The 72,089-nt window shown below is 43.4% G+C and overlaps 2 protein-coding genes across 3 annotated transcripts; both read right to left on the bottom strand.

The window, feature by feature from the left end:
- Positions 1 to 27,966: 27,966 nt before the first annotated feature.
- On the bottom strand, positions 27,967 to 33,743 carry LOC125539558. Its single transcript, XM_048703043.1, has 9 exons — positions 33,528 to 33,743; positions 32,549 to 32,711; positions 31,349 to 32,386; positions 31,161 to 31,249; positions 30,059 to 30,232; positions 29,866 to 29,982; positions 29,560 to 29,739; positions 29,414 to 29,460; positions 27,967 to 28,575 (listed from the first exon to the last, which is right to left on the bottom strand). Exons 1-9 carry the CDS (start codon positions 33,573 to 33,575, stop codon positions 28,338 to 28,340), a joined length of 2,094 nt encoding a protein of 697 aa, XP_048559000.1. The 5' UTR covers positions 33,576 to 33,743; the 3' UTR covers positions 27,967 to 28,337.
- A 638-nt stretch (positions 33,744 to 34,381) lies between these two features.
- Positions 34,382 to 43,529, bottom strand: LOC125539555 (putative DNA ligase 4). 2 transcript variants are annotated; one of them, XM_048703041.1, is made up of 27 exons: positions 43,084 to 43,529; positions 42,504 to 42,595; positions 42,339 to 42,424; positions 42,102 to 42,238; positions 41,815 to 41,889; positions 41,590 to 41,681; positions 41,412 to 41,483; positions 40,961 to 41,040; positions 40,839 to 40,876; positions 40,738 to 40,744; positions 40,195 to 40,350; positions 39,877 to 39,952; positions 39,650 to 39,774; positions 39,516 to 39,550; positions 39,227 to 39,285; positions 38,845 to 38,928; positions 38,637 to 38,729; positions 38,497 to 38,545; positions 38,264 to 38,351; positions 37,912 to 38,115; positions 37,663 to 37,788; positions 37,477 to 37,576; positions 37,297 to 37,402; positions 36,058 to 36,188; positions 35,815 to 35,973; positions 35,580 to 35,735; positions 34,382 to 35,479 (listed from the first exon to the last, which is right to left on the bottom strand). In XM_048703041.1, exons 1-27 carry the CDS (start codon positions 43,417 to 43,419, stop codon positions 34,531 to 34,533), a joined length of 3,711 nt encoding a protein of 1,236 aa, XP_048558998.1. In that variant the 5' UTR covers positions 43,420 to 43,529; the 3' UTR covers positions 34,382 to 34,530. The 2 variants fall into 2 exon arrangements, with proteins under 2 accessions (XP_048558998.1, XP_048558999.1); XM_048703042.1 differs by having other exon boundaries at positions 38,637 to 38,723; positions 43,084 to 43,528.
- Between the last annotated feature and the right edge of the window lie 28,560 nt (positions 43,530 to 72,089).

The following is a 72,089-nucleotide window of genomic DNA, read 5'->3' as shown; positions in this document are numbered from 1 at the left end:
TTATGTGCAGTTCTATCTCCAGCGTGGTGTCCTCCATAAGCCTTGGAGTGACACTTGAATAGGATCTGTTCTTGTTCATGCTCAGGTACACAACGTCTAATAACACCATCTACTCCTTCTTTATAAAGGTGTGGGTCATCCCAGAAGTAATGTCTTAAATCATAGAAAAACTTTTTCTTTTGCTAGTATGTGAAACTAGGTGGTATAAATTTAGCAACAATGTAATTAGCATAATCAGCATACCATGGAGCAGTACGAGAAGCATTTATGACAGCTAATTGTTCATCGGGAAAGCTATCATCAATAGGTGGGTCATCAAGAACATTCTCTAACCTAGACAAATTGTCTGCAACGGGGTTCTCAGCTCCCTTTCTATCGATAATATGCAAATCAAATTCTTGTAGCAAGAGAACCCATCTAATAAGTCTAGGTTTAGCATCTTTCTTTTCCATAAGATATTTAATAGTAGCATGATCAGTGTGAATAGTTACTTTAGAATCAACAATATAAGGTCTGAACTTATCACAAGCAAATACAACTGCTAAAATTCTTTTTCAGTAGTAGCATATTTCTTTGGGCACTGTCTAGAGTTTTACTAGCATATTGGATAACATTTAATTTTTTATCAACTCTTTGTCCTAGAATAGCACCTACAGCATAATCACTAGCATCACACATAATTCAAATGGTAAATTCCAATCAGGAGGCTGAACAATGGGTGCAGAAATCAAGGCTTTCTTAACTATTTCAAATGCTTCTACACAATCATCATCAAAGACAAAAGGAACATCTTTTTGTAAGAGATTAGTCAAAGGCCTGGAAATTTTTGAGAAGTCTTTAATGTACCTCCTATAGAAACTGGCATGACCAAGGAAACTTCTTATACCTTTAATGTCCTTAGGACACGCCATCTTTTCAATAGAATCAACATTAGCTTTATCAACTTCAATACCTCTTTTAGAAATTTTATGCCCTAAGACAATACCTTCATTAACCATAAAGTGGCACTTCTCCCAATTCAAGACAAGATTAGTTTCTTCACATCTCTGCAAAACTCGATCAAGGTTGCTTAAGCAATCATCAAAAGAAGTTCCATATACGGAGAAATCACCCATGAAAACCTCAACAATCTTTTCACAAAAGTTAGAGAATATAGCAGTCATACATCTATGAAAAGTAGCAGGTGCATTACATAAACCAAAAGGCATACGTCTATAAGCAAAAGTACCAAAAGGGCATGTAAAAGTAGTCTTTGATTGATCTTTAGCCGACATAGGTATTTGAGAGAAACCAGAATAACCATCTAGAAAGCAGTAATGTGTATGTTTGGATAATCTTTCTAGCATTTGATCAATAAAAGGTAAAGGGTAATGATCTTTCTTAGCAGCCTTATTTAATTTGTGGAAATCAGTTACCATTCTATAACCTGTAACAATTCTTTGTGGGATCAATTCATCTTTATCATTAGGAACAACAGTAATACCTCCCTTCTTAGGGACACAATGGACATGACTTACCCACTGACTATCAGCTATGGGATAAATTATACCTCCCTCCAGAAGCTTTAGTATTTCTTTTCTTACCACTTCTTTCATCTTAGGAACCGTCGTTGGTGATCAACAACCAGTTTCGTGTCTTTCTCCAATTTTATTTTGTGCTGGCATAGAGTGGGACTAATGCCCTTAAGATCATCAATAGTATATCCAATAGCAGCATGGTGCTTCTTTAGAGTTTTCAATAGTTTCTTTTCTTCATGCTCTGAAAGGTTAGCACTTATAATAACAGGATATATCTTCTTTTCATCAAGATAAGCATATTTAAGAGTATTAGGTAATGGTTTAAGCTCAAACACGGGATCACCCTTGGGTGGAGGAGGATCCCCTAGAATTTCAACAGGCAAGTTGTGTTTCAAAATAGGTCCCTGTTTAAAGAATACTTCATCTATTTCCCTTCTTTCATTCATAAACATATCATTTTCATGGTCGAGCAAATATTGTTCTAAAGGATCATTAGGAGGCATGACAATAGAAGCAAGACTAATAATTTCATCTTTACTATGCAATTCTTTATCATGGGGTTGTCTACGAAATTTAGCAAAATTAAACTCATGAGACATATCCCCCAAACCAATAGTAACAACATCCTTTTTGCAGTCTATCTTAGCATTAACAGTATTCAAGAAGGGTCTACCAAATATAATAGGACAAAAGTCATCTTGTGGGGAACCATGAACAATAAAATCAGCAGGATATTTAACTTTCCCACACAAGACTTCAACATCTCTAACAATCCCAATCGGTGAAATAGTATCTCTATTGGCAAGATTAATTGTAACATCTATCTCTTCAATCTCATCAGGTGCAATATCATGCATAATTTCTTTGTATAAGGAATGAGGTATTGCACTTGCACTAGCACCCATATCACATAAGCCATGATAGCAATGATCTCCTATTTTAACGGAAATAACAGGCATGCCTACAACAGGTCTATGTTTATTTTTATTGTCAGGTGTAGCAATTCTAGCAGCTTCATCACAGAAGTAAATAACATACCCATCGATATTATCGGCCAAGAGATCTTTAACCATAGCAATACTAGGTTCAACTTTAATTTGCTCAGGTGGTGCAGGTGTTCTAGTGTTACTCTTACGAACCACAGTTGAAGCTTTAGCATGATCCTTTATTCTAACCGGGAAAGGTGGTTTCTCAATATATGAACAACAGGATCAACATTATAAGTGATAGTCTTTTCTTCAACTTTAATAGGTGCAACTACTTTTACTTCAATGCGAGGATTATATTTAAACCACTTCTCCTTAGGGAGATCAACATGGGTAGCAAAGGATTCACAGAAAGAAGCTACTATCTCAGAGTCAAGTCCATATTTAGTGCTAAATTCATGGAAAACATCGGTGTCCATAAAAGATTTAACACAATCAAACTTAGGTGTTATACCTGACTCCTTACCTTTGTCGAGATCCCAATCTTCAGAGTTGCATTTAATTCTTTCCAATAAATCCCATTTGAATTCAATAGTATTCGTCATAAAAGAGCCAGTACAAGAAGTATCGAGCATGGAGCGATTATTGAGAGAAAGCCGAGCATAAATTTTTTTAATAATAATTTCTCCTGAGAGCTCATGATTGGGGCATGAATATAACATTGACTTAAGCCTCCCCCAATCTTGAGCATGCTTTCTCCTTCGCGAGGCCAAAAATTATATATATAATTACGATCACGATGAACCAGATGCATAGGATAAAACTTCTGATGAAATTCCAATTTCAATCGGTTGTAGTTCCATGATCCCATATCATTACATAGCCTAAACCATGTCAATGCCTTTACCTTCAAAGATAAAGGGAAGACCCTCTTCTTGATAACATCCTCGGGCATACCTGCAAGCTTAAATAATCCACAAACTTCATCCACATAGATTAGGTGCAAATCGGGATGTAATGTTCCATCACCTGTGAAAGGATTAGCTAGCAGTTTCTCTATCATACCCGAAGGAATTTCAAAGTAAACATTTTTAGTAGGTTCAGTAGGTTGAGGATCAACTCTTTGCTCTACTGGTCGGGGTGAAGATACCCCGAACAAGCCCCTCAAAGGATTATGTTCCATAGTAACAAGTGACAGTAAATTTCAGCACACTATATAAATTTTTCCTTACCAAATTCCACCTACCAAAGGCACTTCACTCCCCTGCAACGGTGCCAAAAAAGAGTCTTGATGACCCACAAGTATAGGGGATCTATGTAGTCCTTTCAATAAGTAAGAGTATCGAACCCAATGAGGAGTAGAAGGAAATGATAAGCAGTTTTCAGTAAGGTATTCTCTGCAAGCACTGAAATTATCGGTAACAGGTAGTTTTGTGATAAGGTAATCTATAACGGGTAACAAGTAATAAAAGTAAATAAGGCGCAGCAAGATGGCCCAATCCTTTTTGTAGCAAAGGACAAGCCTGGACAAACTCTTATATAAAGGAAAGCGCTCCCGAGGACACATGGGAATTATCGTCAAGCTAGTTTTCATCATGTTCATATGATTTGTGTTAGGTACTTTGATAATTTGATATGTGGGTGGACCGGTGCTTGGGTACTGCCCTTCCTTGGACAAGCATACCATTTATGATTAACCCCTCTTGCAAGCATCCACAACTACAAAAGAAGTATTAAGGTAAACTTAACCATAGCATGAAGCATATGGATCCAAATTAGCCCCTTACGAAGCAACTCATAAACTAGGGTTTAAGCTTCTCTCACTCTAGCAACCCATCATCTACTTATTACTTCCCAATGCCTTCACCTAGGCCCAAACAATGGTGAAGTGTCATGTAGTCGACGTTCACATGACACCACTAGAGGAGAGACAACATACATCTCATCAAAATATCGAACGAATACCAAATTGTCAGGACCCCGATTCCAAGTCACATCGATCTAGCCGGTAACACCTCATATCACTTTGTGGCCTCACGCACAGTATTCCCACGGGTGTCGCCTTACCATGGCCCGGGACCGTTTGCGCCTTTTGGCTCACGTATATGATAGTGTCGCTAGCATCCATATGACAGAGAACCCGGGCCGACATGACTAGTCGTGAACCCAAAGTGGCACTAACTTACGGGGACATGCATACATGAATCAACATCGAGCATGTCGGTCAGCAGCGTGCGAATCCGGGCTGTAGCACTGGGCTAACAGGACTTCGGTGAACCGAGCTGTAGCAGGCTAGGCAGGACTCCGGATGTCACCGCGTGACATTTCCCGAAAGGACAGACATAGGAACGAAGTGAATCACATGCCGGCCAGTCAAGTGTCTTGAGCAGTAGTGCTGGGCTAGCAGGACTCCGGTGAACCGGGCTGTAGCGGACTACTATGGCTCATGGAAGCACTAGACTACATTTCCGCATAAGAGAGGCTGCCAAGGATAAACAACTAGATTGTCGGATCCCACACATACCAAGCATTTCAATCATACACACAATATGCTCAATATGTGTAAATACAACATGGCATCACAACATAACTCTACGACTCAAGTATTTATTCATTAGGCTCCGAGGAGCGAGATATTAAAAACATGGGTCTCATGACCCAACATACAGAGCATACAAGCAACAAGCACATGCAGAAGCTTAACTTTTCTGAGTACAGACAACTACAAATGAAAAAGGTTGAGAAGCCTGACTATCTACAAGACCCTCCCAAGGGTACAAGATCGTAGCTGAGGTAACAAGCTAAACGTCGAAGTCCACGTGGAACTACTAGCAAGACTGAAATCTCTCTGCAAAAACATAAATTAAGCAAACGTGAGTACAAATGTACCCAGCAAGACTTACATCAGAACTAACTACATATGCATCAGTATCAATAAAGGGGTGGTGGAGTTTAACTGCAGCAAGCCAGCTTTGACTCGGTGGCTATCTTGAACTACGACTTCAAGTAACTCTTTTGAGGTGGCGCACACAAGTCCACATATTCACCATATCAATACTCCACTATGTATCCGCTCCCGTCTCCCTATGAGAAGGCCATCCATAGCACTCACGCTTATCTTGCGCATTTTAGAGTATCCACTTTCACTTGTCTATGAACTATGCAAGGGGTCCAAGTTTCCATATCCGAGGAATCCGGCTATTCGAATAGATAATGATAACCCTGCAGGGGTGTACTTCTTCACACATGCTCTCGCCACTTATCGCCATGTACACGTCATGTACCTCGGCAACCTTCAAGCGGAAGCCGGGCGAGGGAGTCGGCCACGACCTGACTAACCAACAAGTCTCTAGTCCAGGTTTATCGCCTATTTGGGTTCCATCCGCAAGGAGATCCGGCCGGGGTGTCGCTCACGGCCCCAAATGATGTGAGCGGGGTTCCCAAGCCCACCATCCGGGTGCCACTTGGTACACCGTGCCACTGTGCCTAGTCTGTCCCAAGCCCACCTGTACCGGGTGCCACTTGGTAGACTACTAACACTACCTACAAACACCAGAAACTAGTTGCAACTCCTGGACAGAGATCAGGTTGATTAATAAGTCGAGAGGGGCACTTAAGCATTCCAATGTGTGGTAGTAGCTGTTCATGGATCACAAACACAGAACTCAGTTCCTAAGGACGGCTGCAATGAGACAACCCACCATGTACTCCTACATGGCCTCTCACCGCTACCTTTACCAAATTGTGTTCACACACTTAGCTCTCAACAGTAGGACATGTTCACCACATTCCAATTCATCCCCGCTGAATCAGACCTGACTCAACCCTAAGTAGTAGCAGGCATGATAAACAAACATGAATGAGTAGGCACATAAGGGCTCAAACAACTCCTACTCATGCTAGTGGGTTTCATCTATTTACTGTGGCAATGACAGGTCATGCAGAGGAAAGGGGTTCAGCTACCGCAGCATGTAACAGTTGAAACGTTGTTGTCCTAATGCAGTAAAAGAGAGCAGGAGCGAAAGAGTGGGATTGTATCAGAATGAACAAGGGGGTTTTGCTTGCCTGGCACTTCTGAAGATAACATTGAGTCTTCATCAGTGTCAACGGTCACAGCGTCGGAGCAGCGTCTACCGAGAGGGGACAATTACCGGCAAACAAGGAAGAGCACAATCAATGCAATGCACAATATGATGCATGATCATGACATGGCAATAAGATGTGGTTTGAGCTAATGCAACTAGCAACAGGTTAAATGAAGTTGGTTTGAACCTAGGTTCAAATTCAAACTCCATATGTGAAGGTTTAAATGCCATTATAAGATTTGGCCTAAACAGCAGCCATAAGTTGTTCTATCATGCATGAAAATGGTACAGATGGATAGATTGGATTTTTCTGATCATTTTTCATATATAAATTATTTCATTCTGAGTTATGGATGAATTTATATGAATTTTTGAAGTTTATACTATTTTCTGGAATTTCCTGAGTATGAATAAATCTAGAAAAACCTATTACTGCGTCAGCATTGCATCATGCTGACCTCAGCAGGTCAACAGGCGCCGTCCAGGTCAAACCTGACCAGTGGGGACCACTGGTCAGTGACACATCTAACTAACAGCGTTAGTTAGTGTTAGATCAAGCACTAATCTAGGTTAATTAGCTCTAAGTAAACCTAACTAAGAATTAACAGGGGCGGGCCCATGCATCAGTGACCCTGGGGGGTCAAACAAGGGTCAAACCCGGGTCAACTCGCTGGAGTTGACCCGTGGCTCGTCACCGGCGGAGCCAGAGACGCCGGAGGGCGCCGGGTTTCGCCCTCCGGCGACCAAAAGAGCGGCGGAGGGGCTCAACGAGACGCCCAGGCTCGCGCGCATCCACTGTGGCCAGCGGCGGCAGCTGGGGTGCACTACAACGACAGCGGCGATGGCAACTGCGGTGGCCGGAGCTACGGGTTCAAGCAGGGCGAGGCCACAGAGGACGGGAGGGCTGGCTAAGGGGCTCACTGAGCTCCTGAAGATGCTAGGAGCACGGTGCCGTGCTCGGTTTCGAGCCTCAGTGGCTGCAGTGACGGCGGCGGCATCGCCGGTGGCGTGGAATTCTCGGCCAAGACGGGGCTATGGCCTAGAGGTCGAAAGCGACCAGGGGAGAAGGGGGAGACGACTCAGGGGCTCATCGTGAGTCCGTTTGGAGGGTCAGTGGGCTCGAGGGCTGCCGGAGTGCAGCGACAGCGAGGGGCTCGGGTGCCCGAGGTTGAAGATGACCACGATGACGATGAAGCAGGGCCTCCTGGCGTCTAGTAGCACGATTGGGAGGACTAGGAGGTTCTGGCGGTTCTTCTGGACTCGGCGGAAGGGTGAGGGGTGCCTGGTGGCCGCGGTGGTGCCCGTCGGCGGCGGCGGGTGTGTTCGGTGGTGCTGCGCGGAGAAAGCAGAGGAGGGGAAGAGGTCCAGGGGGAGAGGGAAGAAGTGTAGGGGGGTGCCAGGCGTCTCCAGGCGAGCAGCTGGACTTGCAGGGACGCTGTCAGCGCAAAGCAGGAGGTGGAGGCCTCCCAGCACGCGCGTGCGTCTTCGCCTCTACCTACTGGCAGAGGAAGACGACGAGCGAGGAGGTAAGTGGGCTGGGCCTAGCTGGGCCGGTCCTGTTGGGCCACCAGGTCAGTGGACCAGGTGAGTTCTGTTCTTTTTAATTTTCTGTTATGTTTCCCTTTTCATTTTATTTTTCCACTGTTTTCAAATTCAAAATAATTTCAAACAGTGTCAAAACATTCTGAGATATTTTATGTTACCTCTCTGGACTATTCCAAAAGTACATAAAACATTTCAAAGCATTTGAAAATATATTCATTATATATTATGAATATATCCCCAAATTCAAATAGATTATTGATTTAAATTCAGAGACCAAATAATTCCTTAAAAATGTTCCAGAATTTTGGTTTGATATATAACTCTTGCCAAAATTCACAAAACTATTTTTAGGGCATTTTGGATTCACAGAATGCAATTTAAAGGGTGCTTGCCCTTCTTTTAATCAGATTTCTGAGGTTTCAACAATCCTCAATTCAAGTTTCAGAAATTTAGACATGATGCAGGATGCTTATGAAACTAATTGCAATCAAATTCTAGGGCTGTGACACAAATTCACATGACTACTTATAGCAAGACTTCTCCCATGTCCTCAGGAACAAACGTAACTACACACAAATCATATTCATGTTCATAATCAGAGGGGTATTAATATGCATAAAGGATCTGAACATATGATCTTCCACCAAATAAACCAACTAGCATCAACTACAAGGAGTAATCAACACTACTAGTAAACCACAGGTATCAATCTGAGGTTTTGAGACAAAGATTGGATACAAGAGATGAACTAGGGTTTGAGATGAGATGGTGTTGGTGAAGATGTTGATGTAGATTGACCCCCTCCTGATGAGAGGATCGATGGTGATGACGATGGTGATGATTTCCCCCTCCCGGAGAGATGTTTCCCCGGCAGAACAGCTCCGCCGGAGCCCTAGATTGGTTCCGCCAAGGTTCCACCTTGTGGCGGCGGAGTTTTGTCCCGTAAGCTTGCTTACGATTTTTTCTCAGACGAAAGACTTCATATAGCAGAAGATGGGCATCGGAGGCCTGCCAGGGGACCCACAAGACAGGGGGCATGCCCCCCACCCTCGTGGCCAGGGTGTGGGCCCCCTCTGGTTAATTCTTTTGGCAGTATTTTTTATATATAACAAAACATGCTCCCCTGAAGTTTCAGGACTTTTGGAGTTGTGCAGAATAGGTCTCTAATATTTGCTCCTTTTCTAGCCCAAAATTCCAGTTGCCGGCATTCTCCGTCCTCATGTAAAGCTTATAAAATAAGAGAGAATAGGCATAAGTATTGTGACATTACGTGTAATAACAACCCATAATGCAATAAATATTGATATAAAAGCATGATGCAAAATGGACGTATCAACCTGTAGTGCACCTTTATAGCCACCCAGTTACGTTGTGACGTTTGGTACACCCAAAGCATTCCTACGGTATCCGGGAGTTGCACAATCTCATGGTCTAAGGAAATGATACTTGACATTAGAAAAGCTTTAGCAAACGAACTACACGATCTTGTGCTACGCTTAGGATTGGGTCTTGTCCATCACATCATTCTCCTAATGATGTGATCTCATTATCAATGACATCCAATGTCCATGGTCAGGAAACCATGACCATCTATTGATCAATGAGCTAGTCAACTAGAGGCTTACTAGGGACATATTACGATATATGTATTCACACATGTATTATGGTTTCTAGTTAATACAATTATAGCATGAACAATATACAATTATCATGAACACGGAAATATAATAATAACCACTTTATTATTGCCTCTAGGGCATATTTCCAACAGTCTCCCACTTGCACTAGAGTCAATAATCTAGTTACATTGTGATGAATCGAACACCCATAGAGTTTTGGTGTTGATCATGTTTTGCTCGCGGAAGAGGTTTAGTCAATGGATCTACGACATTCAGATCCGTATGCACTTTACAAATATCTATGTCTCCATCCTGAATATATTAACGAATGGAGTTGAAGCGACGCTTGATATGCCTGGTCTTCTTGTGAAACCTGGGCTCCTTGGCAAGGGCAATAGCTCCAGTGTTGTCACAGAAGAGAGTCATCGGGCCCGACGCATTGGGAATAACTCCTATGTCGGTGATGAACTCCTTCATCCAGACTGCTTCCTGTGCTGCCTCCGAGGCTGCTATGTACTCCGCTTCACATGTAGATCCCGCCGCGACGCTTTGCTTGCAACTGCACCAGCTGACTGCCCCACCATTCAAAATGTACACATATCCGGTTTGTGACTTGGAGTCATCCAGATCTGTGTCGAAGCTAGCATCGACGTAACCCTTTACGACGAGCTCTTCGTCACCTCCATAAACGAGAAACATATCCTTAGTACTTTTCAGGTACTTTAGGATATTCTTGACCACTGTCTAGTGTTCCATACTAGGATTACTTTGGTACCTCCCTACCAAACTCACGGCAAGGTTCACATCAGGTCTGGTACACAGCATGGCATACATAATAGACCCTATGGCTGAGGCATAGGGGATGAAACTCATCTTTTCTCTATCTTCTGCCGAGGTTAGGCATTGAGCCGTGCTCAATTTCACACGTTGCAATACAGGCAAGAACCCCTTCTTGGACTGATCCATATTGAACTTCTTCAATATCTTGTCAATGTATGTGCTTTGTGAAAGACCAATGAGGCGTCTCGATCTATCTCTATAGATCTTGATGCCTAATATGTAAGCAGCTTCTCCAAGGTCCATCATTGAAAAACACTTATTCAAGTAGGCCTTTATGCTTTCCAAAAGTTTCTCTATAGATCTTGATGCCTGATATCTAAGAAGCTTCCCCAAGGTCCTTCATTGAAAAACACTTATTCAAGTAGGCCTTTATGCTTTCCAAAAGTTCTATATCATTTCCCATCAATAGTATGTCATCCACATATAATATGAGAAATGCTACAGAGCTCCCACTCACTTCCTCATAAACACAGGCTTCTCCATAAGTCTGCGTAAACCCAAACGCTTTGATCATCTCATCAAAGCGAATGTTCCAACTCTGAGATGCTTGCACCAGCCCATAGATTGAGCGCTGGAGCTTGCATACCTTGTCAGCATTCTTAGGATCAACAAAACCTTCCGGATGCATCATATACAATTCTTCCTTAAGGAAACCATTAAGGAATACCGTTTTGACGTCCATTTGCCATATCTCATAATCATAGAATGCGGCAATTGCTAACATGATTCGAACGGACTTCAGCTTCGCTATGGGTGAGAAGGTCTCATCGTAGTCAACCCCTTGAACTTGTCGATAACCCTTAGCGACAAGCCGAGCCTTATAGATGGTCACATTACCATCCGCGCCAGTCTTCTTCTTAAAGATTCATTTATTCTCTATGGCTTGCCGATCATCGGGCAAGTCTGTCAAAGTCCATACTTCGTTTTCATACATGGATCCTATCTCGGATTTCATGGCTTCAAGCCATTTGTTGGAGTCCGGGCCCGCCATCGCTTCTTCATAGTTCGAAGGTTCACCGTTGTCTAACAACATGATTTCCAGGACAAGGTTGTTGTACCACTCTGGTGCAGAACGTGTCCTCGTGGACCTACGAAGTTCAGTAGCTTGATCCAAAGACTCATGATCAGCATCATTATCTTCCTCTCTAGTTGGTGTAGGCACCATAGAAACATCTTCCTGAGTTGCGCTACTCTCTGGTTCAAGAGGTAGTACATCATCAAGTTCTACTTTCCTCCCACTTACTTCTTTCGAGAGAAACTCTTTCTCTAGAAAGGATCCATTCTTCGCAACAACGATCTTGCCTTCGGATCTGAGGTAGAAGGTATACCCGATAGTTTCCTTAGGATATCCTATGAAGACGCATTTTTCTGACTTGGGTTCGAGCTTTTCAGGTTGAAGTTTCTTGACATAAGCATTGCATCCCCAAACTTTCAAAAATGATAGCTTAGGTTTCTTTCCAAACCATAATTCATACGGTGTCGTCTCAACGGATTTCGATGGAGCCCTATTTAAAGTGAATGTGACAGTCTCTAAAGCATAACACCAAAATGATAGTGGTAGATCGATAAGAGACATCATAGATCACACCATATCCAACAAAGTGCGATTACAATGTTCGGACACACCATTTCGCTGAGGTGTTCCAGGCGGCGTGAGTTGTGAAACAATTCCACATTTTCTTAAGTGTGTGCCAAACTCGTGACTCAAATATTCCCCTTCACGATCTGAATGTAAGAACTTTATTTTTCTGTCACGTTGATTCTCTACCTCACTCTAAAATTCCTTGAACTTTTCAAAGGTCTTGGACTTGTGTTTCATTAAGTAGACATACCCATATCTACTTAAGTCATCAGTGAGGGTGAAAACATAACGATAGCCACCGCGAGCTTCAATGCTCATTGGACCGCACACATCAGTATGTATGATTTCCAATAAGTTGGTTGCTCGCTCCATTGTTCCGGAGAACGGAGTCTTGGTCATCTTGCCCATGACGCATGGTTCGCACGTGTCAAATGATTCATAATCAAGAGACTCCAAAAGTCCATCTGCATGGAGTTTCCTCATGCGTTTGACACCAATGTGACCAAGGCAGCAGTGCCACAAGTATGTGGGACTATCATTATCAACCTTACATCTTTTGGCATTCACACTATGAATATGTGTAACATCACGTTCGAGATTAAACAAAAATAAACCATTGACCAGCGGGGCATGACCATAAAACATATCTCTCATATAAATGGAACAACCATTATTCTCGGATTTAAATGAGTAGCCATCTCGCATTAAATGAGATCCAGATACAATGTTCATGCTCAAAGCTGGTACTAAATAACAATTATTGAGGTTTAAAACTAATCCCGTAGGTAGATGTAGAGGGAGCGTGCCGATGGCGATCACATCGACCTTGGAACCATTCTCGACGCGCATCGTCACCTCGTCCTTCGCCAGTCTCCGCTTATTCCACAGCTCCTGTTTTGAGTTACAAATATGAGCAACCGCACCGGTATCAAATACCCAGGAGCTACTACAAGTGCTGGTAAGGTACACATCAATAACATGTATATCACATATACCTTTGGCGTTGCCGGCCTTCTTATCCGCTAAGTACTTGGGGCAGTTCCGCTTCCAGTGACCATTTCCCTTATAATGAAAGCACCGAGTCTCGGGCTTGGTTCCATTCTTTGGCTTCTTCCCAACAACTGTTTTACCGGGCACGGCAACTCCCTTGTCGTCCTTCTTGAAGTTCTTCTTACCCTTGCCTTTCTTGAAACTAGTGGTTTTATTCACCATCAACACTTGATGTTCCTTTTTGATTTCCACCTCCGCTGATTTCAGCATTGAATATAACTCAGGAATGGACTTCTCCATCCCTTGCATATTGTAGTTCATCACAAAGCTCTTGTAGCTAGGTGGAAGCAACAGGAGGATCCTGTCAATGACCAAGTCATCTGGAAGATTAACTCCCAGCTGAGACAAGCGGTTGTGCAACCCAGACATTTTGAGTATATGCTTGCTGACAGAACTGTTTTCCTCCATCTTACAACTGTAGAACTTGTCGGAGACTTCATATCTGTTGACCCGGGCATGAGCTTGGAAAACCATTTTCAGCTCTTGGAACATGTCATATGCTCCGTGCTGCTCAAAATGCTTTTGGAGCCCCGGTTCTAAGCTGTAAAGCATGCCGCACTGAACCAGGGAGTAATCATCACTACGCGACTGTCGGGCGTTCATAACGTCTTGAGTTGCTGGGAAAATGGGTGCGTCACCTAGTGGTGCTTCAAGGACATATGCTTTCTTGGCAGCTATGAGGATGATCCTCAAGTTATGGACCCAATCCGTATAGTTTCTACCATCGTCTTTCGGCTTGGTTTTCTCTAGGAACGCGTTGAAGATGAGGGCAACATTAGTGTGGGCCATTTGATCTACAAGACATATTGTAAAGACATTTTAGACTAAGTTCATGATAATTAAGTTCATCTAATTAAATTATTTAATGAACTCCCACTCAGATAGACATCCTTCTAGTCATCTAAGTGATACATGATCCGAATCAACTAGGCCGTGTCCGATCATCATGTGAGACAGACTAGTCATCAACGGTGAACATCTCCATGTTGATCGTATCTACTATATGATTCATGTTCGACCTTTCGGTCTCTCGTGTTCCGAGGCCATGTCTGTACATGCTAGGCTCGTCAAGTCAACCTAAGTGTTTTGCATGTGTAAATCTGGCTTACACCCGTTGTATGCGAACGTTAGAATCTATCACACCCGATCATAACGTGGTGCTTCGAGACAACGAACCTTCGCAACGGTGCACAGTTAGGGGGAACACTTTTCTTGAAATTTTAGTGAGGGATCATCTTATTTATGCTACCGTCGTTCTAAGCAAATAAGATGTAAACATGACAAACATCACATGCAAATCATAAAGTGACATGATATGGCCAATGTCATCTTGCGCCTTTGATCTCCATCTTCGAGGCACGACATGATCACCATCGTCACCGGCATGACACCATGATCTCCATCATCATGTCTTCATGAAGTTGTCTCGCCAACTATTACTTCTACTACTATGGCTAACGATTAGCAATAAAGTAAAGTAATTACATGGCGTTTTCATTGACACGCATGTCATACAATAAATTAAGACAACTCCTATGGCTCTTGTCGGTTGTCATACTCATCGACATGCAAGTCGTGATTCCTATTACAAGAACATGATCAATCTCATACATCACATATATCATTCATCACATCCTTTTGGTCATATCACATCACATCGCATACCCTGCAAAAACAAGTTAGACGTCCTCTAATTGTTGTTGCATGTTTTACGTGGCTGCTATGGGTTTCTAGCAAGAACGTTTCTTACCTATGCAAAAACCACAACGGTGATATGCCAATTGCTATTTACCCTTCATAAGGACCCTTTTCATCGAATATGATCCGACTAAAGTGGGAGAGATAGACACCCGCTAGCCACCTTATGCATCAAGTGCACGTCAGTCGATGGAACCAGTCTTACGTATGCGTACGTGTAAGGTCGGTCCTGGCTGCTTCATCCCACAATGCCGCCGAATCAAGATAAGACTAGTAACGGTAAGAAAATTGAACAAATCATCGCCCACAACTACTTTGTGTTCTACTCGTGCATAGAATCTACGCATAGACCTAGCTCATGATGCCACTGTTGGGGAACGTAGTAATAATTCAAAATTTTCCTACGTGTCACCAAGATCAATCTAGGATATGCTAGCAACGAGAGATAGAGAAAGAGAGAGTACATCTTCATACCCTTGAATATCGCTAAGCGGAAGCGTTACAAGGAACGCGGATGATGGAGTCGTACTCACGGCGATTCAAATCACGGAAGATCCGATCCAGCGCCGAACGGACGGCGCCTCCGCGTTCAACACACATACAGCCCGGGGACGTCTCCTCCTTCTTGATCCAGCAAGGGGAGAGGAGAAGTTGAGGGAGAGCTCCGGCAGCACGACGACGTGGTGGTGGAGCTTGCAGTTCTCCGGCAGGGCTTCGCCAAGCACTACGGAGGAGGAGGAGGAAGTGTTGGAGAGGGAGAGGGGCTGCGCCAGGGGAAGGGTGTGGCAGCCCTCCCACCCCCACTATTTATAGGGGAAGGGGAGAGCCCCCCCCCCCAGATCCCATCTACAAGGGGGGCGGCGACCAAGGGGTGAACTTGCCCCCCAAGTCAGGTGGGAGGCGCCCCCACCCCTAGGGTTTCTAACCCTAGGCGCCTAGGGCCCCTTGGGGGGCACACCAGCCCACCAGGGGCTGGTTCCCTCCCTTGTTCAGCCCACTTGGCCCACTGGGGCAGGTGGCCCCACCCAGTGGACCCCCGGACACCTTCCGGTGGTCCCGCTACAATACAGATAACCCCCGAAACCATTTCGGCGACTGAAACTGGACTTCCCATATATAAATCTTCACCTTCAGACCATTCAGGCACTCCTCGTGACATCCGGGATCTCATCTGGGACTCCGAACAACCTTTGGTAACCACATACTATTTCCCATAACAACTCTAGCGTCACCGAACCTAAAGTGTGTAGACCCAACGGGTTCGGGAACCATGCAGACATGACCGAGATATCTCTCCGGCCAATAACCAACAGTGGGATCTGGATACCCATGTTGGCTCCCACATGTTCCACAATGATATCATCGGATGAACCATGATGTTGAGGATTCAATCAATCCCGTATACAATTCCCTTTGTCTATCGGCATGTTACTTGCCCGAGATTCGATCGTCGGTATCTCTATACCTCGTTCAATCTCGTTACCGGCAAGTCTCTTTACTCGTTCCGTAACACATGATTCCGTGGCTAACTCCTTAGTCACATTGAGCTCATTATGATGATGCATTATCGAGTGGGCCCAGAGATACCTCTCTGTCATACGGAGTGACAAATCCCAGTCTCGATTTGTGCCAACCCAACAGATACTTTCGAAGATACCTGTAGTGCACCTTTATAGCTACCCGGTTATGTGACGTTTGTGAAGGAAATATGCCCTAGAGGCAATAATAAAGTTATTATTTATTTCCTTATATCATGATAAATGTTTGTTATTCATGCTAGAATTGTATTAACCGGAAACATAATACATGTGTGAATACATAGACAAACAGAGTGTCACTAGTATGCCTCTACTTGACTAGCTCGTTGATCGAAGATGGTTATGTTTCCTAACCATAGACATGAGTTGTCATTTTATTAACGGGATCACATCATTAGGAGAATGATGTGATTGACTTGACCCATTCCGTTAGCTTAGCACTTGATCGTTTATTTTGTTGCTATTGCTTTCTTCATAACTTATACATGTTCCTATGACTATGAGATTATGCAACTCCCGTTTACCGGAGGAACACTTTGTGTGCTACCTAACGTCACAACGTAACTGGGTGATTATAAAGGTGCTCTATAGGTGTCTCCAAAGGTACTTGTTGGGTTGGCGTATTTCGAGATTAGGATTTGTCACTCCGATTGTCGGAGAGGTATCTCTGGGCCCTCTCGGTAATGCACATCACTTAAAGCCTTGCAAGCATTGCAACTAATGAGTTAGTTGCGGAATGATGTATTACGGAATGAGTAAAGAGACTTGCCGGTAACGAGATTGAACTAGGTATTGAGATACCGACGGTCGAATCTCGGGCAAGTAACATACCGATGACAAAGGGAACAACGTATGTTGTTATGCGGTCTGACAGATAAAGATCTTCGTAGAATATGTGGGAGCCAATATGAGCATCCAGGTTCCGCTATTGGTTATTGACCGGAGACATGTCTCGGTCATGTCTACATAGTTCTCGAACCCGTAGGGTCCGCACGCTTAACGTTTCGATGCCGGTTATATTATGAGTTTATGAGTTTTGATGTACCGAATATTGTTCGGAGTCCCAGATGTGATCACGGACATGACAAGGAGTCTCGAAATGGTCGAGACATGAAGATTGATATATTGGATGACTATATTCAGACACCGGAATGGTTCCGGAGGTTATCGGATATATACCGGAGTACCGGGGGGTTACCGGAACCCCCCGGGGGTTATTGGGCCTCATGGGCCCAAAGTAGTGGAAGAGGAGAGGCAGCAGGAGGTGGCGCACAGCCCCCCTTGCCCCAATCTGAATTGGGAAAGGGAAGGGGGCGCGGCCCCCCTTCTGCTTCCTTCTCTCCACCTCCTCCTTCCCCCTTCTCCTAGTTGGAATAGGAAAGGGGGGCAAAACCTACTTGGAGTAGGATTGCCCCCCCCCCTTGGGCGCGCCCCCTCCTCTTGGCTGGCCCCCTCCTCCTCCACTCCTTTATATACGTGGCCAGGGGGCACCCCATAGACACAACAATTGATCTCTTGATCTCTTAGCCGTGTGCGGTGCCCCCTTCCACCATAATCCACCTCGATCATATCGTAGCGGTGCTTAGGCGAAGCCCTGCGACGGTAGAACATCATCATCGTCACCACGCCGTCGTGCTGACGGAACTCTCCCGTGAAGCTCTACTAGATTGGAGTTCGCGGGACGTCATCGAGCTGAACGTGTGCTGAACTCGGAGGTGTCGTGCGTTCGGTACTTGGATCGATCGGATCGTGAAGACGTACGACTACATCAACCGCGTTGTGCTAACGCTTCCGCTTTTGGTCTACAAGGGTACGTAGACAACACTCTCCCCTCTTGTTGCTATGCATCACCATGATCTTGCGTGTGTGTAGGAATTTTTTTGAAATTACTACGTTCCCCAACAGTGGCATCCGAGCCAGGTTTTATGCGTTGATGTTATATGCACGAGTAGAACACAAGTGAGTTGTGGGCCATATAAGTCATACTGCTTAGCAGCATGTCATACTTTGGTTCGGCGGTATTGTTGGATGAAGCGGCCCGGACCAACATTACGTGTACGCTTACGCGAGACTGGTTCTACCGACGTGCTTTGCACATAGGTGGCTGGCGGGTGTCAGTTTCTCCAACTTTAGTTGAACCGAGTGTGGCTACGCCCGGTCCTTGCAAAGGTTAAAATAGCACCAACTTGACAAACTATCGTTGTGGTTTTGATGCGTAGGTAAGAACGGTTCTTGCTAAGCCCGTAGCAGCCACGTAAAACTTGCAACAACAAATTAGAGGACGTCTAACTTGTTTTTGCAGGGCATGTTGTGATGTGATATGGTCAAGACGTGATGCTATATTTTATTGTATGATATGATCATGTTTTGTAACCAAGTTATCGGCAACTGGCAGGAGCCATATGGTTGTCGCTTTATTGTATGCAATGCAATCGCCCTATAATGCTTTACTTTATCACTAAGCGGTAGCGATAGTCGTAGAAGCATAAGATTGGCGAGACGACAACGACGCTACGATGGAGATCAAGGTGTCGCGCCGGTGACGATGGTGATCATGATGGTGCTTCGGATATGGAGATCACAATCACAAGATGATGATGGCCATATCATATCACTTATATTGATTGCATGTGATGTTTATCTTTTATGCATCTTATCTTGCTTTGATTGACGGTAGCATTATAATATGATCTCTCACTAAATTTCAAGATAAAAGTGTTCTCCCTAAGTATGCACCCTTGCCAAAGTTCGTCGTGCCCAGACACCACGTGATGATCGGGTGTGATAACCTCTACGTCCATCTACAACGGGTGCAAGCCAGTTTTGCACACGTAGAATACTCAGGTTAAACTTGATGAGCCTAGCATATGCAGATATGACCTCGGAACACTGAGACCGAAAGGTCGAGCGTGAATCATATAGTAGATATGATCAACATATTGATGTTCACTATTGAAAGCTACTCCATTTCACGTGATGATCGGTTATGGTTTAGTTGATTTGGATCACGTGATCACTTAGAAGATTAGAGGGATGTCTTTCTAAGTGGGAGTTCTTAAGTAATATGATTAATTGAACTTAAATTTATCATGAACTTAGTACCTGATAGTATCTTGCTTGTCTATGTTTGATTGTAGATAGATGGCCCGTGCTGTTGTTCCGTTGAATTTTAATGCGTTCCTTGAGAAAGAAAAGTTGAAAGATGATGGTAGCAATTACACGGACTGGGTCCGTAACTTGAGGATTATCCTCATTGCTGCATAGAAGAATTACGTCCTGGAAGCACCGCTGGGTGCCAGGCCTACCGCAGGAGCAACACCAGATGTTATGAACATCTGGTAGAGCAAAGCTGATGACTACTCAATAGTTCAGTGTGCCATGCTTTACGGCTTAGAATCGGGACTTCAACGACGTTTTGAACGTCATGGAGCATATGAGATGTTCCAGGAGTTGAAGTTAATATTTCAAGCAAATGCCCGGATTGAGAGATATGAAGTCTCCAATAAGTTCTATAGCTATGGAGGAGAATAGTTCTGTCAGTGAACATATACTCAAAATGTCTGGGTATCATAATCACTTGACTCAACTGGGAGTTAATCTTCCTGTTGATAGTGTCATTGACAGAGTTCTTCAATCACTGCCACCAAGCTACAAGAGCTTCGTGATGAACTATAACATGCAAGGGATGGATAAGACGATTCCCGAGCTCTTCGCAATGCTAAAGGCTGCGGAGGTAGAAATCAAGAAGGAGCATCAAGTGTTGATGGTCAATAAGACTGCCAGTTTCAAGAAAAAGGGCAAAGGGAAGAACAAGGGGAACTTCAAGAAGAACAGCAAGCAAGTTGCTGCTCAGGAGAAGAAACCCAAGTCTGGACCTAAGCCTGAAACTGAGTGCTTCTACTGCAAGCAGACTGGTCACTGGAAGCGGAACTGCCCCAAGTATTTGGCGGATAAGAAGGATGGCAAGGTGAACAAAGGTATATGTGATATACATGTTGTTGATGTGTACCTTACTAGAGCTCGCAGTAGCACCTAGGTATTTGATACTGGTTCTGTTGCTAATATTTGCAACTCGAAACAGGGACTACGGGTTAAGCGAACACTGGCCAAGGACGAGGTGACGATGCGCGTGGGAAATGGTTCCAAAGTCGATGTGATCGCGGTCGGCACGCTACCTCTACATCTACCTTCGGGATTAGTTTTAGACCTAAATAATTGTTATTTGGTGCTAGCGTTGAGCATGAACATTATATCTGGATCTTGTTTGATGTGAGACGGTTATTCATTTAAATCAGAGAATAATGGTTGTTCTATTTATATGAGTAATATCTTTTATGGTCATGCACCCTTGAAGAGTGGATATTTTTGATGAATCTCGATAGTGGTGATACACATATTCATAATGTTGAAGCCAAAAGATGCAGAGTTGATAATGATAGTGCAACTTATTTGTGGCACTGCCGTTTAGGTCATATCGGTGTAAAGCGCATGAAGAAACACCATAATTATGGACTTTTGGAACCACTTGATTATGAATCACTTGGTACTTGTGAACCGTGCCTCATGGGCAAGATGACTAAAACGCCGTTCTCCGGTACTATGGAGAGAGCAACAGATTTGTTAGAAATCATACATACAGATGTATGTGGTCCAATGAATGTTGAGGCTCGTGGCGGATATCGTTATTTTCTCACCTTCACAGATGATTTAAGCAGATATGGGTATATCTACTTGATGAAACATAAGTCTGAAACATTTGAAAAGTTCAAAGAATTTCAGAGTGAAATTGAAAATCATCGTAACAAGAAAATAAAGTTTCTACGATCTGATCGTGGAGGAGAATATTTGAGTTACGAGTTTGGTCTACATTTGAAACAAAGTGGAATAGTTTCGCAACTCACGCCACCCGGAACACCACAGCGTAATGGTGTGTCCGAACGTCGTAATCTTACTTTACTAGATATGGTGCGATCTATGATGTCTCTTACTGATTTACCACTATCTTTTTGGGGTTATGCTTTAGAGACGGCCGCATTCACGTTAAATAGGGCACCATCGAAATCCGTTGAGACGACGCCTTATGAACTGTGGTTTGGAAATAAACCAAAGTTGTCGTTTCTTAAAGTTTGGGGCTGCGATGCTTATGTGAAAAAGCTTCAACCTGATAAGCTCGAACCCAAATTGGAGAAATGTGTCTTCATAGGATACCCAAAGGAGACTGTTGGGTACACCTTCTATCACAGATCCAAATGCAAGACATTTGTTGCTCAGAATGGATCCTTTTTAGAGAAGGAGTTTCTCTCGAAAGAAGTGAGTGGGAGGAAAGTAGAACTTGATGAGGTAATCGTACCTGCTCCCTTATTGGAAAGTAGCTCATCACAGAAACCGGTTCCTGTGACGACTATACCAATTAGTGAGGAAGTTAATGATGATGATCATGAAACTTCAGATCAAGTTATTACTGAACCTCGTAGATCAACCAGAATAAGATCCGCGCCAGAATGGTACGGTAATCCTATTCTGGAAGTCATGCTATTGGATCATGATGAACCTACGAACTATGAAGAAGCGATAGTGAGCCCAGATTCCGCAAAATGGCTTGAAGCCATGAAATCTGAGATGGGATCCATGTATAAGAACAAAGTATGGACTTTGGTTGACTTGCCCAATGATCGGCAAGCAATTGAGAATAAATGGATCTTCAAGAAGAAGACTGACGCTGATGGTAATGTTACTGTCTACAAAGCTCGACTTGTTGTGAAAGGGTTTCGACAAGTTCAAGGGATTGACTATGATGAGACCTTCTCACCCGTAGCGATGCTTAAGTCTGTCCGAATCATGTTAGCGATTGCCGCATTTTATGATTATGAAATTTGGCAGATGGATGTCAAAACTGCATTCCTGAATGGATTTCTGGAAGAAGAGTTGTATATGATGCAACCGGAAGGTTTTGTCGATCCAAAGGGAGCTAACAAAGTGTGCAAGCTCCAGCGATCCATTTATGGACTGGTGCAAGCCTCTCGGAGTTGGAATAAATGCTTTGATAGTGTGATCAAAGCATTTGGTTTTATACAGACTTTTGGAGAAGCATGTATTTACAAGAAAGTGAGTGGGAGCTCTGTAGCATTTCTGATATTATATGTGGATGACATATTACTGATTGGAAATTATATAGAATTTCTGGATAGCATAAAGGGATACTTGAATAATAGTTTTTCAATGAAAGACCTCGGTGAAGCTGCTTACATATTGGGCATTAAGATCTATAGAGATAGATCAAGACGCTTAATTGGACTTTCACAAAGCACATACCTTGACAAAGTTTTGAAAAAGTTCAAAATGGATCAAGCAAAGAAAGGGTTCTTGCCTGTGTTACAAGGTGTGAAGTTGAGTAAGACTCAATGTCCGACCACTGCAGAAGATAGAGAGAAAATGAAAGATGTTCCCTATGCTTCATCCATAGGCTCTATCATGTATGCAATGTTGTGTACCAGACCTGGTGTGTGCCTTGCTATAAGTCTAGCAGGGAGGTACCAAAGTAATCCAGGAGTGGATCACTGGACAGCGGTCAAGAACATCCTGAAGTACCTGAAAAGGACTAAGGATATGTTTCTCATTTATGGAGGTGACAAAGAGCTCATCGTAAATGGTTACGTTGATGCAAGCTTTGACACTGATCCGGACGATTCTAAATCGCAAACCGGATACGTGTTTACATTGAACGGTGGAGTTGTCAGTTGGTGCAGTTCTAAACAAAGCGTCATGGCGGGATCTACATGTGAAGCGGAGTACATAGCTGCTTCGGAAGCAGCAAATGAAGGAGTCTGGATGAAGGAGTTCATATCCGATCTAGGTGTCATACCTAGTGCATCGGGTCCAATGAAAATCTTTTGTGACAATACTGGAGCAATTGCCTTAGCGAAGGAATCCAGATTTCACAAGAGAACCAAGCACATCAAGAGACGCTTCAATTCCATCCGGGATTTAGTCCAGGTGGGAGACATAGAAATTTGCAAGATACATACGGATCTAAATGTTGCAGACCCGTTGACTAAGCCTCTTCCACGAGAAAAACATGATCAACACCAAGGCTCCATGGGTGTTAGGATCATCATAGTGTAATCTAGATTATTGACTCTAGTGCAAGTGGGAGACTGAAGGAAATATGCCCTAGAGGCAATAATAAAGTTATTATTTATTTCCTTATATCATGATAAATGTTTATTATTCATGCTATAATTGTATTAACCGGAAACATAATACATGTGTGAATACATAGACAAACAGAGTGTCACTAGTATGCCTCTACTTGACTAGCTCGTTGATCGAAGATGGTTATGTTTCCTAACCATAGACATGAGTTGTCATTTGATTAACGGGATCACATCATTAGGAGAATGATGTGATTGACTTGACCCATTCTGTTAGCTTAGCACTTGATCGTTTAGTTTGTTGCTATTGCTTTCTTCATAACTTATACATGTTCCTATGACTACGAGATTATGCAACTCCCATTTACCGGAGGAACACTTTGTGTGCTACCAAACGTCACAACGTAACTGGGTGATTATAAAGGTGCTCTACAGGTGTCTCCAAAGGTACTTGTTGGGTTGGCGTATTTCGAGATTAGGATTTGTCACTCCGATTGTCGGAGAGGTATCTCTGGGCCCTCTCGGTAATGCACATCACTTAAAGCCTTGCAAGGATTGCAACTAATGAGTTAGTTGCAGAATGATGTATTACGGAATGAGTAAAGAGACTTGCCGGTAACGAGATTGAACTAGGTATTGAGATACCGACGATCGAATCTCGGGCAAGTAACATACCGATGACAAAGGGAACAACGTATGTTGTTATGCGGTCTGACCGATAAAGATCTTCGTAGAATATGTGGGAGCCAATATGAGCATCCAGGTTCCGCTATTGGTTATTGACCGGAGACATGTCTCGGTCATGTCTACATAGTTCTCGAACCCGTAGGGTCCGCACGCTTAACGTTTCGATGTCGGTTATATTATGAGTTTATGAGTTTTGATGTACCAAAGGTTGTTCGGAGTCCTGGATGTGATCACGGACATGACGAGGAGTCTCGAAATGGTCGAGACATGAAGATTGATATATTGGACGACTATATTTGGACACTGGAATGGTTCCGGGGGTTATCGGATATATACCGGAGTACCGGGGGGTTACCGGAACCCCCCCCCGGGGGTTATTGGGCCTCATGGGCCCAAAGTAGTGGAAGAGGAGAGGCAGCAGGAGGTGGCGCGCAGCCCCCCTTGCCCCAATCTGAATTGGGAAAGGGAAGGGGGCGCGGCCCCCCTTCTCCTTCCTTCTCTCCACCTCCTCCTCCCCCCTTCTCCTAGTTGGAATAGGAAAGGGGGGCAAAACCTACTTGGAGTAGGATTGCCCCCCCTTGGGCGCGCCTCCTCCTCTTGGCCGGCCCCCTCCTCCTCCACTCCTTTATATACGTGGCCAGGGGGCACCCCATAGACACAACAATTGATCTCTTGATCTCTTAGCCGTGTGCGGTGCCCCCTTCCACCATAATCCACCTCGATCATATAGTAGTGGTGCTTAGGCGAAGCCCTGCGACGGTAGAACATCATCATCGTCACCACGTCGTCGTGCTGACGGAACTCTCCCATGAAGCTCTACTGGATTGGAGTTCGCGGGACGTCATCGAGCTGAACGTGTGCTGAACTCGGAGGTGCCGTGCGTTCGGTACTTGGATCGGTCAGATCATGAAGACGTACGACTACATCAATCGCGTTGTGCTAACACTTCCGCTTTCGGTCTACAAGGGTACGTAGACAACACTCTCCTCGCTCGTTGCTATGCATCACCATGATCTTGCGTGTGCGTAGGAATTTTTTTTGAAATTACTACGTTCCCCAACAGTTTGGTACACCCAAAGCATTCCTACAGTATCCGGGAGTTGCGCAATCTCATGGTCTAAGGAAATGATACTACATTAGAAAAGCTTTAGCAAACGAACTACACGATCTTGTGCTACGTTTAGGATTGGGTCTTGTCCATCACATCATTCTCCTAATGATGTGATCTCGTTATCAATGGCATCCAATGTCCATGGTCAGGAAACCATGACCATCTATTGATCAACGAGCTAGTCAACTAGAGGCTTACTAGGGACATATTACGATCTACGTATTCACACATGTATTACGGTTTCTGGTTAATACAATTATAGCATGAACAATAGACAATTATCATGAATACGGAAATATAATAATAACCACTTTATTATTGCCTCTAGGGCATATTTCCAACATCTGGGACGGTGACACCATCCTCCTTCGTCCCTCGGAGATACGCACTCACGTAGACGGCTTCTATAAGGCCTTATTCTCCGCCACCCCTCGGGGTGGCGCCTCGCTGGCCCTGGACACTTGGTCGGGCTGCCAGCTGGTCTCGGACACGGATAATAACGCCCTTATGGCCCCTTTCGGTGAGGAGGAAGTCCTCGCCACGATTAAGGGTATGAACCCGTCTTCAGCTTCGGGATCGGATGGCCTCCCAGTGAAGTTCTTTCAAACCTTCTGGCAAATTATCAAGCCCGAGGTTATGGCACTATTTGATGAGTTTTATGTGGGGCCATGGACCTAGGCCGCCTAAACTATGGGATTATTACTCTAATCCCTAAGGTCCCGGGTGCTTCGGACATTCGCCAGTTCCGCCCTTATGGCCCCTTTCGGAGCTGAAGACGGGTTCATGCCCTTAATCGCGGCAATAGGGTGACCCTGCTCGCTAACTCCGTGACCCACCCCAACCAATCCGCCTTCATCCAAGGTCGGTTCATTCTCGATGGGGTCTTGGTGTTCCACGAAGTTCTGCACGAGGTCCGCTCCAAGCGCCAGAGGGCGGTCTTCCTGAAGCTTGACTTCCATAAAGCCTATGACACGGTTCGGTGGTCCTTCCTTCGTGAAGTCCTCCTCCGCAAGGGCTTTGGCGATCGCTGGGTCACCCGAGTCATGCAGCTAGTCTCGTGCGGCCGGACTGTGGTAAACATCAACGACGAGATTGGACCCTACTTCCCCACCCTCTGTGGGGTTCGCCAGGGCGACCCCTTCTCTCCGTTCCTATTCAACGTGGTGGTCGACTCCTTGGCTGCCATTCTTGATAAGGCCAAGGCAGCAGATCCGAGGGGTGGTGCCAAAAATCGGGGGGGGGGGGGGGGGGGGGGGGGCTGCCAAAAATCCCACCCGAACAATTAAATATCTTCAGGGACTGAATTTTTTTTGCCCACTCGGATTCTTTGTCCAGGTACTGCAGAAGTCTTGAAAACAGCATTTCTTCTGACTGCTCTGATGTACATCGTCCTAGATGTAGCAAAAACATGGTAACTCTCCCAAGATGCCCATGAGTCAGTTTCTTATATGTTGGCCTGAGATTTGCGCTAAGGGAATCAGTTATCAGATCATATGCAGTTGGTGATTCAGGCATACACAAGAGGGGCTTCACGGTCCCATCCCTCCAAACATGAGAAACAAACTCTAAGAAGCGCCTTTCGCACCAAACAAAGAAGCTTCTTAACTTTATGGTGCTTATGGGAAAACCAAACTCTGGCTCCTTCAGAAACATTGCAATTTCGTACATGATAAGGATACTTCTCCCAAGGGCGTATGAAGATGCCTGCTGTGGAGAGAACTGAAGGCAAGATAACTTTTTGAGTACAGCCAAACTAATTGAAAATAGCTCCTTTATCCAGAAATTCTGAACAAATGAATGAAATTGAATAGAATCCAGCCAACGTATGTTGTCATCTTGCTGCAAAGAGCTTCTGTCTAGGTTAGAAAGCACCCTTGAATTCATGTTAAGAACCACATATCGGTCATTGTCACCATCTTTTCTCAACCTAAAGTATCTAGCACAAAGATCATCATACCTAACTGCACAATCATTTGATTCTTGGCCAACGGAGTGACGAAGATGAGATAGGACTTTAACTCTTATTGACCTCCAATTGTTCCAGACATACAATATAGTTTCAGGTGATATCTGGTTACAGGCCAGCATAGCATCACAAGACGATTCATCTTCTGATCCTCCCGCTAATCCCAAGTTGTACCCAGAAGCTTGAGGCTGGAGATAAACATTAAGAAGAAAATGGGAAGCAACAAGTTCTATTAACAACTTTCCACATTTTCTGCCCACAAGGAAGGCACAACTTAAAATGGCAAGGGATTTCGGCACACATTTCAGTGCATGTGCTCCTAAGTAATCAAAGAGGAAGCAGCAACCGCCGACTTCATTTGTCGTTTCATTGGTTTTTTCATAAAGTCGATTTGCCACTGCCGTCTACCGCCCCGCCATAGGCCTCCCCTGCTCTCACCCTTCTTATTCTATGCTAGCTTTACTCAAGTTTTCAAACAAAAATATCAACCAAATAAACCAATAACCAGCTCAAGCACGGGCGCGGCGTTGCGCTGCGCCTTCGCCTGCTAGTCATAATCATATGTCGGGTGTGTGCTCATGATGTTTTTATTCTCTTGATCCGACATTGTGAGTTAATAAAAAGCGCCCTGTATCGGGGAAAAGGTAACATGCATACATTTGAATCACATTCTTTGCCAATATATATGTATAAACTTGACTACGAACAAACATAGGCACATAACTTCATGTTTATTTACATGATAGATAGATTACAACCAAGTTTAATTACAACAGTAAACACTGATATATGTCCATCGGCACATCTGCATATTTACAAAGCACGAGAGCCAAACACCTGAATTGTTTGGAGGTTCAGTCTTCCGACAGTAGCAGTTTGGTGCATGAATCTGCCGTGTGCACTAGTGGGGCTGTATATTCTGTGTACATTCTGCTGCTTGGCACATAAATTTTGGATGAGCCAAAATGATGTCCTCTTATTGACCAAGACATATTTGAACAGTGAACTGAATCACTCTAGGCTTAATTTGCTTCCAGCACCTCCCATTCGTCATCGTCATCATCCGAAGACGTCATATGGTCCTTAGCATGGTTCCTCTGAGGCAGATCATCTCTGTTTTCATTGCTCCCCAAGGGCCGGTCTGTGTCAACTGACGCACTCTTGCAGTCATTCTTGTGGGAAGAATTAGCTGAGCTGCTAGTCGTCACCAAGGCTGATTTAAGCTTGCTTACACGGGCCTGGATGCTTGCTATTTCTCCCCTACGAAAGTAAAACAAGGGCATTCATATTCAGAGGTTGTATCGATAATACAAGAGCTAACTATGGTTGGCCAAAGAGCTAGAAGACAGTATACAGCTCAATTGAAAGCATGGCTTAGTAATCTTCACTAGTTACGAATTTTCTCCTTTTTAGCTCTGTTTTTTTTTACTTTGTTTGACACTTGTTAATCATATAGTATTGATTTATGTTAACAATATAAAAATTGCAGTGGGGAATTCCTCACTGTTATGCTAAAAAAAGTGTCATCTCGCATGCAGCACCAAGCTCAATTTCTACAGGTTCTTGATGCCGAGGCCCCCCAGCTCGACCGGCCTGCAGTCATCGTACCATGCTACTGAGCAGTTGCCACCATTAGCATCGAGGTGATCAGTTCAGAAGAACTTGCGCAACCACTTATCGATGGCCTCGAGCAGTCACTTGGGCATCTCTGTTGCCATCATGGTGTGGATGGAATCGCGGGCAGAATCGTTTTCACCATGACGAGCCACCCTCCTTTGATGATCATCCCGCTCAACAGCCACAAACTTGTTACCAGTTTTGTCCAACAAAGGTTGGTAGTCAGCTACCAGATGGAAAGGCAAGGTTGTTAACAAGATTTTTCACTACGAAGAAGACACAAGTCACCCAAGTTTTGGATGAAGAGTTGGGTGGTTGGGGAGTGCACCCACCCTCCTATCGAGATAGGCTCCAAAACAAAAGGATGTACACGACATAGTATGGCAGAGCCTCATTTTAAAATTATACACACTAACACCGGTCAAATAAATGCATGTATGAATGAGCAGTAAGCCTATATTAGTGGGAGAGTGTAACATACTGCATGATATCAATGATGTGACCCTGGTCCAGCAATTGTTCTCTCAGCTGCAACGAGAAATTTTTGAATCCATTAATACAAGGTATGCAAGAAGAGCAACAATTGAAAGAAACAGTAAAATCTACAAACTAAATTTTGCCTATTACCAAAATGTTCTCTTCGGCTTCCTTTTGGAGCTTTCTTGACTCCTCCATTATGCTCCCCATTGTAGCTTCCTTCTCTTTACGTAACAATAGAGCTAATTTATCTTCTTGAATAATTTGCTCCATTGCTGCAGCCTCTTCCTCCATCGAAGTTGCTAGACGTGCATCTAGTTGAAATTTAATCTGTGCACTCGAATTGGGCATGAACATAAAACATTACTATCAATTTCTTACTCACAAAATAACAGCATCCTTGTTCAATGTTATTCTGTTGGCACTTCGCTCTTAATTAAGTTTAGCTGTTGTTACCTCCTGAACAGCTGTAAGCGCTTCATTTCTTTGAGCAGCCAATTTGGTAAGCTTAGACTGAAGGTCCTGAGTTAGAGCCACCAACGAACAATTTTCTCCACACAATACTTGAGCTTGCTATTTATGAATGAATGAATAGTAAGCCTCATTTTTCAATACATATGAAGATACCAGAGCATTAAGAACATGGTACCTTATCATTTGACTCTTTCGAATTCTCAATGAGCTGGTTAAAGTGCTCTGCCATGGCAAGAAAATTTTGATGTGCCTTGTCAGCATTTTGTTTTGCTAGTCGAGACTTTTCCTCCTGAAGCTCAACCTCTTTCATTTTCATGATTGTTGATTCATACAAACAGCTCAATGATTCCTGCAACGAGCTTTATGTGAATTTTCTAAAAAATTCATGATCAAACTATTGTGTTCTGTATATTTAACCAAATTTTCTTATGTATATTACAGTATAGTTTAAATTTTATTACAAAATTCGGTACCATAATTTGGCAAGTGTTGGCATGCAAAATCTTGGCTTACCAATGACTAATCTGGAAAATTCAGGCCTTAAACAAAGCAAAAAATTCAATAAACATTGGCTTGGAAATTTTTGGTGCCAATCAAGCAGGACCCATTTTATTAAGATAATGGAAGCTTTTTAACCCCGGCCTCTGCATCATAGATGCATGCAGCCACACTTATTACAGAGTTTATTACATCAACAAGAAAAATAATCTCGACTAAAGAAGAAGAGGCCAAAATATCCTGGCCAATAACAACCAAGAGCTATTATACCCACAGCAAGACTACTCTATAAACTAAGAAGTCTATCAGTGGCACGCCATCCAAATCGGGACATAAAGCAGGACCCATATGTTTCTCAATTTTTTTGAGAATCAGAACATATGTTTCTCAATTTGTTTCAGTGTATTTTCCTAATGCTTTCAAGTGAGAAAAAAGAGAAATTACTGGCTGCATGCATACCAATGACTGATAAAAGATTAAACTTCACAGTTTACAAAAACATAACTAGGTAACTGATAATTTGTGATTTCATAATTAAGAGTAAGGATTGAATCAAAAGCAATCCCATTGACTTGGCTTTGTACCGTATTTTTAGACTAATAAGCATGTTTTTTTTCGATAAAGGGTAATATATTAAAATCAAACTGATATAAAAAACACCTGGCCTGAGACTAATAAGAAGATACGAAAAAACATACTGAGCTTTTAAAGTGGTTTATTGACAAGTAGGATTAAAAATATTGTTTCTAAGGAGAAAGCCTTAGTCGTACAACAGTTACCTTGCTTTTAGTGATATCAGAAATATTCTTGTTTATTTCAGTGATATGAAATGACTGAGTGGAGTTATCAAGAAATCCCTCACTTTTATCTGCACCAGGCATCATCCATTCTTCATTAGGCTGATCTGCATCAAGCTCAACCATCGGGCATAAGGAGTAGTACTTATCACCATCGAAATTGCACGTACTAGTAAAAGTTCGGCGATTATTGAAATTGAGATGTATTGAAGGTAGCTCCTCATTATGAACTGTCTCGGAACCACCCTTTTCTTGAAAGGGTTGTAATGAATTATCTACGATTTTGGATGAGGCAAATAAGTCAAATAGCTTGTGTTGATCGTCTAGCTTAACAAAAGACTGCTCATTTTTCTCCTCAGTAAAATTCAATGGTACTTTTGTTGTCTCGTCAACTGTGCATAGATCGCCAAATAAATTGTAGAAGTTGCCATCATTTGCTGACTTGTGGAGCTCAGGGGTATTTTCTGCAGTACAGAGTGCACCCAACTCTTCTCCAGCATTATCTTTGTTTTCAAACAGAACTTGTAAGTCATTATTATCCTTTGGGTTGGAGAGCGTATGGACAGTTGGAGCATTTGGCAAATTCTTTGATGTCTGTTTGTCTTCCTTTGAGTGAAAATTCACAAGTAAGGTTTCCAAGTAACAGTTATCTTCTGACTTGTCGAAATCATGTTTACTTACCTCATCAGAAAGTTTCAGAGGCACTTGCCCTCCATGTTTCACTGCACAATCTGAAGGGCTCTCCTTAAATAATGGCAACATATTCCCAGAAGAGGCAAGCAAATCTGATAGCTCATAATTATCATTACAGTGTTTGCGGTTGCCTATTTCAGTCTCTGGAGTCACTTCATCTTTTTCAGCTGCACAATGATCATTACATCCTCCTGAATCAGACTGCTCATACTCCATCATATGTGGCTCCGCTGCAGATGTCGATGACGATCCAAGCAGAGCATAATGCTCCTGAAGAAGGCTGTTCATTACTGTTGTAGGAATTCTTGTTTCATTTATCACCACTTTATCCTCGATCTGGGAACATTTTTCTATTTTGTTCTTACTCTGGAATGGTCCATCATAATCTGAAAACGGATCACATTCACCAACAGTGCCACTGCTCTCAGCTGACGTACCAAATAGGGCACTGGTATCCTCTCGAGCTCCTAGATCCACCAATGATATCCCTCCAGAGTGCAAGTTAGATTTCCTGGCTAACATTTGGAAACAAACAAGCATGAGACTGAAGGCCCCATTGAATAAACAACTAGCAGATGCACATATTTGATTGCTACAAGTATTTCCATGTAATGGATGAAAACAAACAACAGGAATGAAAAAAAACGGTGCAAAACACAGTGCACAAAGTTACTTACAATCAGTATGGTCGTGTTCTGCATAATCAACATCTTGGAGTGTAAAAACTGTTTCAGTAGGTTCGCTTACTGCTGGAATGACATCGGAAAGAACAAATCCAACAGCTGCATCAACATCAGAGGAATACTGACTGGCTACAGCCTTCAATATTCGAAGATCAACCTGTAACACAAATACAAAGGGGAAAAAATAACCTTAAATATGCCATGTTTTCTTTATCTTGATGTACAGTTGCACATATATTAGAATTGGTCGCGTAAATACAGTAGGAGGTGGTTCATGTTAATGAATCCAGTCTCCAGGATGAAGTAAACCATGTTTGGCATTGGTTGACAGGGAAATCCATAATCCACCAAGGCCGCACAATGAATGTCAGAATTTTATATTTATTTTTTGGAAAGGTTGAATAATGTCAGCATAAATGACTTGATACTTGTGCATTTTACTTGGCTGTTGGCTCCTTGCATCTTCTGTCACTATCTTTTACTGTATTTGCCTATAATTACTTGGCTGGACTTATATTATGCACGTGCAGACCTACTACTGATGTCCCTTCCATATATGATTGTACATACTGAGCAGAGCATTCTCTCTCAATAGTATTATAAATTATCCTTTATTGGCCTAAAGCAGAAATTTACCTCCCTCCAAGAAAAACTGAAATGCTCCCGGGAGTCTATCAACAGATCTTTTGAATTGTCCTATTAATAGATTTCATCAAACAGTTCGTCGGCAACCCATACGGTGGTGCCTTGTAGGAGCTAGAGCACGCCCAGGAAAATCCAAAATGCAGAGGACCGAAAATAAGATTCTCCAAATAGAATCTTCGCGTGTAAGCTAGATGAATTACTCCATTTTTTATTTTATTTTTGCTAAATAGGACTACTACATATTTACATAGAAGAAATTGACCTTGAGGTATTCCAAACAAAAACATGAACAAATCTTGTGGAGCCAGCCAGCCGGACCAATCCATACCTGCGGGAAGACCTCTCGCAGGGCGCAGAAGACCTGCTTGAATGCCATCGCCGACGCCTCCAGAAGTGGAAAGGGGCTGGATTTTTGGTCAAGGAGAAGGGGGCTGACATGAAGGTTGGGGGAGTGGAGAAAACCAGTGAGACAGAGAGAGGGGTGACGGATGGAAAGAAAGAAGTCGAGGGAGACGACAGGTGAGGAGGAAAAGCTCGGATGGGGACGCGCCAGTTACTCGCGAATATTCATGGCGTATAGAATGGCAACTGGGGCCGCATTAGCCGTGGGGGGCATACGGTCAGTGAGTGCCACGGGGGGCTGCGCTTGGCTCCAACCTTCCTGGGAGGCTGGGGCGCGAGGAGACCGGCTTGTCAGTGACACGGATAGTGTGGCTCGTTGTCTCACGGTGGGTTGACTAGGACGGCAACCAGAGGACCTTTTTTTTAGAAAAATACTAGACTTGTCCGGTGTTGCCGACACGGAGGCCGTTGGCACGTCAAGTTTCAATGTGGTCCACCCGTCACACATCGTGTGCATTTCTTTCACAGTGCTGCCGACCACCCGTCACGCCCACCGTGAGCCCGTGGTGTCGCGTCGTGCGTCTTCCGCTACACGAGGCCTCATCTGAGACCTGGACAGGCGGGCCGTCCTGGTGCGTAAGCGGTTCTGTAGTTGGCCGCCGGCTGAAGCGCACGACGGCATCGGCAATGGACGCGTCGACGCCTGACGGAAAACCAACCAATCCATAGGGCCGAACCAGGCTACCGACGCGGCTACGGTACACACTGCAGGCCACCGAGTGCTGGAAGCCATCACAGTTTGGTCCAGCATCAATTTTTTCAGGCACAACTCACAGTCTCTGCTATGCTCTCACTCCACGAGATAACTAGGGCCATGGTACGGACAAGGTTGATGGTTACAAGCATCTGTCATATTTACAGGACCGTGGAAACGGTGAAAAAGACGTGCGGCGTACGTGCTACCCCGAGCCCACAGAGCCGAAGCACTCTCACCAATCTTTCAGAAACTCGTCGGCCAGATCTTTGTAGCTCACCTTTTTCTTCTTGGGAGCCGCGGGATTTGGATCTGGGGCTGGAACCCCCGCACTGTATGACGAACTTCCTGCCGGCGGTGCCGGAGCCACGGGATTGGATGCAGAACCACCTGTCTCAGGCACCGGAGCCCTGTTATCCGACATGGAACTTCTCACACGCGGCGGATCATGCTCGACTTTGGCTGGGGGATCGCTGCTCGCGTCTTCCCTAAGCGACGGTATCATGTCGAGGAGCATCGCGTGCAGAGGATCAACCATCTGTTCTATCTTCTCACCTGCCATGCTCTCTCCTTCACCAGCGTCTGTTCTTTGGGAAGTTCCTTTGCTTTCGAACTTTGGACTGCCTGTCTTCTCCTCTGCGGCACTCAGTTTGACGACTGTGGGCTCTCGATCGTCCAATGTGATGAACTGGGCCCCTGCAGGCGGTCCTTGGTTTTCATCCAGGCTATCTTCTTCCATCTTTACGACAGCATCTGTGCCAACCTTTTGATCTTCTTCACCTGTTTCACCAGGGCCGCTTTCGTCAGATTCACGATAGTCTATTTTCGCTTGCCGGGTTCCTCTTCTAGCACTTGTTCTTCGAACTGGTCTAGGAGCAGCTCGAGGTGGTCGTTGGTGCTTGTCACTGCTATCTTCTTCCATCCTGGAGATGGGATCTGTGTTCGACTTTTCATCATCTTGACCTGTTTCACCAGGACCGTCTTCTTCAGGTTCACCATCATCTATTTTTGCCTGCTTATTTCCTCTTCTAGCCCTTGTTGTTCGGACTGGCCTAGGAGCAGCCCGTACAGTTCTCGAACTACTGCTTGTCGCCCTGCCCCTTTTCCTTGCATGTTTAACATGAGATATTTCAACCTCCTCATTTTCAGCAGTCTTGTCATTAGAGGGCTGGGCCTTTTCCTCACTGAAATAAAACATCAACAATCAAAAGGTAAATAGTTGTTTTCAGAGATGATGAAATGGTGGATACGTTGAACCTTCAAATGTGAACATTCAACATATACCTCCTTTCGATTTGTATTTCTTCTAATGTATCCGGTTTAAGGTTGTAGGCGGTTTCAGGCAATTTCATTTGTTTCTCCACTGAATCTTCTAACCACTTGTTACTGACAACATGCAATCTTTTGTCGTGTAGGTAACGCCTCTCAGCTGGAGAGAAGCTGCATAAACAATAGACTCATTACTGTTCCTATTCCCTGTCACTCACATAATATACAAAAAAAAGCATTAAATCATCACCTCTTGTACAATATGTCAAAATTGTACACCTCAAGAACTGAAACTATAACCAAATGGGTAGCAGGAGCAAGCCTGCTGCAATACTGACCACCATGCATTGTAAGGTCCTGCTTCACCCTCTTTAGTGCAAGATCAGATATTACATTGTAGTCCTCGTTCCTTCAGGAAGAAAACAAAAAAAGGAGAAACAAATAAGTATTGACATTACATGGAAGATGATATTTGGCAGTAAATGAGACTTACACTAAAGGTGCATGATACAAGTAAACGCAGCAACCCTGGAAGAAGCAGAATCTTTCATCTGCATAATACTTCTTTTTGTACCGGTGTACCATGCTTGGATCGACAGTAACTTTGTCCATGTTGATGAATATCTGAACAATGAATCAATGAAAGAACTGAAACTATAACCATAAACTAGCCCTTATAAAAAGGGCAAAAAGCAACAATATTTCAAGTCACAGCCAGCAACACCTTTCCTGCCACTTGCTAGTCAGAGCAACCTTCTCAGCACAAGCTAAGAATTTTATGTGATAAAACCACTTTAACAACAAAATTACAATGCCAGGGGATGCGACAATACGTGGATCTATGGCGAAGTAACAATCCAAAATTATGTTTGTGCTGTCATTCAAACTCTAACAGTGCTCGTTGGGTGAGTTGTTTGATGGCCATTATTAGGGAGATTTAAATTGGTGAAATCTGTCGAAGATTTATGTGTCTGAAAGGGATATCGCAACATGATTTCTCTAGCAAAGAGATACTATCAAATAGTGCTTTCTCTATCTGAGGCTTTATTCACGGGATGTACATAAATGTGGCCTTCAGATATCCCTAAAGCTATAGCCTATTTCAGATTCATCTGTCCCAAGGCTCATGTTGAGGGGTTTGCAAATTGCTCATATATGTACTGTAGCAATCCCATGTAGCTTCCAGCTAGCTACAGGGTGTACTGTAGTATGTGGCTATGTGCACCTTCTACTATATAGCTGACTGAGAGAACTGAGCACCACTCAGTTTGTGGGGCCGCATGAACATCAACCCACCCAGGGGCAGATCTAGGCCAAACAAGGCCAAGGTGCACAGCTCATGGGCTAAGGAGCATACACCAAATTGTGCAGAGCCCATGAAATACCAGGGTGCACACACCAACTTTTATGGGCTGATTGCAAGGAAAAAAGATGTTGGACCCTGGTGCATGTGCACCCTGGTAGCCCAACGTGGCTCCGCCCCTGAACCCACCCATTGGGGTTCAACTGTCATGGTTTGGTGCCTGGTGTCTAGGTCGTTCTTCTATAAACAATGCCATCAGCTTCTATAGCCTGCTGTCTACGTCATTCTTCTATAAACAATGCTATCAGCCATACTATAGCTGGTAGCATGATTAATTCAGACCCCCGTAACACATCTTGATTTTTGAAAAATTGTCACATGTGTTTAAGGAGATAAAGCATTTGCCGCATACAAAAATAAGCTCTGTACCTGCTTCAGGTCAGAAACATCGATGTCCCAGTAGTAAAAATCTGCGTACGAGTCGATCTCTTCAGGAAATTTGTGCCTGGCAAAATCTGCAAGAAAGAGGATATACCTGCACAGCAAAATGCATTAGAATATGTTGGGTAAAAAGATTAGAGGAATATGTGATATAAGCAAAGGACGAACTTGGGTTGCAAACGAAGAAGTATTTTTTGCTTGCAACAGTCCAAGATCCAGGAATAATGAATGATCCTTCCGTGGCGTATGGCCGCCTGATATTTGATACCTGAGAGTGCAGCAAATAGCCTCAAACTGTATGTACTCAGCACCCAGGATAAGGAAAAGTAGCCCTGCACAACAAAAGTGGAATACCTTTCTTCTCCGCTGCTATGCAGTGAGTAACAGAGTCATTAAGATTCATCGAGAAAGATCCTCCATTCTCCACAACCAGTTTATGGAAATAGTCGAGGTTATATGACGGAGGGGTGTTGACAAAATCTAAGTATGATAAGGAATGTACCAGTCCGAATATATGGTGTGCTTTAAAAAGATGCAGATATAGTTGCTTGACCTTCTACACAAATGTGTAGGTAGTGGCATATATGCCAAAAAAAAGGATACAGAACATCGTGTTTGCAAATATCAGGGTTTCGCCCTTTAAGCCTGATATGTCAGTCTTCATAAGATGTGAAGGGATGATTGATACATTCTTCTTCTCCCCCCTTTTGTTTATTTTTGGGTTCTGTAAGTTGTCGTTTTTCAGACTCTTATCATCTTCTGCCTTGTGCATTGACCCATTACTTGAGTGCACGATCTCCACAAATGCTGCAATGATCAATATTCCAGAGTTCATCTTTCAGATATATAATCAATATGCATGGGCATCAGAAGCAATGTGCCTTACTGTGAGATATTCAAATTGAAATGAGGATATTGATACAAAAAAACTATTAAAAGCGCAAAAAAGAATTACATTGCACATCAAGGCACTCGTGCCATGGCTTATCATATCTCACTCGTTGAATGCGGGGGAACCTCAAGCAGTATGGGGCAGCAAAAACCTTCAATATATTGGAAGCAATTGTCAAAAACCAACTGGAGAGCAAATCAGTGATTGGCTAAATTGGACAAGAAGAAATATTTCTTGAGCATAACTTTTTTAAAGACTGCAATACAACAAGTATTCGATTCTTTAAAATGAATTACCTCGGATTTAATTGTTCGAATATCACTTGTTATAGATAGTATGACTGACCTGCAATTCGTGATTTAGCAGATCAGATGCTTGCTACAGCTGAGGCTGGCTAGTAAGAAGCCAAGAACCCAAACGATTAAAGAAAGCTTACTTATCAGGGCTTTCTATCCAAACATCTGGCCGCTCCTTCAAATTGTTTGTTACTTCATAAAATCTGGGTGTTTTTTTGGGGGTTCCACTTTTGATGATTAAAAAAATAGCCATTCATGAGACGGAAATGGGGTGCCTTAACAAATAAATTCAAACATGTAGCATACTAAACTAATAATAATGCAAAAGCAGAAACAAAGACAATATACCTAAAGTGGGGCTTCAGTTTCGCGACTAGAGTGGCAAGTTCTTCATCGGAGAGACCAGTACCGACTCGACAAAATGAAAGAAATCTTGCAAGGATAGCAAAATACATAAAGGTAGGAAACAAAAACTTTGACAATCTGACCATATCAAAAGCTCATAAGAAACACTCTGAGAACTATTAGAACATGAAAAACTGAATGATCAAAATGCTATAATTTTTTTACTTGCTTTTTTTCCTTTTGAGACCAGAACTTAGCTATTAAGAACGTCAATATAGTATTAGGAGAACCGAATTCCCTCTCTTAACCATATATCCACCTACTTTCCCCCACATTGGTAGATATAAAGGTACACAAACTACTGTAGGAGAAAAGGTTTGCTTACCTTTTGGGGTGACTATTATCATCTGAAGACACTGCAAGACCAACTAAAAACTGTGCAACCTATAAATCGGTTTCGAATGATCAGAATTCCTTCATAGCATCCACTTGGAAGAACAAAGATAATTTAAGTATAGTCTTAGCATTACAAGAAAATTGCAGTTGGTAAGTCATGAGTTGTTATGTAAGAATCAAGAGTACACATTCAAAACTTTGCACCTCAGCTAGTGTTAATGTTGAAACCAGAACAGTGAAAGAAGTATGTGAAATTCAAAACAAGCACATGTACACACCTCTCCTCCTCGACGCCCTGATCCATAATATCCACCTAAAAAATAAAGGAATGGACATACACTCAATCACTGCACTCAATCAACAGGTGGAAAAGTTTACTGTTAATACTTCAAGTAAGCATGATGATGCTGACCTATAATAATAACATCCAGATCAGCACCAGCATGTATATAATCAGGCTTTAGTTTAAGCCACTTTCCAGTTCGATCACCAGGTTCCCATTTGGAATCAAGGTCCTTTAGTACAATTCCCTCATCTCTAATCACAAACAATGGATTGAAAAATCATGAGACCACATTTAGTTATTAGTGTTACAAACAGATTGCTACGTTGTTTTGTGTTTAGGAAGTGGAAACAAACCTGTTTTCGACAGTCTCCTTGAAGAATTTCTCAACGTCTTCAATATTGGGAGCAAAAATGGACCAGCATGGTTCATCTACAATTTGCAAGCATAACTACTGTTACATATTACTGAAAGGAAAAAAAAGATATAGCAAAAAAATCAAGCTCGTTATGCACTGCAGAAAATAAATTTGTAAACATAAAAAAAAAAAACATGTCAAAGCAAAAGGACAGTTCTGTTAACACCCCTGTGGCAAATTTTTTGAAGATGTCATCTAGATTTATTTATTTGAATCAGATGTCAAGTTGAGACGGCATATAACTTTCAGGAGCTACCTGGGGGGCGATGGGTGTTTAGACCACCTGTTGGAACCAAAATCTCAAGACGACCCTTTAAAGGTTTGACAACCTTCCGCAGAATTTCGTGCCGCTCCGACAAACTTTGGTGGATAACACTAGTGTCTCCAGAATAAAGAATGTCAAAAGCAATATCTGTACATTCCTAGCGTCAAGCAAAACATGGCCAGCATGAAAAGAAAAAGTGATATGAAAAACTGAAGGGTAAAATAATGTTCCTCATAATTAAGTATTTGCGAACCAAAGGAAAATAAATTTCAGGTCATGTGTTAAATGCATATAGATCTACCCAAGCGAGAAACAAATGTCCTAGTGTTTTCAGGACACTGAAACCCAAAAGGTGTTTCATTACCAATTTGCCAGTTACTCCCTCCGTTCGGAATTACTTGTCGCAGAAATGGATGTATCTAGACGTATTTTAGTTCTAGGTACATCCGTTTCCGAGACAAGTAATTCCGAACAGAGGGAGTAGGTATCAATACAGAAAGCAAGATGCAAGAAGCAGTTAAAAGTGAAGGATACAGCACAACTGCAAGGGGAAAAAGGTAATTTCAGTTAGATAGGGACTGCCATACCAGGGTGAATCTAAAATGAACCTATAGTGAACAAGTTAATGATAAAACCTGTCGATTTGTCTCCAGCCCCTCACTAGCAGCCTTTGCTGTGAATAAAATAGTTTGAGTTCACTGTAAAATATTCAACAGAACATGCAAAATATTACTAATTCCAATGAAAGTTTAAAAACCTATTTCCTGGTTTGAGCCAAATTCAGCAAACCGATTAAGCGCAGTATCCCAAACAAGCATCTCCCCATCCAAAATACACCTGAGGATTCAGTTGAATTCATATCAGAGTTAAGAATGAGTGACCAAGTTGTATTGTGAAATAATCTACACAAAACATTGATATCATTCCCACAGAGAGCTTATATTGTCAAGGAAATAATATAAGGGGCAAGATGATCCCATAATAACTCAGCACATTCGGGTTTGTCTATCTAGCTAACTAGCCAAATAAGACCAACAAACTGACTACATGTTCCAATAATCACTGGAAAGATTTTGTCCATTTGTTTATTATGATAGGACTAAGCCCTGAGATGGACTTCTTTCATGCAAAGTCTAGCATCATTCTTATTAATGCTACAGTACCCCCAAAAAAAGAGGATACTACTGCTTAGTAATAATAAACAATACCTGTCAACCAGGATATTTTCCTTAATAAATTTGGACATCCCAGATGTATATTCAGAATGATCAAGAAAGGTCCTGACATACAGAAAACATTAGTGGGCCAAGATGAGGCTCTCTGTAAACTCAAAAACTTATACGTTTCAGAAGAATGTGCAAGTAAATATGGAACAATTTAATTTACCGTGAGAAGAAATGAATCTCTTCCCCATTCTTGTGAATTTGGATACGATCGCCATCAAATTTGCACTCAGCAACCACTGGTTTGCCATGAAGCTGGAGACAGGGAGGTGGCAGTTTGACGAAGCAGATTCAGGTGATGCCAAAGAGAAATACAGAGAGGGTATTTCCTTGGCAATAGTTACAACATGCAGTGTCACACTAGGAGCTAGAAAAAACAAGGAAATACCTTCTTCCATGCAGATGAAGCGTTACCGACTCTCATAGCTAGCTGAGGCCTCACAGCCTTTCCGACTTCTATATCCTGATCATACAACATAGGAGTAACAGAAGTAATGAGAAAATTGTGTGTGCCTGAAAGATATTCAATGACCTATCCATCCAAAAGATGGCTCCATGCATAGACAAAAGAGCAAAAGGTAAGAGCTACGAAATAATACTACATTTTGAAGACTTTGACCGTTGAACCACGAATAGTATGTGTCAGAAACAAAGTACAAGCAACAGCATAATCACCTGACGTTTATGCCTTTGACTTCGATCATTAAGCTTTTCACAGACCCATTTTAAGTCACAAGTGACATTGAATAAGTCCTCAGCGTCAGGATGAAATTCATGGAATATGCTCTTCTCACTGATCCCCAATTTCAAGTCTATGATGGTACAGGAACATCAAAAGAAATTCAGAAGTACTGTTGGAATGTGCATCAATTATTAAGCATAAAGAAACAATAGTCTGTAGAACAAGTTCACCTTTAATAATGATCATGAGAAGCCACTTCATTTCAAGGGCATTGGTTTTCTTGATCATACTTGAAAGAACCGAAGCCTTCTCAGACCTATATAAAATGAGGAGGAACTTCTGATTTCTGACTTTCAGTCATACACGAATGCGAAGGAAATAGATGCATAAGCTACCTAGTATCACTTGCAGATAGACGATCAAGTGCGTCATTAACCTCCTTTATTGTCAACCCACCAGAAGTCATTCCTTGCCTCCGCTGCAGCACCTGAGTAGAAAAAGGAAATTATGTCAAAAGCGGCCTGAAAAAAAAAGGCAAGATAAGCTGCTACAACAAGCAGCATCTTGATAAATCAATACAGCCACATGCATTTTGAATTGAATCGGCGTTTCTTTATACATTTATAGTATCAAACCAATGACACCATATACAACTACCAATAAGGCTTCCAGCCTTCTACTTTCGAGCCATTAGACCATTTTTCGTTACAAGTTGTGCACCCGAATCACAGAGAACACACTGACGATAGCCAGTGGTACATTGCTAAGCATATGAAGAACATCATGTCAAGCACACAGCTGAAAGGTCAATCCCCTAAGTCAACCTCTAATCCTCAACGGCTAAACCCTACACAATTCAATCAGTTGGCACAATCCATCGAACCCCATACAACAATCCATCAACGGCGAGGCGACGCTGTGATTACGGAGAACGACAATGCTGAATGGTGGGGAAAAAAATGGTCCCGACTGTACCTCGGCGGCGACGAGGGAGAAGTTGCCCGCGTTGCGGCCGCCGCCCCCGCGGCGCCAGTTGGTGAGGCGGACGGCGTCGGGGGAGTCCTTGGCGATTCCGAGCGCTTCGACGAGCGCGGCGGCGAGGGCGGCCTCCTTGAGGCCGTAGGAGCCGCGCTCGCGGTCGAGGGACGGGAGGATGAGGCGGAGCGCGCTGAAGTAGTCGTCCCTGCCGCTGGCCCCGTAGGCGCGGTCGAGGAACGTGCGGAGGCGGCCCCGCTTCTTCGCGGACGTGCGGTCCCGCGTCATGGCCTGGAACATCGCCACCAGGAGCCCGAACCGTACCGTCGCCGCCATCGCCGGCGTCGTGGGTGCGGGGTGGGGACGGCAGAGGGTCGAACCAGGGGCCTCTCTGCAAAACTGCGCCGCCGCTATATTGTTTTTTTTTCCTTGGTTCCTTCTCCCGCACGAGCTCCAGAGGGTTCGGAGGAAATGACGTGGTTTACTTTTGTGTACAACAAGGCCCAACAGACAAACTACACTCGTTCGTTGGCCCACCTTTGCTTTCGTCCGTCACCGTACAAGGCCCGAAACAAAGGAGTGAGAGATATTTTTTATTGTCAAAAAAAAAGGAGTAAGAGATTTTTGTGTTTCAGTGTCTAGTTTATTTCACATTGTTGATTCTAGTCCAAAGCATCCCCGTTTTGTGCAGTCTGTTATTTGCTTAGAATAATACAATTTTTCTATTGATAATTGTATTAAAATACATGGATTATTTAGCAAGTAGTTATGCATAGCATCTAACGACTTTGGGATATTTGACGACTGAGCATAGTTCCAACACTGGATTGGTCTCTAAATGCCAGGCAGCTAAACATAGCATTTGACAACTTGGATGTAGACACTTGCTCATAGGTCATACCATTGTGATTAGAGTTAAAATGGTCCCACTTTATCTTTTCCTTTGCATGTTCAAATGGATGAACATTATTCATGTTTTCCCATCTGGACATCATTGTCCGATATATGGCTCTAAATCTTATTTTGTCCGGAACACATATAGGTCCGCACCTTGTATATCCAGGAATTTTACTACCATACCACAACAAGACCTTTTCCCACGAAGTCATGTTTGTCTTTTATAAATTTAGCGTGACCATTTTTTCTCTCCCGCACGAGCTCGAGAGGGTTCCGAGGAATGCCGTCGTTCAATTTTGGGTAGAAGGACCGAAGGGCGCGTCTATAGCTCACGTGTAGCGAGCGTGAGCCAAACAGTATTTGGAAAAATGTTCTGGATGTATCAAAAAAAGTTCCAGATGTATAAAGAAAATTGATAATGTGTATGAGTAACATAGACATGTATTGAAAAATTATGAAGGCCATAAATTAAAAACTGGTAAAGAAACACATAAAACTGAAGCCTAGATACAAAAGCCATTGAAAACTTACACAGAAACACACACATGAAAAAAAAGAACCTGATTTTCATGCTTCTAAAACCCGCTTCCCAGGAACCCAAATAGGGTTGGACCATATAGCGATTGCCTACTGTATTGTAGTAGCCGAGATACAACCTTGGCGAGGCATGAAAGGCCGAACAACTAAGGATGTATTTGATTTGAGAATGAAGTGGAACGCAACGCCATGGTTCCGTTCCACTGGAATGGGTTGGTTTCGTTCTCGAGTTCGGTAAGAGCAATTCCGAGAAATGGAATGGTTACATTTTGGTGTTTGGTTTGAGAGATGGAATGAAATGGAATTGTTCATCTCATACACTGAATGCATATTGAATTGGATTTGGACAGAAAACTAAACTGACAGCTACATTAGTTCATGGGGGGTGTAAATGCATCTAGTGCCACCCCTAGTTGGTTTTGGAGTATTGACGACAAACCTAGTTGAGGGACTAATGTGTTTGTGAGAATTGCAGGATAACACAGGTAGAAGTCCCTCATTGATTCGGTTTTCCTACCAGAGATGACCCCTAAAAATGTAAGAAGACATTGAAGTCAAAGGTGGTATGTGAAGACATTCACATTGAAGACTATGACAAGAGAAGACATCGCATGAAGACTATGGAGCGCGAAGACTTAGTTCTTTCGTTGTTCTTTTTCTTCTTTGTTGAGTCATAGGAACCACCGTACTGTTAAGTGGGGTCCAAGTGAACCAGTTAGAATGACTGAAGTGATGCTTAACCAAAATCCTATGTCTTCGAGTGAAGACTATGAGAGCAAATCTTGTCCAGAGTTGGACAAGTCAGCTTTGCTTGTAGCTCAAGTAAAGTTGCCGTGTGTGTTTGAAATCTGACCATTGGAACACGTGTTAGTTCCTTAGTGACCAAGGGTCATTTCGGACAAATCAGGTCGGGTTGCCTAGTGGCTATAAATAGCCCACCCCCTACAACCATAAACGGTTGGCTGCTCAAAGTTAGTGCACGGCTTTTGTCGTTTGAGAGCAACCCACCTCGAAGCCTTTGAGAGAGAATTCCTTGTGAGGATAAAGCCCTAAACTCGCAGAGCCAAAGAGTGTTAGGCATCACTTAAGTCTTCCTGTCTGTGTGATCCGAAGACTTATTACACTTGAGGACTGTGAATCCTCCAGCCGGTTAGGCGCCGCGTTCTGAGCATCCAAGAGTCATTGTGGATCGCCGGTGAACGAAGTCTGTGAAGGTTTGGAAGTCTACCTTGAAGACTTACCAGAGTGATTGGGCGAGGACTGGGTGTCCTTAGCTCAAGGGGAATAAGGTGAAGACGAGGTCTTCTGAGTTGAATCTCAGCCTCCCTAACCAGACGTACAGTTGTCACAGCAACTGGAACTGGTCCAACAAATCATTGTCTTCAACGAGTCACTGGTTTCATCCTTCCCTTCCCTTTACTTACTGTTGGTCCTTGTGAAGTCATTGTATGATTGCTTTATCTTTTGTCTTCACTGAGTGACTGCTTGTTCTAATTGGCTTCACAATATCTTCCTACCTGATCTTTACTGCCTAGCTGCTATTAGTCATTGTGCTTTCACTCCATTGAATACTTGACTATGGTTTGCCTAGTGTAGTCTACCTTCCACTGCATGGTAATAGGTTTATTCCTATCGTTTGTCTTCGAAACTTCCATGTTTTGAGGACTTTCATAAAAATCGCCTATTCACCCCCCCCTTTAGTCGATCACTAGCACTTTCAATTGGTATCAGAGCAAGGTACTCCCTTGTTCTGTGTGATTCGATTTAACCACCTGGAGTTTTAGCTATGTCGACTGCAGGGATAATCAAAGTCTCCGTTGCGTGCCCAGTCTTCGATGGAATTGAATATCCCTACTGGAAGAATAAGATGCGCATGCATCTTGAAGCCATTGATGTCGACCTATGGTATGTCGTTGAGAATGGCGTTCCCAAGGCTGGTGAAGGTGTCACCGCTGCTGATGTCAAGAAGTTTGTTCAACTGGACTTCACTGCCAAGAACATCATCTGTGGTCATCTGACCAAAGGACGGTATGGCCGCGTGAGTGCTTTGGAAACATCTAAGCTAGTCTGGGACTGGCTCTCCAAGGTCAACGAAGGCGTCTCAACCCAGAGAGATCAGAGAATCAGTGTCCTTCGCAACCTCTTGTGAAGAAGTTCCAAAAATTCACCAAGAAGAAAGGCTTTAGAAAGTCCTCACGATCAAGCTCAAGGAATGATGAAGCTTCTGCTCATGACTACAAGAAGAGAACATGCCACAAGTGCAAGAAACCTGGTCACTACATCTCTGAGTGTCCACAGTGGGACAATGAGAACAAGAAGAAAAAAGAAGAACAAGGAGTATGATTCTGACGACAAGAAGAAGAAGAAATACTCAAAGTCTTCTTCCAAGTCCTCCTCAAAGTCTTCATCACACAAGAAGAGCTCATCTGGCAAGGCACGTGCGTTTGTTGGCAAGGAAATGGATTCAGAGGAGGAGTCCGCTTCTGAGGAGGCGGAGGTGGAGTCTGAGGAGGAGTCCGATTCTGGCGTTGCGAGTCTGGCTACAACATACTTTGCCAAGTCCATCTTCAACACTGAAGACAGTGACTTCATGCCGACACCGATGCAAATGACAAGGACTACTCCGCTCCTACCTACTGCTTCATGGCACGCGGTGCCAAGGTAAACACACGCACTACTCACTATCAAACATCTAGTGAAGATGACTCTGATTATGGTTCCAAACCCAGCTACAAATCACTTGCTAAAATTGCAACTGAACAACAGAAAGCTATGGAACATATTCAAAAACTGTTAGACAAAAGCGATGATCTGTTAGACGCTGAAATGACTCGATCTCAGTCCTTAATTGAAGACATAAAAAATCTTCACGTTGAGTATGAGGAACTTGAAAGTCGTCATGAAACGCTCTCAACAACTCATGAAAATCTTTCCTATGATTATCTTCAAAGGAAGCAAGATCTTGAGAAATTGAGAGCGGCTCATGAAGATCTTCAAAAGGAAAACGAGTCACTTCGCGCCAAACAGATCAGTTCAGCTCAGGAAGGATTTGAACCACCATGTCTTAAATGCCTTGAGCGTGATAACGCTACTTCTGTTGCTGAATGTTCTACTGCTGCTACTATTGCAATATCTTCAACTGTTGATGTGGTAACTAACCTCTCTACTGAGGATACCACTGCTATTGCTGATGAGAATGCTAGGTTGAAGACATTGCTTGAAACAGGGATGTTTAAAAGTCTCAAAGGGCATCAGACACTATGTGATGTCATCAAAAGGCAGATCCTGAACCGAAACCCTAGGAAAGAGGGTGTTGGGTTCGAAAGGAAAATGAATGCTGATGGCTCTTACTGGAAACCTGAGCAGTACCCCAAAACCACATGGGTTGCTGCAAAGGAACCTTCAGCGGATCCATCCACCCTATCTGGCTTCACTTGTGCTAATCCCATTGTTATTGATGAATCCTTTGATGCAAACTATAAACTGTTTAAGAATCAGAATGGTGAAGTGTTTGCCAGGTATATTGGTACTAACTGCAGGAATGGGCCGCCTATGAAGAAGGTCTGGGTGCCGAAAAGGTGTTTGGAAAATCTTCCTGTGAATGTCGTCATGACACCACAAGTGAAGAAGACAAACCCCAGACCACAGGCTTCATATGGTCCAAAGGCTTCATACAGACAGAGGACTCACCTGAGTCGCACTAACACAAATGTTTTGCAGGGAAACCTTACTCAGGCCTATGAATATGAGCGTGTTTCATTAAACCGCCATGTTCATAAGACCAAAAACTATTCTGCTTATCCTTATGAGTACTATTGTCCACTTGTAAGACTTTTTGCTAGGGCTCCAAAGCCAAAGTTCTCAGATGCTGCACTTAGACTCATTGCTTCGAAGCCACCCTTGAAGATGTGGGTGTCTAAGAAAGCTTAACTCTCTTTTGCAGGGAAAGGTCTCCAGCCGAAAACCAAAATCGTCTGACGCTATTGCTGGGGACCTTAAACATCTTGTAGGGCGCAACATCAAATGCCCAAATGGTCTTATTATGTATTTTGTTCCTGAGTCGCTTGCCACTTGCCCTATTAGTCCTAATCTCGATCTAAGCTTTCATAATTCACTGGCTCGTCAAATGTTTTTGCTTCACAATTCTCTTCGTGAAGCCTATCCCCCTAACTGCACTGTAGGGTACGACACCAGCTACTTCAGAATGGATTATTGATAGTGGGTGTACCAATCACATGACTGGTAAGCGAAGCCTTCTTATGGACTCAACCTTACGTCCATCTGACAAAAGTCACATCACATTTGCTGACACTGGTAAAAGTAAGGTATTGGGTCTAGGTAGAGTTGCAATCTCAAAGGATCAACACATGGATAAAGTCATGCTTGTTGAATCCCTTGGTTTCAACTTAATGTCTGCCTCAATGCTTTGTGATTTAAACATGATTGTGATGTTTGGAAAATATCGTTGCCTTGTTCTAATGGAATCTGACAAGTCTCTAGTGTTTGAAGGGTATCGGAAAGATGATTTGTACGTGGTAGATTTCTCAGCAGGACCACAGCTTGCCGTATGTCTTCTAGCAAAAGCTTCAGAATGCTGGCTCTGGCATCGGAGGCTAGGGCATGCTGGCATGGGGAACCTCGCACACCCTTGCAAGGAAGAAGCATGTCATAGGCATCGAGGGCGTCAAGTTCAAGAAGGATCACTTATGCGGTGCCTGTGAAGCAGGAAAGATGACGAGGGCCAAGCATCCCTCGAAGACAATCATGACAACGACTCAACCCTTCGAACTGCTCCACATGAATCTTTTCGGTCCCACTCATTACTCAACTCTTACTACTACTGCTTGTCTCTATGGCATTGTCATTGTTGATGATTATTCAAGATATACTTGGGTGCATATAATCCTCTACAAGATTGAAGTGCAGGATGTCTTCAGACGCTTCGCCAATCGAGCAATGAACAACTATGGCGTCAAGATAAAGCACATCAGAAGTGACAATGGCACTGACTTCAAGAACACTGGCCTAGATACATATCTTGATACTTTGGGCATCACACATGAATTCTCAGCTCCGTACACGCCACAACAGAATGGCGTCGTCGAACGCAAGAACAGAACACCTATTGAGATGGCTCGGACGATGCTTGATGAATACAAGACTCCAAGAAAATTCTGGCCTGAAGCCATTGATACTGCATGCCATATCATCAACCGTGTTTATCTTCACAAGCTTTTGAACAAGACATCCTATGAGCTCCTTACTGGCAAGAAGCCAAATGTCAGTTACTTCAGAGTATTTGGTGCCACGTGCTGGATCAAGGATCCACATCACACTTCAAAATTTGCACCAAAAGCACATGAAGGTTTTATGCTTGGATATGGAAAGGATTCGCACTCCTACAGAGTCTTCAACCTCTTTCACTATAAAGTGGTTGAAACAGTGGATGTGTGGTTCGATGAGACTAACGGCTCACAAAGAGAGCACCTCCCAAATGTGCTAGATGAAGTTCCATCCAGTGAATCAATCAAACTTATGGGAACTGGAGAAATCATACCTTCTGAAGCTCAGCCTGAAGAGGAACTTATCATCTCCGCACCTGATCAACCTAAAGACAATGATCAACCTGAAGACAATCCTTCTAACGATGACAATGATCAGCAAGAGCAAAATCTTCGTCCTGTACATCCTCGTGTCGCAAATGAAGTACAGGTTGAGAGAATAATTGATAGCATCAATGCACCAGGTCCACTCACTCGTTCAAGGGCAACACAGCTAGCAAATTTCTGTGGGCACTTCGCATTTGTCTCAATATCTGAACCCAAGAAAGTTGAAGAAGCCTTCATGGAACCTGAATGGATTCAAGCTATGCAAGAAGTGCTTCAACAGTTTGAGCTGAATAATGTATGGGAACTGGTTAAGCGTCCTGATCCTCGCAAGCACCATATAATAGGAACAAAATGGATATATCGCAATAAGCAAGATGAGCATGGTCAAGTTGTTAGAAACAAAGCTCGTCTCGTTGCTCAAGGGTACACTCAAGTTGAATGGATTGACTTTGATGAAACATTTGTTCCTGTGGCTAGACTTGAAGCCATACGCATACTGCTGGCCTATGCAAATCATCATAACATTCTTCTGTATCAAATGGATGTGAAGAGCGCTTTTCTCAATGGCAAGATTGAAGAAGAAGTGTATGTTGCACAACCGCCTGGCTTTGAAGATCCAAAACATCCTGACATGGTGTACAAGCTCAACAAGGCACTGTATGGCCTCAAACAAGCCCCTAGGGCTTGGTATGACACACTCAAAGACTTCCTGAAGAGCAAAGGCTTCAAACCTGGTTCCCTCGACCCCACTCTCTTCACGAAGACATATGATGGTGAACTGTTTGTGTGCCAAATATATGTGGATGACATTATCTTCGGCTGCACCAATCAGAAATACGCTGTCGAGTTTGGATATATGATGCAAGAGCAATATCAGATGTCCATGATGGGTGAGCTGAAGTTCTTCCTTGGTCTTCAAATACGTCAGCAACGCAATGGTATCTTCATATCTCAAGAGAAATACCTCAGAGATTGCCTGAAGAAATTTGGAATGCAAGATTGCAAAGGCTTCACGACGCCAATGCCAGCCAAACATCATCTGGGTCCCGACGACAATGGTAAAGAGTTCGATCAAAAGGTATACCGCTCCATGATTGGTTCTTTACTTTATCTATGTGCATCTAGGCCAGATATTTGTTGGGAACGTAGTAATTTCAAAAAATTTCTATGCACACGCAAGATCATGGTGATGCATAGCAACGAGAGGGGAGAGTGTGATCTACGTACCCTTGTAGACCGACAGCGGAAGCGTTAGCACAACGCGGTTGATGTAGTCGTACGTCTTCACGGCCCGACCGATCAAGCACCGAAACTACGGCACCTCCGAGTTTTAGCACACGTTCAGCTCGATGACGATCCCTGGACTCCGATCCAGCAAAGTGTCGGGGTAGAGTTCCGTCAGCACGACGGCGTGGTGACGATCTTGATGTACTACCGTCGCAGGGCTTCGCCTAAGCACCGCTACAATATTATCGAGGATTACGGTGGAAGGGGCACCGCACACGGCTAAGAATATGATCACGTGGATCAACTTGTGTGTCTAGGGGTGCCCCCTGCCCCCGTATATAAAGGAGCAAGGGGAGGAGGCCGGCCGGCCCTATGGCGCACCAAGGAGGAGTCCTCCTCCTAGTAGGAGTAGGACTCCTACTAGGAGGGGGAAGGAAGTGGGGAGGGAGAAGGAAAGGGGGCCGCCGCCCCCCTCTCCTAGTCCAATTAGGACCAGGGGGGAGGAGGCGCGCGGCCCACCCTGGCTGCCCCTCTCTCTCTCCACTAAGGCCCATATGGTCCATTACTTCTCCCGGTAGGGTTCCGGTAACCCTCCGGCTCTCCGGTTTTCTCCGAAATCACTCGGAACACTTCCGATGTCCGAATATAGCCGTCTAATATATCAATCTTTATGTCTCGACCATTTCGAGACTCCTCATTATGTCCGTAATCACATCCGGGACTCCGAACTAACTTCGGTACATCAAAACTCATAAACTCATAATATAACTGTGATCGAAACCTTAAGCGTGTGGACCCTACGGGTTCGAGAACAATGTAGACATGACCTAGACATGTCTCCGGTCAATAACCAATAGCGGAACCTGGATTCTCATATTGGCTCCCACATATTCTACGAAGATCTTTATCGGTCAGACCGCATAACAACATACGTTGTTCCCTTTGTCATCGGTATGTTACTTGCCCGAGATTCGATCGTCGGTATCTCAATACCTAGTTCAATCTCGTTACTAGCAAGTCTCTTTACTCGTTTTGTAATACATCATCTCGCAACTAACTCATTAGTTGCAATGCTTGCAAGGCTTATGTGATGTGCATTACCGAGAGGGCCCAGAGATACCTCTCCGACAATCGGAGTGACAAATCCTAATCTCGAAATACGCCAACCCAACATTTACCTTTGGAGACACCTGTAGAGCTCCTTTATAATCACCCAGTTACGTTGTGACATTTGGTAGCACACAAAGTGTTCCTCCGGCAAATGGGAGTTGCATAATCTCATAGTCATAGGAACATGTATAAGTCATGAAGAAAGCAATAGCAACATACTAAACGATCGGGTGCTAAGCTAATGGAATGGGTCATGTCAATCGCATTATTCTCCTAATAATGTGATCTCGTTAATCAAATGACAACGCATGTCTATGGTTAGGAAACATAACCATCTTTGATTAACGAGCTAGTCAAGTAGAGGCATACTAGTGATGGTTTGTTTGTCTATGTATTCACACATGTATTATGTTTCCGGTTAATACAATTCTAGCATGAATAATAAACATTTATCATGAAATAAGGAAATAAATAATAACTTTATTATTGCCTCTAGGGCATATTTCCTTCAGTCTCCCACTTGCACTAGAGTCAATAATCTAGATCACATCGCCATGTGATTTAACATCAATAGTTCACATCACCATGTAATTAACACCCATAGTTCACATCGTCATGTGACCAACACTTCAAAGGGTTTGCTAGGGTCAGTAATCTAGTTCACATCTATATGTGATTAACACCCAAAGAGCACTAAGGTGTGATCATGTTTTTCTTGTGAGAGAAGCTTAGTCAATGAGTTTGCCAAAATTCAGATCCGTATGTATTTTGCAAATTTCTATGTCTACAATGCTCTGCACGGAGCTACTATAGCTAATTGCTCCCACTTTCAATATGTATCCAGATTGAGACTTAGAGTCATCTAGATCAGTGTCGAAATTTACATCGACGTAACCCTTTACGACGAACCTTTTGTCATGTCCATAATCGAGAAACATATCCTTATTCCACTAAGGATAATTTTGACCGCTGTCCAGTGATCTATTCTTAGATCACTATTGTACTCCCTTGCCAAAAACAGTGTAGGGTATACAATAGATCTGGTACACAGCATGACATACTTTATAGAACCTATGGCCAAGGCATAGGGAATGACTTTCATTCTCTTTCTATCTTCTGCCATGGTCAGGCTTTGAGTCTTACTCAATTTTACACCTTGTAACGCAGGCAAGAACTCTTTCTTTGATTGTTCCATTTTGAACTACTTCAAAATCTTGTCAAGGTATGTACTCATTGAAAAAACTTATCAAGCGTCTTGATCTATCTCTATATATCTTGATGCTCAATATGTAAGCAGCTTCACCGAGGTCTTTCTTTGAAAAACTTCTTTCAAAACACTCCTTTATGCTTTGCAGAATAATTCTACATTATTTCCGATCAACAATATGTGATTCACATATACTTATCAGAAATGCGGTAGTGCTCCCACTCACTTTCTTGTAAATACAGGCTTCACCACAAGTCTGTATAAAACTATATGCTTTGATCATCTCATCAAAGCGCATATTCCAACTCCGAGATGCTTGCACCAGTCCATAGATGGATCGCTGGAGCTTGCACATTTTGTTAACACTTTTAGGATTGACAAAACCTTCTGGTTGCATCATATACAACTCTTCTTTAAGAAATCCATTAAGGAATGCAGCTTTGTTTATCCATTTGCCAGATTTCATAAAATGCGGCAATTGCTAACATGATTTGGACAGACTTAAGCATAGATACGAGTGAGAAACTCTCATCGTAGTCAATATCTTGAACTTGTCGAAAACCTTTTTGCGACAATTCTAGCTTTGTAGATAGTAACACTACTATCAGCGTTCGTCTTCCTCTTGAAGATCCATTTATTTTCAATTGCTTGCCGATCTACGGGCAAGTCAACCAAAGTCCATACTTTGTTTTCATACATGGATCCCATCTCAGATTTCATGGCTTCAAGCCATTTTGCGGAATCTAGGCTCACCATCGCTTCTTCATGGTTCGTAGGTTCATCATGATCTAGTAGCATGATTTCCAGAACAGGATTACCGTACCACTCTGGTGCGGATCTTACTCTGGTTGATCTACGAGGTTCAGTAATAACTTGATCTGAAGTTTCATGATCATCATCATTAACTTCCTCACTAATTGGTGTAGGTGTCACAGAAACCGTTTTCAGTGATGAACTACTTTCTAATACGGGAGTAGGTACAGTTACCTCATCATGTTCTACTTTCCTCCCACTCACTTCTTTCGAGAGAAACTCCTTCTCTAGAAAGAATCCATTCTAAGAAATGAATAACTTGTCTTCGGATCTGTGATAGAAGGTGTACCCAACTGTCTCCTTTGGGTATCCTATGAAGACACATTTTCTCCGATTTGGGTTTGAGCTTATCAGGATGAAACTTTTTCACATAAGCATCACAACCCCAAATTTTAAGAAACGACAACTTTGGTTTCTTGTTAAACCATAGTTCATATAGTGTCGTCTCAACGGATTTAGATGGTGCCCTATTTAACGTGAATGCAGCTGTCTCTAATGCATAACCCCAAAACGATAGTGGTAAATCGGTAAGAAACATCATAGGTTGCACTATATCCAATAAAGTACGGTTATGACATTCAGACACACCATTATGCTGTGGTGTTCCAGGTGGCATGAGTTTGTGAAACTATTCCACATTGTTTTAATTGAAGACCAAACTCGTAACTCAAATATTCGTCTCTGCGATTAGATCATAGAAACTTTATTTTCTTGTCACGATGATTTTCCACTTCACTCTGAAATTCTTTGAACTTTTCAAATGTTTCAGACTTATGTTTCATCAAGTAGATATTCCCATATCTGCTCAAATCATCTGTGAAGATCAGAAAATAATGATACCTATCGCGAGCCTCAATATTCATCGGACCACATACATCAGTATGTATGATTTCCAACAAATCTGTTGCTCGCTCCATTGTTCCGAAGAACGGAGTCTTAGTCATCTTGCCCATGAGGCATGGTTCGCAAGCATCAACTGATTCGTAATCAAGTGATTTCAAAAGCCCATCAGCATGGAGTTTCTTCATGCGCTTTACACCAATATGACCTAAACGGCAGTGCCATAAATAAGTTGCACTATCATTATTAACTTTGCATCTTTTGGTTTCAATATTATGATTATGTGTATCACTACAATTGAGATCCAACGAACTATTTTCATTGGGTGTGTAACCATATAAGGTTTTATCCATGTAAACAGAACAACAATTTATTCTCTTACTTAAATGAATAACCGTATTACAATAAACATGATCAAATCATATTCATGCTCAACGCAAACACCAAATAACACTTATTTAGGTTCAACGCTAATCCTGAAATTGTAGGGAGTGTGCGATGATGATCATATCAATCTTGGAACCACTTCCAACACACATCGTCACTTCACCCTTAACTAGTCTCTGTTTATTCTGCAACTCCCGTTTCGAGTTACTACTCTTAGCAACTGAACCAGTATCAAATACCGAGGGGTTGCTACGAACACTAGTAAAGTACACATCAGTAATCTGTATATCAAATATACCTTTGTTTATTTTGCCATCCTTCTTATCCGCCAAATACTTGGGGCAGTTCTGCTTCCAGTGACCAGTCCCTTTGCAGTAGAAGCACTTAGTCTCAGGCTTAGGATCAGATTTGGGCTTCTTTACTTGAGTAGCAACTTGCTTGCCGTTCTTCTTGAAGTTCCCCTTCTTCCATTTGCCCTTTTCTTGAAACTAGTGGTCTTGTCAACCATCAACACTTCATGCTCTTTCTTGATTTCTGCCTTCGTCGATTTCAGCATCACGAAGAGCTTGGGAATTGTTTTCGTTATCCCTTGCATATTATAGTTCATCAGGAAGTTCTACTAACTTGCTGATGGTGACTAGAGAATTCTGTTAATCACTATTTTATCTGGAAGATTAACTCCCACTTGATTCAAGCGATTGTAGTACCCAGACAATCTGAGCACATGCTCACTAGTTGAGAGATTCTCCTCCATCTTTTAGCTATAGAACTTGTTGGAAACTTCATATCTCTCAACTCGGGTATTTGCTTGAAATATTAACTTCAACTCCTGGAACATCTCATATGTTCCATGACGTTAAAAACGTCTTTGAAGTCCCGATTCTAAGCCGTTAAGCATGGTGCACTAAACTATCAAGTAGTCATCATATTGAGCTAGCCAAACGTTCATAATGTCTGCATCTGCTCCTGCAATAGGTCTGTCACCTAGCGGTGCATCAAGGACATAATTCTTCTGTGCAGCAATGAGGATAAACCTCAGATCACGGATCCAATCCGCATCATTGCTACTAACATCTTTCAACACAATTTTCTCTAGGAACATATCAAAAATAAAGGGAAGCAACAACGCGAGCTATTGACCTACAACATAGATATGCTAATACTACCAGGACTAAGTTCATGATAAATTAAAGTTCAATTAATCATATTACTTAAGAACTCCCACTTAGATAGACATCCCTCTAATCCTCTAAGTGATCACGTGATCCAGATCAACTAAACCATGTCCGATCATCACGTGAGATGGAGCAGTTTCATTGGTGAACATCTGTATATTGATCATATCTACTATATGATTCACGCTCGACCTTTCGGTCTCCGTGTTCCAAGGACATATCTGTATATGCTTGGCTCGTCAAGTATAACCTGAGTATTCCGCGTGTGCAACTGTTTTGCACCCATTGTATTTGAGCGTAGAGCCTATCACACCCGATCATCACGTGGTGTCTCAGCACGAAGAACTTTCGCAACGGTGCATACTCAGGGAGAACACTTCTTGATAATTGGTGAGATATCATCTTAAAATGCTACCGTCAATCAAAGCAAGATAAGATGCATAAAAGATAAACATCACATGCAATCAATATAAGTGATATGATATGGCCATCATCATCTTGTGCTTGTGATCTCCATCTTCGAAGCACCGTCGTGATCACCATCGTCACCGGCGCGACACCTTGATCACCATCGTAGCATCGTTGTCGTCTCGCCAATCTTATGCTTCCACGACTATCGCTACCGCTTAGTGATAAAGTAAAGCATTACAGCGCAATTGCATTGCATACAATAAAGCGACAACCATATGGCTCCTGCCAGTTGCCGATAACTTGGTTACAAAACATGATCATCTCATACAATAAAATTTAGCATCATGTCTTGACCATATCACATCACAACATGCCCTGCAAAAACAAGTTAGACGTCCTCTACTTTGTTGTTGCAAGTTTTACATGGCTGCTATGGGCTTAAGCAAGAACCAATCTTACCTACGCATCAAAACCACAACGATAGTTTGTCAAGTTGGTGCTGTTTTAACCTTCGCAAGGACTGGGCGTAGCCACACTCGGTTCAACTAAAGTTGGAGAAACTGTCACCCACTAGCCACCTTTGTGCAAAGCACGTCGGGAGAACCGGTCTCGCGTAAGCGTACGCGTAATGTCGGTCCAAGCCGCTTCGTCCAACAATACCGCCGAACCAAAGTATGACATGCTGGTAAGCAGTATGACTTATATCGCCCACAACTCACTTGTGTTCTACTCGTGCATATAACATCAACACATAAAACCTAGGCTCTGATATCACTGTTGGGGAACGTAGTAATTTCAAAATTTTCCTACGCACACGCAAGATCATGGTGATGCATAGCAACGAGAGGGGAGAGTGTGATCTACGTACCCTTGTAGACCGACAGTGGAAGCGTTAGCACAACATGGTTGATGTAGTCATACGTCTTCACGGCCCGACCGATCAAGCACCGAAACTACGACACCTCCGAGTTTTAGCACACGTTCAGCTCGATGACGATCCCCGGACTCCGATCCAGCAAAGTGTCGGGGTAGAGTTCCGTCAGCACGACGGCGTGGTGACGATCTTGATGTACTACCGTCGCAGGGCTTCGCCTAAGCACCGCTACAATATTATCGAGGATTACGGTGGAAGGGGGCACCGCACACGGCTAAGAAAACGATCACGTGGATCAACTTGTGTGTCTAGGGGTGCCCCCTGCCCCCGTATATAAAGGAGCAAGGGGAGGAGGCCGGCCGGCCCTATGGCGCACCAAGGAGGAGTCCTCCTCCTAGTAGGAGTAGGACTCCTACTAGGAGGGGGAAGGAAGTGGGGAGGGAGAAGGAAAGGGGGCGCCGCCCCCCCTCTCCTCGTCCAATTCGGACCAGGGGGAGGAGGCGCGCGTCCCACCCTGGCTGCCCCTCTCTCTCCACTAAGGCCCATATGGCCCATTACTTCTCCCGGTAGGGTTCCGGTAACCCTCCGGCTCTCCGGTTTTCTCCAAAATCACCCGAAACACTTCCGGTGTCCGAATATAGCCATCTAATATATCAATCTTTATGTCTCGACCATTTCGAGCCTCCTCGTTATGTCCGTGATCACATCCGGGACTCTGAACTAACTTCGGTACATCAAAACTCATAATATAACTGTCATCGAAACCTTAAGCGTGCGGACCCTACGGGTTCGAGAACAATGTAGACATGACCGAGACATGTCTCCGGTCAATAACCAATAGCGGAACCTGGATGCTCATATTGGCTCCCACATATTCTACGAAGATCTTTATCGGTCAGACCGCATAACAACATACGTTGTTCCCTTTGTCATCGGTATGTTACTTGCCCGAGATTCGATCGTCGGTATCTCAATACCTAGTTCAATCTCGTTACTAGCAAGTCTCTTTACTCGTTTCTTAATACATCATCTCGCAACTAACTCATTAGTTGCAATGCTTGCAAGGCTTATGTGATGTGCATTACCGAGAGGGCCCAGAGATACCTCTCCGACAATCAGAGTGACAAATCCTAATCTCGAAATACGCCAACCCAACATTTACCTTTGGAGACACCTGTAGAGCTCCTTTATAATCACCTAGTTACGTTGTGACGTTTGGTAGCACACAAAGTGTTCCTCCGGCAAACGGGAGTTGCATAATCTCATAGTCATAGGAACATGTATAAGTCATGAAGAAAGCAATAGCAACATACTAAACGATCGGGTGCTAAGCTAATGGAATGGGTCATGTCAATCGCATTATTCTCCTAATAATGTGATCTCGTTAATCAAATGACAACGCATGTCTATGGTTAGGAAACATAACCATCTTTGATTAACGAGCTAGTCAAGTAGAGGCATACTAGTGACGGTTTGTTTGTCTATGTATTCACACATGTATTATGTTTCCGGTTAATACAATTCTAGCATGAATAATAAACATTTATCATGAAATAAGGAAATAAATAATAACTTTATTATTGCCTCTAGGGCATATTTCCTTCAATATTATGCTTAGTGTTTGCATGTGTGCTCGATTCCAAGCGGCACCAAAGGAATCGTATCACTTAGCTGTGAAGCGAATTCTTCGATATTTGGCTTACACCCCAACATTAGGATTATGGTATCCAAAGGGCTCAGAGTTTGATCTGGTTGGATTCTCGGATGCTGATTATGCTGGTGACAAGGTGGATCGCAAGTCTACATCAGGCACATGTCATTTTCTGGGACGATCACTTGTATGTTGGTCTTCAAAGAAGCAGAACTGTGTATCTCTCTCCACTGCTGAATCTGAATACATTGCTGCTAGATCTTGCTGCGCTCAGCTTCTATGGATGAAGCAAACACTCAAAGACTATGGCATTCATCTGAATCAAGTGCCACTCTACTGCGACAACGAAAGCGCCATCAAGATTGCCAACAACCCAGTTCAGCACTCGAAGACAAAGCACATTGAAATTCGTCATCACTTTCTCAGAGATCATGTTGTGAAGGAAGATATTGATATCATACACGTCAACACTGAAGAGCAATTGGCAGATATCTTCACCAATCCCTTGGATGAGAAAAGGTTTTGCAAGTTACGGTGTGAGCTAAATATCTTGGAATCCTCAAATGTCCTATGATCAGGCACACATCCTAACACTTATGCATATTGATGACTTAGATGTGCAACACACGAAGTAAAGTATATCTTCAATCAATGAAGACTTACATTCTAAGTGTGAATACATTAATGTGGAATTTGACTTCGGAGCGCCACGATAATTGTGCGCCGTGTCTGGGTCTAATACTTCCTATACGGTGGGTAACACCACCACCAAATTTTTCTGTTTGAAGTGTTTCACTCATGGCGTTACGTTTGGTATGTCTTCACATTTGGTTTGGCTTCAATCTCAACTTGTCTTCATGATTATCTTGTTGGGTTTCGTAGTAATTTCAAAAAAATTCCTACGCACACGCAAGATCATGATGATGCATAGCAACGAGAGGGGAGAGTGTTGTCTACGTACCCTTGTAGACCGCAACGGAAGCGTTGACGCAACATAGAGGAAGTAGTCGTACGTCTTCCGATCCGACCGATCCAAGCACCGTTACTCCGGCACCTCCGAGTTCTTGGCACACGTACAGCTCGATGACGCTCCCCGGGCTCCGATCCAGCAAAGCTTTGGGGATGAGTTTCGTCAGCATAACGGCATGGTGACGATGATGATGTTCTACCAACGCAGGGCTTCGCCTAAGCACTACTACGATATGACCGAGGTGGAATATGGTGGAAGGGGGCACCGCACACGGCTAAGGAACGATCACGAAGATCAACTTGTGTGTCCTAGGGTGCCCCCTGCCTCCGTATATAAAGGATCCAAGGGGGGGTGCGGCCGGCCTAGAGGAGGCGCGCAGGAGGAGTCCTACTCCTACCGGGAGTAGGACTCCCCTCTCGTTCCTTGTCCAACTAGGAGAGGTGGAGGGAGAGAAGGAAAGGGGGGGCGCCGCCCCTCCCTCCTTGTCCAATTCGGACTAGGGGGAGAGGGGGCGCGTGGCCTGCCCTGGCAGCCCCTTCCTCTTCTCCACATTAGGCCCATAAGGCCCATTAACCCCCCGGGGGGTTCCGGTAACCCCCCGGTGCTCCGGTTTTATCCGAAACTTCCCCGGAACCCTTCCGGTGTCCGAATATAGTCGTCCAATATATCAATCTTTATGTCTCGGCCATTTCAAGACTCCTCGTTATGTCCGTGATCACATCCGGGACTCTAAACTAACTTCGGTACATCAAAATGCATAAACTCATAATAACTGTCATCGTAACGTTAAGCGTGCGGACCCTACGGTTCGAGAACAATGTAGACATGACTAAGACAAATCTCCGGTCAATAACCAATAGCGGGACCTAGATGCCCATATTGGCTCCTACATATTCTACGAAGATCTTTATCGGTCAGACCGCATAACAACATACGTTGTTCCCTTTGTCATCGGTATGTTACTTGCCCGAGATTCGATCGTCGGTATCCAATACCTAGTTCAATCTCGTTACCGGCAAGTCTCTTTACTCGTTCCGTAATGCATCATCTCACAACTAACTTATTAGTTGTAATGCTTGCAAGGCTTATGTGATGTGCATTACCGAGAGGGCCAGAGAACCTCTCCGACAATCGGAGTGACAAATCCTAATCTCGAAAGACGCCAACCCAACATCTACCTTTGGAGACACCTGTAGAGCACCTTTATAATCACCCATTTACGTTGTGACGTTTGGTTGCACACAAAGTGTTCCTCCGGCAAACGGGAGTTGCATAATCTCATAGTCATAGGAACATGTATAAGTCATGAAGAAAGCAATAGCAACATACTAAACGATCGGGTGCTAAGCTAATGGAAATGGGTCATGTCAATCAGATCATTCACCTAATGATGTGATCCCATTAATCAAATAACAACTCTTTGTTCATGGTTAGGAAACATAACCATCTTTGATTAATGAGCTAGTCAAGTAGAGGCATACTAGTGACACTTTGTTTGTCTATGTATTCACACATGTATTATGTTTCCGGTTAATACAATTCTAGCAATAAACATTATCATGATATAAGGAAATAAATAATAACTTTATTATTGCCTCTAGGGCATATTTCCTTCAGTCTCCCACTTGCACTAGAGTCAATAATCTAGATTACACAGTAATGATTCTAACACCCATGGAGCCTTGGTGCTGATCATGTTTTGCTCGTGGAAGAGGCTTAGTCAACGGGTCTGCAACATTCAGATCCGTATGTATCTTGCAAATCTCTATGTCTCCCACCTGGACTAGATCCCGGATGGAATTGAAGCGTCTCTTGATGTGCTTGGTTCTCTTGTGAAATCTGGATTCCTTTGCCAAGGCAATTGCACCAGTATTGTCACAAAAGATTTTCATTGGACCCGATGCACTAGGTATGACACCTAGATCGGATATGAACTCCTTCATCCAGACTCCTTCATTTGCTGCTTCCGAAGCAGCTATGTACTCCGCTTCACATGTAGATCCCGCTACAACGCTTTGTTTAGAACTGCACCAACTGACAGCTCCATCGTTTAATGTAAACACGTATCCGGCTTGCGATTTAGAATCGTCCGGATCAGTGTCAAAGCTTGCATCAACGTAACCTTTTACGATGAGCTCTTTGTCACCTCCATATATGAGAAACATATCCTTAGTCCTTTTTCAGGTATTTCAGGATGTTCTTGACCGCTGTCCAGTGATCCACTCCTGGATTACTTTGGTACCTCCCTGCTAGACTTATAGCAAGGCACACATCAGGTCTGGTACACAGCATTGCATACATGATAGATCCTATGGCTGATGCATAGGGAACATCTTTCATATTCTCTCTATCTTTTGCAGTGGTCGGGCATTGAGTCTTACTCAACTTCACACCTTGTAACACAGGCAAGAACCCTTTCTTTGCTTAATCCATTTTGAACTTCTTCAAAACTTTGTCAAGGTATGTGGTTTGTGAAAGTCCAATTAAGCGTTTTGATCTATCTCTATAGATCTTAATGCCTAATATGTAAGCAGCTTCACCGAGGTCTTTCATTGAAAAACTCTTATTCAAGTATCCCTTTATGCTATCCAGAAATTCTATATCATTTCCAATTAGTAATATGTCATCTACATATAATATTAGAAATGCTACAGAGCTCCCACTCACTTTCTTGTAAATACAGGCTTCTCCAAAAGTCTGTATAAAACCAAATGCTTTGATCACACTATCAAAGCATTTATTCCAACTCCGAGAGGCTTGCACCAGTCCATAAATGGATCGCTGGAGCTTGCACACTTTGTTAGCTCCCTTTGGATCGACAAAACCTTCTGGTTGCATCATATACAACTCTTCTTCTAGAAATCCATTCAGGAATGCAGTTTTGACATCCATCTCCCAAATTTCATAATCATAAAATGCGGCAATTGCTAACATGATTCGGACAGACTTAAGCATCGCTACAGGTGAGAAGGTCTCATCGTAGTCAATCCCTGGAACTTGCCGAAAACCTTTTGCGACAAGTCGAGCTTTGTAGACAGTAATATTACCGTCAGCGTCAGTCTTCTTCTTGAAGATCCATTTATTCTCAATTGCTTGCCGATCATCGGGCAAGTCAACCAAAGTCCATACCTTGTTCTCATACATGGATCCCATCTCAGATTTCATGGCTTCAAGGCACTTTACGGAATCTGGGCTCACCATCGCTTCTTCATAGTTCGTAGGTTCATCATGATCTAGTAGCATGACTTCCAGAACGGGATTACCGTACCACTCTAGTGCGGATCTTACTCTGGTTGATCTACGAGGTTCAGTAGTATCTTGTTCTGAAGTTTCATGATCATCATCATTAGCTTCCTCACTAACTGGTGTAGGTGTCACAGAAACAGTTTTCTGTGATGCACTACTTTCCAATAAGGGAGCAGGTACAGTTACCTCGTCAAGTTCTACTTTCCTCCCACTCACTTCTTTCGAGAGAAACTCCTTCTCCGGAAAGTTTCTGAATTTAGCAACAAAAGTCTTGCCTTCGGATCTGTGATAGAAGGTGTATCCAATAGTCTCCTTTGGATATCCTATGAAGACACATTTCTCCGATTTGGGTTCGAGCTTATCAGGTTGAAGCTTTTTCACATAAGCATCGCAGCCCCAAACTTTCAGAAACGACAACTTTGGTTTCTTGCCAAACCACAGTTCATAAGGCATCGTCTCAACGGATTTTGATGGTGCCCTATTTAACGTGAATGCGGCCGTCTCTAGAGCGTATCCCCAAAACGATAGCGGTAAATCAGTAAGAGACATCATAGGTCGCACCATATCCGGTAAAGTACGATTACGACGTTCGGACACACCATTACGCTTTGGTGTTCCGGGTGGCGTGAGTCGCGAAACTATTCCACAATTTTTGAAATGTACACCAAACTCGTAACTCAAATATTCTCCTCCACGATCAGATCGTAGAAACTTTATTTTCTTGTTACGATGATTTTCAACTTCACTCTGAAATTCCTTGAACTTTTCAAACGTTTCAGACTTATGTTTCATTAAGTAGATATACCCATATCTGCTTAAATCATCTGTGAAGGTGAGAAAATAACGATATCCGCCACGAGCCTCAATATTCATCGGACCACATACATCTGTATGTATGATTTCCAACAAATCTGTTGCTCTCTCCATAGTACCGGAGAATGGCGTTTTAGTCATCTTGCCCATTAGGCACGGTTCGCAAGTACCAAGTGATTCATAATCAAGTGATTCCAAAAGTCCATCAGTATGGAGTTTCTTCATGCGCTTTACACCGATATGACCTAAACGGCAGTGCCACAAATAAGTTGCACTATCATTATCAACTCTGCATCTTTTGGTTTCAACATTATGAATATGTTTATTACTACTATCGAGTTTTAACAAGAATAGACCACTCTTCAAGGGTGCATGACCATAAAAGATATTAGTCATATAAATAGAACAACCATTATTCTCTGATTTAAATGAATAACCGTCTCGCATTAAAAAAGATCCATATATAATGTTCATGCTTAACGCTGGCACCAAATAACAATTATTCAGGTCTAATATTAATCCCGAAGGTAGATGTAGAGGTAGCGTGCCGACTGCGATCACATCGACTTTGGAACCGTTTCCCACGCGCATCGTCACCTCGTCCTTAGCCAATCTCCGCTTAATCCGTAGTCCCTGTTTCGAGTTGCAAATATTAGCAACATAACCAGTATCAAATACCCAGGTGCTACTGCGAGCATTAGTAAGGTACAAATCAATAACATGTATATCACATATACCTTTGTTCACCTTGCCATCCTTCTTATCCGCCAAATACTTGGGGCAGTTCCGCTTCCAGTGACCAGTCTGCTTGCAATAGAAGCACTCAGTTTCAGGCTTAGGTCCAGGTTTGGGTTTCTTCTCTTGAGTAGCAACTTGCTTGCCGTTCTTTTTGAAGTTCCCCTTCTTCTTCCCTTTGCCCTTTTTCTTGAAACTAGTGGTCTTGTTGACCATCAACACTTGATGCTCCTTCTTGATTTCTACCTCCGCAGCTTTCAGCATCGCGAAGAGCTCGGGAATAGTCTTATTCATCACTTGCATATTATAGTTCATCATGAAGCTCTTGTAGCTTGGTGGCAGTGATTGGAGAATTCTGTCAATGACGCAGTCATCTGGAAGATTAACTCCCAACTGAATCAAGTGATTATTATACCCAGACATTTTGAGTATATGCTCACTGACAAAACTGTTCTCCTCCATCTTGCAGCTATAGAACTTATTGGAGACTTCGTATCTCTCAATCCGGGCATTTGCTTGAAATATTAACTTCAACTCCTGGAACATCTCATATGCTCCATGACGTTCAAAACGTCGTTGAAGTCCCGATTCTAAGCCGTAAAGCATGGCACACTGAACTATTGAGTAGTCATCAGCTTTGCTCTGCCAGACGTTCATAACATCCGGCGTTGCTCCTGCAGCAGGCCTGGCACCCAGCGGTGCTTCCAGGACGTAATTCTTCTGTGCAGCAATGAGGATAATCCTCAAGTTACGGACCCAGTCCGTGTAATTGCTACCATCATCTTTCAACTTTGCGTTCTCAAGGAATGCATTAAAATTCAATGGAACAACAGCACGAGCCATCTATCTACACTCAAACATAAACAAGCAAGATACTAATCAGGTACTAAGTTTCATGATAAATTTAAGTTCAGTTAATTTACTTAAAGAACTCCCACTTAGATAGACATCCCTCTAATCCTCTAAGTGATTACGTGATCCAAATCAACTAAACCATGTCCGATCATCACGTGAGATGGAGTAGTTTCATTGGTGAACATCTTTATGTTGATCATATCTACTATATGATTCACGCTCGACCTTTCGGTCTCCGTGTTCCGAGGCCATATCTGTATATGCTTGGCTCGTCAAGTTTAACCTGAGTATTCCGCGTGTGCAACTATTTTGCACCCGTTGTATTTGAACGTAGAGCCTATCACACCCGATCATCACGTGGTGTCTCAGCACGAAGAACTTTCGCAACGGTGCATACTCAGGGAGAACACTACTTGATAATTTAGTGAGAGATCATCTTATAATGCTACCGTCAATCAAATCAAGATAAGATGCATAAAAGATAAACATCACATGCAATCAATATAAGTGATATGATATGGCCATCATCATCTTGTGCTTGTGATCTCCATCTCCGAAGCACCGTCGTGATCACCATCGTCACCGGCGCGACACCTTGATCTCCATCGTAGCATCGTTGTCGTCTCGCCGAGCTTGTGCTTCCACAACTATCGCTACCGTTTAGTGATAAAGTAAAGCATTACAGCGCGATTGCATTGCATACAATAAAGCGATAACCATATGGCTCCTGCCAGTTGCCGATAACTCGGTTACAAAACATGATCATCTCATACAATAAAATTTAGCACCATGTCTTGACCATATCACATCACAACATGCCCTGCAAAAACAAGTTAGACGTCCTCTACTTTGTTGTTGCAAGTTTTTACGTGGCTGCTACGGGCTTAAGCAAGAACCAATCTTACCTACGCATCAAAACCACAACAATAGTTTGTCAAGTTGGTGATGTTTTAACCTTCGCAAGGACCGGGCGTAGCCACACTCGATTCAACTAAAGTTGGAGAAACTGTCACCCGCAAGCCACCTATGTGCAAAGCACGTCGGGAGAACCGGTCTCGCGTAAGCATACGCGTAATGTCGGTCCGGGCCGCTTCGTCCAACAATACCGCCGAACCAAAGTATGACATGCTGGTAAGCAGTATGACTTATATCGCCCACAACTCACTTGTGTTCTACTCGTGCATATAACATCAACATATAAAACCTAGGCTCGGATGCCACTGTTGGGTTTCGTAGTAATTTCAAAAAATTTCCTACGCACACGCAAGATCATGATGATGCATAGCAACGAGAGGGAAGAGTGTTGTCTATGTACCCTTGTAGACCGCAACGGAAGCGTTGACGCAACGTAGAGGAAGTAGTTGTACGTCTTCCGATCCGACCGATCCAAGCACCGTTACTCCGGCACCTCCGAGTTCTTGGCACACGTACAGCTCGATGACGCTCCCCGGGCTCCGATCCAGCAAAGCTTCGGGGATGAGTTTCGTCAGCACAACGGCGTGGTGACGATGATGATGTTCAACCGACGCAGGGCTTCGTCTAAGCACTACTACGATATGACCGAGGTGGAATATGGTGGAAGGGGGCACCGCACACGGCTAAGGAACGACCACGAAGATCAACTTGTGTGTCCTAGGGTGCCCCCTGCCTCCGTATATAAAGGATCCAAGGGGGGGTGCGGCCGACCTAGAGGAGGCGCGCAGGAGGAGTCCTACTCCTACCGGGAGTAGGACTCCCCTCCCGTTCCTTGTCCAACTAGGAGAGGTGGAGGGAGAGAAGGAAAGGGGGGGGGGGCGCCGCCCCTCCCTCCTTGTCCAATTCGGACTAGGGGGAGAGGGGGCGCGCGGCCTGCCCTGGCAGCCCCTTCCTCTTCTCCACATTAGGCCCATAAGGCCCATTAACCCCCCGGGGGGTTCCGGTAACCCTCCCGGTGCTCCGGTTTTATCCGAAACTTCCCCGGAACCCTTCCGGTGTCCGAATATAGTCGTCCAATATATCAATCTTTATGTCTCGACCATTTCGAGACTCCTCGTCATGTCCGTGATCACATCCGGGACTCCGAACTAACTTCGGTACATCAAAATGCGTAAACTAATAATAACTGTCATCGTAACGTTAAGCGTGCGGACCCTATGGTTCGAGAACAATGTAGACATGACTAAGACAAATCTTCGGTCAATAACCAATAGCGGGACCTGGATGCCCATATTGGCTCCTACATATTCTATGAAGATCTTTATCGGTCAGACTGCATAACAACATACGTTGTTCCCTTTGTCATCGGTATGTTACTTGCCCGAGATTCGATCGTCGGTATCCAATACCTAGTTCAATCTCGTTACCGGCAAGTCTCTTTACTCGTTCCGTAATGCATCATCTCACAACTAACTTATTAGTTGTAATGCTTGCAAGGCTTATGTGATGTGCATTACCGAGAGGGCCAGAGAACCTCTCCGACAATCGGAGTGACAAATCCTAATCTCGAAATACGCCAACCCAACATCTACCTTTGGAGACACCTGTAGAGAACCTTTATAATCACCCATTTACGTTGTGACGTTTGGTTGCACACAAAGTGTTCCTCCGGCAAACGGGAGTTGCATAATCTCATAGTCATAGGAACATGTATAAGTCATGAAGAAAGCAATAGCAACATACTAAACGATCGGGTGCTAAGCTAATGGAAATGGGTCATGTCAATCAGATCATTCACCTAATGATGTGATCCCATTAATCAAATAACAACTCTTTGTTCATGGTTAGGAAACATAACCATCTTTGATTAATGAGCTAGTCAAGTAGAGGCATACTAGTGACACTTTGTTTGTCTATGTATTCACACATGTATTATGTTGGAACATGTATAAGTCATGAAGAAAGCAAATAGCAACATACTAAACGATCGGGTGCTAAGCTAATGGAAATGGGTCATGTCAATCAGATCATTCACCTAATGATGTGATCCCATTAATCAAATAACAACTCTTTGTTCATGGTTAGGAAACATAACCATCTTTGATTAATGAGCTAGTCAAGTAGAGGCATACTAGTGACACTTTGTTTGTCTATGTATTCACACATGTATTATGTTTTCGGTTAATACAATTCTAGCATGAATAATAAACATTTATCATGATATAAGGAAATAAATAATAACTTTATTATTGCCTCTAGGGCATATTTCCTTCATATCTTCACTATGTTGATTTGATTGTCTTTCTCATATATATATACTAGTGTTCTGTCCTCTACAGCATTCACTTATAGCTATGTCTTCTTGTTGAATCTTTTGAACTAAGTGAATGTGATCGGACCCTAACCTCTCTATGCTTTCTATCTCAAACTCTATCTCTCCAAATCATATGCATTCTATTGAAACTGTCGAATATCTTCTCTACGTCCTTGTCAGCAGAAGATACAGAGACAAACATTAAGTCTGTTTTCAATGCTAAATCCTTTCACCTGAAACCCGGAGAAGTGGGAACGACCACCCGACAATCCAGGCGTGCTTGGGAACGTGGAACAACCTCTGATATGTTGCATGATAGCCACGTGCCCTTCAGATGTAAATCGCCGGGGGCACCTGTGTAATAACACTGTGCCATCCCTGTCTCTATAAATACACGCCTCACCACAGTCATTATCCTTTCTTCCACTCTCGCACAAACCCTAGCGCCACCGCTAGCCCTCGACGACGCCGGTGACGAAGCGCTTAGCTGTCGCGACCTCACCGACGCCGTCTAAACGCCGGCCGCGGACATCGTCTTCTCCGCCGTCGCCGTAGGTGTCCTCCGTCGCCAAGTTAGGGCACGGACGATCGAACTGCTCGGCCTCCTCTCCCACTCCGTCTAGCAGTTCTTCGTGTGGTAAATAAAACTTCCTTTTTACGGCCCCTTTGATCCTATAGATTCATCACTTTCTACCACAAGTAGTTTTTGTTCACACAAGTTGGATCTATTTCATACTGCATCTCATAATATGCCTAGTATGTTCACTTATGCTTCACAAAGTAGTTAGATTCCTCACTTGTACTTATTCGTGGATTCGTACAAATCTGGAACCAACTCTCTATCTATGAGTGAATGTCTTCGCACTATGAGGTCAATGTCTTCTAAACTGATTTATCTTCAAAAATATGACCTCTTCCCCTTTCCTCGCACCTTAATGTTGTCACAGGTACATGTCTGTGGGAGAATCCCTTGGTTCTCATAGTCTGCATTCATTTGCAGAATTCTTACAGCATCATATAAATTCTCCCGAAGCCAGTTCCTGTTTGACCAGCAAGCAGAAGCCTTTGAAACCTTTGAACGTGTTGAAGCCATTCAGTTTGAAGTTCATGGCTACAGAGAAATCAGCAAGGAAGGGTGGCAGACAACGTCGAGGGGGAACATCAAGAGATCTGCCTGATGACCTCTCAGAGCTGTACAAGACAGATCCAGAAGAGGATTACAATCAGCGCAAGACACGAATCCAATGGATTCGAAGATACTGGGCCGAGCAATGGTTCAAGTACAAGTTTGTGACCCAGGAATATGCTGAGAAGAATGCCATCAAGCGACCATGGGGAGACATCCTATACAGAAATCTTCAACCCAGGTCCAGAGATGAAGCCATTGAACAAGGCTTCTATCCCTGCATGGTCCGTGGACCACAGCCTGCGGATGCAGACCCATCGTCATTGTTATGGTGTCGCGAAGACAATATCTTCAAGCGCAACTATCAGTTTGCACAGAACTCTGCCAAGGAAAACAAGAAGTCATTGGGATTAGATTTCAACCCAGGCCCCTCTGCGCCACGTGCTGATGGCACACGAGAAGCTGAACCCAATCTGGTTGGGCCCTTCTACAACCTAGAAGGTCTCATCACTCATATTATGGTTCAAGGGGCAGTCGTGGATCAACCTACAGATGACGCTGAATCTGACGAAGCACCTGCACCACCGAAGCAAATGAAGCTGAAGAAGCCTAAAGCTTCAAAGTTTGCCTCAGCACCAAAAATCTTACGGGCGAAGCCACTGGCTACTGCACCTCCTGAAGACAGTGTGCAGTCTGAAGATGTATCACGCATCTCCAAGAAGACTGAGATGAGAAAGAATACTGATCAGGCACTGACTGCTGCTGCTATTCTGCGCAATGACGCCATTGATCTGTCTAGCGATGAAGATCTTGCAGATGACGCTCTTGAGCAACTGATCAAGAGCAAGGAAGAAGCAAAGATCTTCAATGATTTGCCTCTCTTTGATGTGTCAATCATCCATAACTTCATTGATGAGTGGTTTGACACGCCCAACCTCAGCTTTGAAGATCTGCAACTTCCAATTGGCCTCAGTGTCGCCTTCACTGGCGCCATTGCTTCTGAGCTATCTCTAGCTCAGCACATCGTTGAACTGAAGCAAAAGATCGACTATGAGAAAGCTCTGTTCAAGAAGCACATGGCCAAGCTCAGCGTGCAAGATGTGAAAAACTTCAAGATTATGCTGCACGAGCTCAAGGAAGCCTTTCTCAAGAAGCGTGAAGAAGCTAAAGGTTCTCGTGAGTGCATGAAGAGCCTGGCTGACAAGTGTGTGCAAGCCTACAATGAGGCTGAGAAGCACAAGGCTCTTGGTCGTCCTGGCATCGACCCTAGAATGGCTGCAAAGAAGAAGAAGCC

Source organism: Triticum urartu, chromosome 2 (assembly GCF_003073215.2).
Source record: "Triticum urartu cultivar G1812 chromosome 2, Tu2.1, whole genome shotgun sequence".
In the NCBI taxonomy this organism is placed as follows: Eukaryota; Viridiplantae; Streptophyta; class Magnoliopsida; order Poales; family Poaceae; genus Triticum; species Triticum urartu.
This window is presented reverse-complemented; position numbering and strand designations above follow the sequence as displayed.

What these genes read in the sequence shown, in the direction of transcription:
- LOC125539558 (XM_048703043.1), bottom strand. Translation starts at nt 33,575, where the DNA reads ATGGCATTCAAGCAGGTCTTCTGCGCCCTGCGAGAGGTCTTCCCGCAG. An exon ending in TAATCGCCGAACTTTTACTA is followed by an intron (nt 31,250 to 31,348) that starts GTACGTGCAATT and finishes TGCCTGGTGCAG; the next exon opens with ATAAAAGTGAGGGATTTCTT. An exon ending in AAGCCGAAGAGAACATTTTG is followed by an intron (nt 29,461 to 29,559) that starts GTAATAGGCAAA and finishes TTCTCGTTGCAG; the next exon opens with CTGAGAGAACAATTGCTGGA.
- LOC125539555 (XM_048703041.1), bottom strand. Translation starts at nt 43,419, where the DNA reads ATGGCGGCGACGGTACGGTTCGGGCTCCTGGTGGCGATGTTCCAGGCC. An exon ending in AAACTGAAGCCCCACTTTAG is followed by an intron (nt 38,730 to 38,844) that starts GTATATTGTCTT and finishes TTTTTTAATCAT; the next exon opens with CAAAAGTGGAACCCCCAAAA. An exon ending in CATAGCAGCGGAGAAGAAAG is followed by an intron (nt 37,577 to 37,662) that starts GTATTCCACTTT and finishes CTGCACTCTCAG; the next exon opens with GTATCAAATATCAGGCGGCC.